The sequence below is a fragment of the Arachis ipaensis genome, chromosome B2 (assembly GCF_059453495.1).
Source record: "Arachis ipaensis isolate K30076 ecotype BB chromosome B2, ASM5945349v1, whole genome shotgun sequence".
Lineage (NCBI taxonomy): Eukaryota > Viridiplantae > Streptophyta > Magnoliopsida > Fabales > Fabaceae > Arachis > Arachis ipaensis.
In genome coordinates, this window is record NC_142437.1 from 77450305 (window position 1) to 77522393 (window position 72089).

The 72089-nt window shown below is 39.6% G+C and overlaps 5 non-coding genes across 5 annotated transcripts; 1 reads left to right on the forward strand and 4 right to left on the reverse strand.

The window, feature by feature from the left end:
• Positions 1-3578: 3578 nt before the first annotated feature.
• On the reverse strand, positions 3579-3686 carry LOC148574478 (small nucleolar RNA R71). The gene has a single exon (XR_015906536.1). It is a non-coding gene; the product is annotated as a small nucleolar RNA R71 (small nucleolar RNA).
• A 10623-nt stretch (positions 3687-14309) lies between these two features.
• Positions 14310-14413, reverse strand: LOC148574479 (small nucleolar RNA R71). Its single transcript, XR_015906140.1, has one exon. It is a non-coding gene; the product is annotated as a small nucleolar RNA R71 (small nucleolar RNA).
• An 18734-nt stretch (positions 14414-33147) lies between these two features.
• Positions 33148-33255, reverse strand: LOC148574480 (small nucleolar RNA R71). The gene has a single exon (XR_015905919.1). It is a non-coding gene; the product is annotated as a small nucleolar RNA R71 (small nucleolar RNA).
• A 16984-nt stretch (positions 33256-50239) lies between these two features.
• Positions 50240-50347, forward strand: LOC148574481 (small nucleolar RNA R71). The gene has a single exon (XR_015906300.1). It is a non-coding gene; the product is annotated as a small nucleolar RNA R71 (small nucleolar RNA).
• A 9678-nt stretch (positions 50348-60025) lies between these two features.
• Positions 60026-60129, reverse strand: LOC148574482 (small nucleolar RNA R71). Its single transcript, XR_015906559.1, has one exon. It is a non-coding gene; the product is annotated as a small nucleolar RNA R71 (small nucleolar RNA).
• Positions 60130-72089: the final 11960 nt, after the last annotated feature.

Consider the following 72089-nt stretch of genomic DNA (forward strand, 5'->3'; position numbering starts at 1 on the left):
CAGATGCTGTTGGATTCTGACCTCCCTGCACTCGAAGTGAATTTTATGGAGCTACAGAACTCAAAATGGCGCGCTCTCAATTGCGTTGGAAAGTAGACATCCAGGGCTTTCCAGAAATATATAATAGTCCATACTTTGCCCAAGTTTAGATGACGCAAACTGGCGTTCAACGCCAGCTCTCTGCGCTATTCTGGAGTCAAACGCCAGAAACAGGTTGCAAAGCAGAGTTAAACGCCAGAAACACGTTACAAACTGGCATTTAACTCCAGAAAGAGTCTTTACACATGAAATCTTAATGCTCAGCCCAAGCACACACCAAGTAAGCCCGGGAGTGGATTTCTGCATCATTTACTTATTTCTGTAAACCCTATTAACTAGTGTAGTATAAATAGGACTTTTTACTATTGTATTTACATCTTTAGTTTTAATCTTTGGATTGTCTTTTGATCCTTTGATCATGTTTTGGGGGCTGGCCATTCGGCCATGCGTAGACTTTGTTCTTAAGTATTTTCAACGGTAGAGTTTCTACACACCATAGATTAAGGTGTGGAGCTCTGCTGTTCCTTGAGTATTAATGCAAAGTACTACTGTTTTTCTATTCAATTCAAGCTTATTCCTATTCTAAGATATTCATTCGCACCCAAGAACATGATGAATGTGATGATTATGTGACGCTCACCACCATTCTCACCTATGAATGCGTGCCTAACAACCACTTCCGTTCTACATGAAGACGAGACAGAATGAGTATCTCTTAGATATCTAATACAGGAGACCAAGTCCGAGATATTAGAGTCTTCATGGTATAAGTTAGAACCCATGGATGGCCATTCCTGAGATCCGCAAAGTCTAAACCTTGTCTGTGGTATTCCAAGTAGGATCTGGGAAGCGATGGTTGTGACGAGCTTCAAACTCGCGAGTGTTGGGCGTAGTGACAGATGCAAAAGGATAGTAAATCCTATTCCAGTATGATCGAGAACCAGCAGATGATTAGCCATGCAGTGACAGCGCATTGGACCATTTTCACAGAGAGGACAGGATGTAGCCATTGACAACGGTGATGCCCAACATACAGCTTGCCATGAAAAGGAGTGGGAATGATTGGATGAAGACAGCAGGAAAGCAGAGGTTCAGGAGGAACGAAAGCATCTCTATACGCTTATCTGAAATTCTCACCAATGAATTACATAAGTATCTCTATCCTAGTTTATATTTTAATTATGTTTTAATTATCAATTCTCTATAACCATTTGAATCCGCCTGACTGAGATTTACAAAGTGACCATAGCTTGCTTCAAGCCGACAGTCCCCGTGGGATCGACCCTTACTCACGTAAGGTTTATTACTTAGACGACCCAATGCACTTGCTGGTTAGTTGTGCAAAGTTGTGACAAAGTGTGATTCACGTTTGAGAGCACCAAGTCTTTGGCGCCATTGTTGATGATCACAATTTCGTGCACCAAGTTTTTGGCGCCGTTGCCGGGGATTGTTCGAGTTTGAACAACTAACGGTTCATCTTGTTGCTCAGATTAGGTAATTTTATTTTATTTTTAAGCTTTTTATTTCTTATTTTCGAAAATAATACAAAAAAAAACTTTCTTCTTTTTTGTTTTTCCCAAAATAATTTTCAAAAATACCAAAATTTTTTTTATAAAATCATAAAAACCAAAATTTTGTGTTTCTTGTTTAAGTCTTGTGTCAATTTTTAGGTTTGGTGTCAATTGCATCTTTTTAATTTCATAAAAATTTTTGAAAATCCATGCATTGCATTCTTCATGATTTTCAAGTTGTTCTTGGTAAGTCTTCTTGTTTGATCTTTAAAATTTCTTGTTTTGTGTCTTTTCTTGTTTTTCATATGCATTTTCAATTTGTTAGTGTCTAAAGTTTGAAAATTTCTAAGTTTGGTGTCTAGCATGTTCTTCTTTTCTTCAAAATTTTCAAAAATAAGTTCTTGGTGTTCATCTTGATATTCAAAGTGTTCTTGGTGTTCATCTTGACACTCATAGTGTTCTTGCATGCATCTTTTATTTTAATCCAATGTTTTCATGTTTTGCATCAATTTTATGTTTTTCTCTTTCTTCATTAAAATTCAAAAATAAAAAAAATATCTTTCCCCTTTTCACTCATAAAATTCGAAAATTTGAGTTGACTTTTTCAAAATTTTTTAAAATCTATTTGTTTTCTGAGTCAAATCAAATTTTCAATTTAAAAAATTCTATCTTTTTCAAATCTTTTTCAAAAGTCAAATCTTTTTCATTTCTCTTTCATAATTTTTGAAAATTTCAAATTGATTTTCAAAAATCTTTTTCTGATTTTTATTTCATATTTTCAAAATTAATGCTAACAATTAATGTGATTGATTCAAAAATTTTAAGTTTGTTACTTGCCTAGTAAGAAAGGTTCAATCTTCAATTTAAAAATCCTATCTTTTTGTTTCTTGTTAGTCAAGTAATCGACTTTAATTTTCAAAATCAAATCTTTTTAATTTTTTTTCAAATCTTTTTCAAAATAAGTTTCGATCACATCTTTTTCAAAATTAATTTCAAAATCTTTTCTAACTTGTTTTCTAACTTCTTATCTTTTCAAAATTGATTTTCAAATCTTTTTCAATTAATCTTATCTTTTTGTTTGATTCATATCTTTTTCAAAACTACCTAACTAACTCTCCTTTTCTAATTTTCGAAAATCCCTTCCCTCTTTTTCAAAATTTCTTTTTTTATTAACTAATTATTTTAAATTTTAATTTAATTTAATTTTTCTTCTTTTTTATTTTCGAATTTTAATTTTAAATTTAAATTAAAAACAAAAATATTTTTCTTTTCTTTACAAATGATTTTCGAAAATTCTTCTCCCTCATCTCTTTCTAATTATTTATTTATTTACTAACACTTCTCTTCATCTAAGAATTCGAACCTACTCCTCTCCCCTATGTTTGAATTCTTATCTTTTCCTTCTTCTATTCTTATCTTCTTCTACTCACATAAAGGAATCTCTATACTGTGACATAGAGGATTCCATATTTTCTTTTCTGTTTTCTTCTTTTTCATATGAGCAGGAACAAGGATAAGAACATTCTTGTTGAGGCTGATCCTGAACCTGAAAGGACTCTGAAGAGGAAGCTAAGGGAAGCCAAAGCACAACTCTCTAGAGAAAATCTGACAGAAATTTTTGAAAAAGAAGGACACATGGCCGTAAATAATAACAATGCAAGGAAGATGCTTGATGACTTTACTGCACCAAATTCCAACTTATATGGAAGAAGCATCTCAATCCCTGCCATTGGAGCAAACAATTTTGAGCTAAAGCCTCAATTAGTTTCTCTGATGCAACAGAACTGCAAGTTTCATGGACTTCCATCAGAAGATCCTTTTCAGTTCTTAACTGAATTCTTGCAGATCTGTGATACTGTTAAGACCAATGGGGTTGATCACGAGGTCTACAAGCTTATGCTTTTCCCGTTTTCTATAAGAGACAGAGCTAGAATATGGTTGGACTCTCAACCTAAGGATAGCCTAAACTCTTGGGATAAGCTGGTCACGGCTTTCTTAGCCAAGTTCTTTCCTCCTCAAAAGCTTAGCAAGCTTAGAGTGGATGTTCAAACCTTCAAACAGAAGGAAGGTGAATCCCTCTATGAAGCTTGGGAGAGATACAAGGAACTGACAAAAAAGTGTCCTTCTGACATGCTTTCAGAATGGACCATCCTGGATATATTCTATGATGGTCTGTCTGAATTATCAAAGATGTCATTGGACCATTCTGCAGGAGGATCCATTCACCTAAAGAAAACGCCTGCAGAAGCTCAGGAACTCATTGACATGGTTGCAAATAACCAGTTCATGTACACTTCTGAAAGGAATCCTATGAGTAATGGGACACCTCAAAGGAAGAAAGTTCTTGAAATTGATACTCTGACTGCCATATTGGCTCAAATATTGACTCAGCAAGTCAATATAATTTCTCAGAGTCTGAATAGAATGCAAGCTGCATCCAACATTACTCAAGAGGCATCTTCTGTAGAAGAAGCTTATGATCCTGAGAACCCTGCAATAGCAAAGGTGAATTACATGGGTGAACCCTATGGAAACACCTATAATCCCTCATGGAGAAATCATCCAAATTTCTCATGGAAAGATCAACAAAAGCCTCAACAAGGCTTTAATAATGGTGGAAGAAACAGGTTTAGCAATAGCAAGCCTTTTCCATCATCCACTCAGCAACAGACAGAGAATTTTGAGCAGAATCTATCTAGCTTAGCAAATATAGTCTCTGATCTATCTAAGGCCACTTTAAGTTTCATGAATGAAACAAGGTCCTCCATTAGAAATTTGGAGGCACAAGTGGGCCAGCTGAGTAAAAGAGTCACTAAAACTCCTCCTAGTACTCTCCCAAGCAATATAGAAGAAAATCCAAAGAGAGAGTGCAAGGCCATTGATTTGACCATCATGGCCGAACCTACAAGGGAGGAGGAGGACGTGAATCCCAGTGAGGAAGACCTCCTGGGACGTTCAGTGACCAATAAGGAGTTTTTCTTTGAGGAACCAAAGGAATCTGAGGCTCATCTAGAGACCATAGAGATTCCATTGAACCTCCTTCTGCCCTTCATGAGCTCTGATGAGTGTTCATCCTCTGAAGAGGATGAAGACCTTACTGAAGAGCAAGTTGCTAAGTACCTTGGTGCAATCATGAAGCTGAATGCCAAATTATTTGGTAATGAGACTTGTGAAGATGAACCTCCCTTGCTCACCAATGAACTGAATGCATTGGATAGGCAGAAATTACCTCAAAAGAAACAGGATCCTAGTAAATTCCTAATTCCCTATAACATAGGTACCATGACCTTTGAGAAGGCTCTGTGCGACCTGGGGTCAGGAATAAACTTAATGCCACTCTCTGTAATGGAGAAACTTGGGATCTTTGAGGTGCAAGCTGCCAGAATCTCATTAGAGATTACAGACAACTCAAGAAAACAGGCTTATGGACTAGTAGAGGACGTGTTAGTAAAGGTTGAAGGCCTTTACATCCCTGCTGATTTCATAATCCTAGACACTGGGAAGGATGAGGATGAATCCATCATCCTTGGAAGACCCTTCTTAGCCACAGCAAGAGCTGTGATTGATGTGGACAGAGAAGAATTGATCCTTCAACTGAATGAGGACATCCTTGTGTTTAAAACTCAAGGATCTCCTTCTGTTACCATGAAGAGGAAGCATGAAAAGCTTCTCTCACTGCAGAGTCAACCAAAGCCCCCACAGTCAAACTCTAAGTTTGGTGTTGGGAGGTCCCAATAATGCTCTGAACATCTGTGAGGCTCCATGAGTGCTCACTGTCAAGCTATTGACATTAAAGAAGTGCTTGTTGGGAGGCAACCCAATGTTATTTAATTATATCTATTTTATTTTTTTTATTTCTATTTTGTGTTTTATTAGGTTGATGATCATGTGGAGTCACAAAAACTACAAAAAAAATTCAAAAATAAAATGAAAAACAGCATAAAAAATAGCACACCCTGGAGGAGGAGCATTCTGGCATTTAAACGCCAGAAACAAGCATCTTTCTAGTGTTTAACGCCAGAAACAAGCACCAAGCTGGTGTTTAACGCCAGAAACAAGCATTTACCTGGCGTTAAACGCCAGAAACAGGCTACTTTTGGGTGTTTAACGCCAAAAACAGGCAGCAGTCTGGCGTTAAACGCCAGGATTGCACAGCAAGGGTGTTTTGCACACCTAAATAGAGCAGGGATGTTAAGTCCTTGACCCCTCTGGATCTGTAGACCCCACAGGATCCCCACCTACCACACCTCTTCTTCTCTCCTCTTCACACCTTTTCATAATACTCTTCCCCAAAATAACCTCCACCAATCACCTCCATTACTCCTCCAAAACCTTCATACAACCCACCTACACCCACCCACTCAAATTCAAACCATCACTCCTTCCTTTTCACACATCATAACCACCTAAAACCCCCTTGGCCGAACCACTTACACCTCTCCATCTCATCTATTTTCTTCTTCTTCTACTTCCTCTTCTCTTCTTTTGCTCGAGGACGAGCAAACCTTCTAAGTTTGGTGTGGTAAAAGCGTTGCTTTTTGGTTTTCCATAACCATTTATGACACCTAAGGCCAGAGAAACCTCTAGAAAGAGGAAAGGGAAGGCAAAAGCTTCCATCTCTGAGTCATGGGAGATGGAGAGATCCATCTCAAAAGTCCATCACTAAGAAAAGGATGGAGCAAACAAGAGATCATGGACCTCAACAAGAGTATGAGGAAATTCCTCACCATGAAATTCCTGAGATGCCTCAGGGGATGCACTTCCCTCCACAAAAGTATTGGGAGCAAATCAACACCTCCCTAGGAGAATTAAGCTCCAACATGGGACAACTAAGGATGGAGCACCAAGAGCACTCCATCATTCTCCATGAGATTAGAGAAGATCAAAGAGCTATAAGGGAGGAGCAACAAAGGCAAGGAAGAGACATAGAGTAGCTCAAGAGCACCACTGGTTCTTCAAGAAGAGGAAGACGCCACCCTCACTAAGGTGGACCCGTTCCTTAATCTCCTTGTTCTTATTTTCCTGTTTTTCGTTTACTATGCTTTATGTTTATTTATGTTTGTGTCTTATTACATGATCACTAGTGTCTAAGTGTCTATGCCTTAAAGTTATGAATGTCCTATGAATCCATCACATTTCTTAAATGAAAAATGTTCCAAAAATAAAAGAACAAGAAGTACATGATTTCAAATTCATCCTTGAAATTAGTTTAATTATTTTGATGTGGTGACAATACTTTTTGTTTTCTGAATGAATGCTTGAACAGTGCATATGTCTTTTGATATTGTTGTTTATGAATGTTAAATATGTTGGCTCTTGAAAGAATGATGAAAAGGAGACATGTTATTTGATAATCTGAAAAATCATAAAAATGATTCTTGAAGCAAGAAAAAGCAGTGAATACAAAAGCTTGCGAAAAAAAAGAGAAAAAGAAAAAGAAAAAGCAAGCAGAAAAAGCCAAAAGCTCTTTAAACCAAAAGTCAAGAGCAAAAAGCCAATAGCCCTTAAAACCAAAAGGCATGGGTAATAAAAGGATCCAAGGCTTTGAGCATCAGTGGATAGGAGGGCCTAAAGGAATAAAATCCTGGTCTAAGCGGCTAAACCGAGCTGTCCCTAACCATGTGCTTGTGGCGTGAAGGTGTCAAGTGAAAACTTGAGATTGAGCGGTTAAAGTCGAGGTCCAAAGCAAAAAGAAGAGTGTGCATAAGAACCCTGGACACCTCTAATTGGGGACTTTAGCAAAGCTGAGTCACAATCAGAAAAGGTTCACCCAGTTATGTGTCTGTGACATTTATGTATCCGGTGGTAATACTGGAAAACAAAGTGCTTAGGACCACGGCCAAGACTCATAAGGTAGCTGTGTTCAAGAATCAACATACTGAACTAGGAGAATCAATAACATTATCTGAACTCTGAGTTCCTATAGATGCCAATCTTTCTGAACTTCAATGGATAAAGTGAGATGCCAAAACTATTCAAGAGGCAAAAAGCTACTAATCCCGCTCATCTGATTGGAGCTAAGTTTCAATGATATTTTGGAATTTATAGTATATTCTCTTCTTTTTATCCTATTTTATTTTCAGTTTCTTGGGGACAAGCAACAATTTAAGTTTGGTGTTGTGATGAGCGGATAATTTATACGCTTTTTGGCATTGTTTTGACATAGTTTTTAGTATAATTTAGTTAGTTTTTAGTATATTTTTATTAGTTTTTAAATAAAAATCACATTTCTAGACTTTACTATGAGTTTGTGTTTTTCTGTGATTTCAGGAAATTTCTGGCTGAAATTGAGGGACTTGAGCAAAAATCAGATTCAGAGGCTGAAGAAGGACTGCAGATGCTGTTGGACTCTGACCTTCCTGCACTCGAAGTGGATTTTCTGGAGCTACAAAAATTCAAATGGCGCGCTCTCAAATGCGTTGAAAAGTAGACATCCAGGGCTTTCCAGAAATATATAATAGTCCATACTTTGCCTCATTTTAGATGATGCAAACTGGCGTTCAACGCTAGCTCTCTGCCCTATTCTGGAGTCAAACGCCAGAAACAGGTTGCAAAGTAGAGTTAAACGCCAGAAACACGTTACAAACTGGCGTTTAACTCCAAAAAGAGTCTCTACAAATTAAAGCTTAATGCTCAGCCCAAGCACACACCAAGTGGGCCCGAAAGTGGATTTTTGCATCATTTACTTATTTTTGTAGACCCTAGTAACTAGTTTAGTATAAATAGGACTTTTTACTATTATATTTACATCTTTAGTTTTAATCTTTGGATTGTCTTTTGATCCTTTGATCACGTTTTGGGGGCTGGCCATTTGGCCATGTGTAGACTTTGTTCTTATGTATTTTCAATGGTAGAGTTTCTACACACCATAGATTAAGGTGTGGAGCTCTGCTGTTCCTTGAGTATTAATGCAAAGTACTACTGTTTTTCTATTCAATTCAAGCTTATTCCTATTCTAAGATATTCATTCGCACCCAAGAACATGATGAATGTGATGATTATGTGACGCTCATCACCATTCTCACCTATGAACGCGTGCCTGACAACCACTTCCGTTCTACATGAAGACGAGACAGAATGAGTATCTCTTAGATATCTAATACAGGGGACCGAGTCTGAGATATTAGAGTTTTCATGGTATAAGTTAGAACCCATGGATGGCCATTCCTGAGATCCGGAAAGTCTAAACTTTGTCTGTGGTATTTCGAGTAGGAACTGGGAAGGGATGGCTGTGACGAGCTTCAAACTCGCGAGTGCTGGGCGTAGTGACAGACGCAAAAGGATAGTAAATCCTATTCCAGTATGATCGAGAACCGACAGATGATTAGCCATGCAGTGACAGCGCATTGGACCATTTTCACAGAGAGGACGGGATGTAGCCATTGACAACGGTGATGCCCAACATACAGCTTGCCATGAAAAGGAGTAGGAATGATTGGATGAAGATAGCAGGAAAGCAGAGGTTCAAGAGGAACGAAAGTATCTCTATACGCTTATCTGAAATTCTCACCAATGAATTACATAAATATCTCTATCCTAGTTTATATTTTAATTATGTTTTAATTATCAATTCTCTATAACCATTTGAATCCGCCTGACTGAGATTTACAAAGTGACCATAGCTTGCTTCAAGCCGACAGTCTCCGTGGGATCGTCCCTTACTCACGTAAGGTTTATTACTTGGACGACCCAGTGCACTTGCTGGTTAGTTGTGCGAAGTTGTGACAAAGTGTGATTAACGTTTGAAAGCACCAAGTCTTTGGCGCCATTGTTGATGATCACAATTTCGTGCACCAGCAGTCCACCATATCCGAGTAACTCATGTCCTCTCATCAAGTTAACTCATGGTTTCTCACTATAGCCGATGATGAAGCACTAAGCAATCCATTCTCCTTCGCGATCCTACTCAAAACACTACAGACAAGGTCAGATCTTCTGGATCAGAGAATGTTGCTTTTCTGACTCTATCCTTAGCGCCACAGAGACCTCAGTAACCCACGGTCAACGGGATCTTATGTCACATATCCAAAGTTGCCCAGGTACTCTCTTGGAATCTGCAATGCAATCACTAGCTTTAGCTCAATGCTATTCGAGTTGGGACTCGCACGGAACCCAAGTAGAACAAGGATGAATGTCATGTTTCATCTTCAATTCATAAGATGAAGAACGAGAATGCATAAGAGAATAGAATCTAGCATATTGAAATAGAAACAGTAATATTATTAATCCATGAGAATCAGGAGAGCTCCTAACCCTAACTTATGAGGTTTAGTTGCTCATAGCTTACAGAAAAATAGTGAAAGGTTCAAAAAAAGGGTGGAAGAAGATTCAAAAGTCCCTAAACATGAGTGATCTTCTTCTATATATACTAATCTAATAACTAGAGATTACAAAAATAAGATAAGCTAGACTCTTGGTGCGAAAATCCACTTCTTGGGCCCACTTGGTGAGTGTTTGGGCTGACCTTGGAATGACTCCACATGCTGGGACTCCTCTTGGGATGTTGGACGCCAGGCTTGCTCTCTTTTGGGCAGCCAAACGCCGTTTCGCTCCTTCTGGGGCGTTGAAACGCCAGACAGGGGGTCAGGTGGGCGTTTAACGCCCATTTTGGGCCATCATCTCTAAAGATAAGTATAAACCATTATATATTGCTGGAAATCCTGGGATGTTAGCTTTCCAATACCGTTAAAAGCGCGTTAATTAAACCTTTGTAGCTCCAGAAATGCTCATTTGAATGCACAGAGGTTAGAATCTGACAGCATCTGCAGTCCTTTCTCTGTCTCTGAATCAGACTTCTCCAAAACTTGCCAGAATCACCCAAAAACCACCTAAAAACATAGGAAAAACACAAAAACTCAAAGTAGCATCCAAAAAGTGATTTTTGCACTAAAAGCTACTAAAACTTAATAAAATTCAACAAAACATAACTAAAAACTCTATGAAAATAATGCCAAAAAGCGTATAAAATATCTGCTCATCAGAATACCAAACTTAAACTGTTGCTTGTCCCCAAGCAACCAAAAATAGAGTAGGATAAGGAAGAAGAGATGGAGACAATAGATCTCAGAGTTTTCAATGAAGCTCAGTTCCAATTTATGAGCGGGGCTAGTAGCCATTTACTTCTAAATAGTTTTGGCATCTCACTTTCCTTTGAAGCTCAGAAGTATTGACATCTTTAGGAACTCAGAATCCGAATGATATCATTGATTTTCTTAGTTCAGATTTTCTTGATTCTTGAACACAGCTTCTTTTCGGGGCTAGTAGCTATTTACTTCTGAATAGTTTTGGCATCTCACTTTCCTTTGAAGCTCAGAAGTATTGACATCTTTAGAAACTCAGAATCCGGATGATATCATTGAGTTTCTTAGTTCATCTTTTCGTGATTCTTGAACACATCTTCTTTTTTAGCTTGGCTGTGACCTTAAGCGATTTGTTTTCCAATATTACCACTAGATACATAAACGCCACAGGCACTTGATGCCAAGGCATCTTAGGCTAGTTTCACTAGCATTTTTCTGTTAGTTTTAGTTGTTTTATGCATTTTCTTGAGCTTAAAGTAACCAAAAATGGTTAAATGAAGAACAAAGCAATGAGCCATCCAAACAGTATGATTTTTATGCAAATTCCATGAGTTTTAGTTATATTACTTGAATGCTATGAATGGAAGATTTCTCATGAAATTTTGCAAGACTTTGATGCAATTGTTTGGATGATTTCAGGGAAGAAGAGGCTAAGCAAGGAAGCAACAAAATCAATAAAGGAAGCTTGAATATCACATGTGGAGTTTAAGTTCCAGTTTAAGCCTAAACTGGAGCTTAAACGCCAGAATCATGAAGGCTAAGAAATGCTGGAATTGAAGTTTAACCTCCAGTTTAACCTTAAACTGGAGGTTAAACGCCAGAATGAAAGACTCACCAAAGAAGCATTTCCACGTTTAACCTCCAGTTTAACCTCAAACTGGAGGTTAAACGCCAGAATTGAGAATGCCACTCAGGAAGGAGTCCACGTTTAACCTCCAGTTTAACCTTAAACTGGAGGTTAAACGCCAGAATGGGAAAAGCACCAGGGAGCCATTTCCACGTTTAAGCTCCAGTTTGACCTCAAACTGGAGCTTAAACGTGTTCGACCAAGTTTTCCCCTCCAGGGTTGCTCTCTCCATTTCCACGTTTAAGCTCCAGTTTGACCTCAAACTGGAGCTTAAACGTGTTCGACTCCTCCAGGGCTACCCTTCTAAGCTTCCACGTTTAACCTCCAGTTTAACCTTAAACTGGAGGTTAAACGTGTTCGACCTCCAGGATGCCTCCTTCCATTTCCACGTTTAACCTCCAGTTTAACCTTAAACTGGAGGTTAAACGTGTTCGACCTCCAGGGCTGCCCTTCCTATCTCCACGTTTAAGCTTCAGTTTAACCTTAAACTGAAGCTTAAACGTGTTCGACTACATGACTCTCCAGGGCTGCCTTCTTCCATTTCCACGTTTAAGCTTCAGTTTAACCTTAAACTGAAGCTTAAACGTGCTTCTACAAAAGGCCTCACTGGAAATGTCTGGCGTTTAAGCTGCAGTTTAAGCTTAAACTGCAACTTAAACGCCACTCTTGGAAAAGGTTTCTGGGCCAAAAATATTTCGGTTTAAGTTAGTCTTTGAGCACAAACATTAACTTAAACTTACTCTGGTGTGAAACCCAATTGAATATCATGGTTTATGGGATTGGGCCTGAAGGATTGATGAGTTTGAAATTTCAATTTATTGAGTCATGTGTCATTATTTGATTATCACTAAGTTGGCTCAATGAATGTTACAGAATTTGGATCAGCAACCTCATCAAGATTATGGATCATAAACCCAAGGCAAAAGGAAAGCAGGGAGAGGCCTCAAAGCCCAAGAAGCACAACAGAAGCTCAATATAGAAAGTGTATAAATAGGATAGAATTTAAGTGAGAAGGGGTCTTTACCTTTTGATTTTAGCTAGTTTTCATATCTTTGTAATTGAATTCAGAGCTATGACTCACTAAACCCCTTTCATTGGGTTAGGGAGCTCTATTGTAATTCAATGAATCAATAATAGTTTATCTTCTTCTTCAATCTTTTCTCTTGAATTTTGTTAGAAAGCTTCTCGTTCTAATTCCATTGGGTAGTTGTCTTGGGAAAGAAACTACCCATAATTGGAATCCTTCGGAACCTTGGGAAAGGAATGGAGGATTCATGCTAGAGAAGCTTTCTCACAGTGAATTGGATTGGGGTTTGGATGGATATTGTGACATGTAATCCTACCAAATTGTGGTTCATGAAACTGTGTGGTATAATCAGTGATCGAGCATCATCTCTTCTTATGAACATTTAAACCAAGGGATTGGGAATTTGTTTATTTTTTAAAGAGAATTGGTGAGCCAAGGGTTTGGGATCCAATCATATAAGATTGCCAAGCAAAATTTAATGAACGCATTGGTTGAGGAAGAGATATACATGTTTTGATTCGGAGATCTCAATATCTCCTAACACCCAATGAATTCCTCATTTCTGATTTCCACTTTCTTTTACATTTTGCAACTCAATTCATGCAATCACCCCCACTCCCTTTTAATTTTCAGCAATTTAGCTTCTTCTCTTTAATTCATGCAATTTAAGATTCCGCCATTTAAATTCCTTGTCATTTCAATTTCTTGTCATTTACGTTTCCCGCCAATTTTACATTCCGCAATTCTCATCTAAATCTTGATTCCGCTCAACTAGAACACACTTTCAATCCGAATTGCTCACTCAACCAATCCTTGTGGGATTTGACCTCACTCTATTGTGAGTTTTTACTTGACGATAACCGGTGCACTTGCCGGAAGGAATTTTGCCGATCGTGCAATTTCCTAAATCGTAGCATAACAAGTTTATGCGCATCAAGTTTATGGCGCCGTTGCCGGGGATTGGTTTTCGATTAACAATTCTCCAATTGGAAGTTAACTAGATTGAGCATTTTTTTTTGTTTTGATTAATTCAGTATAAGTTACTTGTTGAATTCTAATTCCTGCACTCTGTTACATGCTTTCTTTCTTTATGCCTTTAAATTCAAGCAACTAACTCACTGACTCACTAACTGTTTGAATTAATTCCTCAATTGCTCTAACCATACTCTTCCATTAACCAAGAGTATTTCACTTGTTTGTTGCCTGTGCTGTGTTCTTGTATGACAGGTAGGAGAGGAGAGACATTAACTCCTCCATATACCGAACCAGAGAGGACCCTTCATAGACTGAGAAGGGAAGCAAGAGGGAAGAGAGTACTGGTAGAAGAGGAATCTGAAGGAGAATCTGAGGACAATTTTGAGGAAGCTCTAGACCTCAACATGGAGAGAGAAGTTCACAACCATGAGAGAGCTAATGGAAACAATGCTATTCCTGAGAGGAGGGTTCTTAGTTCATACATAAACCCAACCTCTGGGAATTGTGGTAGCAGCATTCAGAAACCACCCATTCAGGCCAACAATTTTGAGCTCAAACCACAGCTAATATCACTTGTGGAGAATCATTGTTCATTTGGTGGGAGTGCTAATGAAGATCCCAACCAACATCTCACAAAATTCCTGAGAATTTGTGACACTGTGAAGTCCAATGGAGTCCAGGAAGATGCCTATAAACTGCTTTTGTTCCCATTTTCACTTAGGGACAAAGCAGCTAAGTGGCTGGAATCATTCCCAAGGGGAAGTCTAACAACATGGGATGAGGTGGAAAGCAAGTTTCTGGCACGTTTCTACCCCCCACAAAAGGTCAATAGGCTTCGATCTGAGGTTCAGACTTTTAGACAACAAGATGGTGAAACTCTCTACGAGGCATGGGAGAGATTCAAGGATTTGACAAGGAAATGCCCACCAGACATGTTCCATGACTGGGTGCAATTGCATATTTTCTATGATGGACTCTCTTATGAATCAAGGAAGGCTGTAGACCATTCATCAGGAGGTTCATTGAACAGGAAAAAGACTGTGGAAGAAGCCATTGAAGTGATTGAGACAGTGGCTGAGAATGAGTACTACTATGCATCAGAGAGGCACAACACTAAGGGAGTCATGGAGCTGAACCATGTTGATACAATTCTAGCCCAAAACAAAGTGTTTGCCAAGCAACTAGCAGAGCTTACCAGGCAATTAGAAACAAAGCAAGTGGCTGCAATACACACACAAGATCAAGAGGAAGTAAGCAATGAAGGAGGTGATTGGGATGAGGCCAACTATGTGGGAAACCAACAAAGACAATCATATGATCCACACTCCAACACTTACAACCCAGGATGGAAAAATCACCCAAACTTTGGGTGGGGGAACCAACAAACCCAACCACAAAACCACAAACCTTACAACCACAACCCACATAACAATCCCACATACCAAAACTCCAACCAAAGATCATACCAAGCCACACAAAACACTTACTCCCAACCACCATATCATGGCCAAAATAATCAACCTACCCAACCTAATCCGAACCAACAATTTCAAGATCAATTAAACCGGATAGAAGGAATGATGGCAACCATGAGTCAAGACATAACCGAATTGAAAAGCTTCAGGGATGATGTGAGAGCTACCTTAAGGAACCATGGTGAAAAACTCAAGAGGATGGAGTCTCAAGTAGGAGAGCTATCTCAGCAGGCCCCCAAATCAACTGCAGTGTTCCCTAGTGACACAGAAAAGAATCCAAAAGGGGAACAAAAGAGAGTGAGATGGGAAGAATGCAAGGCCATCACCATATTGAAGGAAGAAGAAGGAATAAGACCCTCAAAACAGGAGCCAGAAATCTTGAAGGAAGGTGTGGAGGAAGCTAAGCAGGAAAGTGAAACTGAGCAAGCCAAGGAACTGCAAAAAGGCACGCTGGAAATATACCAACCAAAAGCACCATTTCCTCAGAGGTTAGGAAGAAGTGAAAAGGGGAGAACCTATTCAAGGTTTTTAGAGACATTTAAGTCTCTCCATGTCAATATTCCCTTTCTTGAGATTCTCCATCAAATGCCTACACACATCAAGTATTTAAAGGAATTGTTGAGCAAGAAAAGAGTTTTGAAGGGAGGACAAACGGTAACAATGAACAAAGAATGCAGTGCTCTCATCAAGAAGGACACAGTCTCTAAGAAAACAGACCCAGGAAGTTTTCATATTCCTTGCATCATAGGAGAAACAAAAATTGATAGAGGATTCTGTGATCTAGGAGCTAGCATAAATGTGATGCCTCTAACTCTTATGAAGAGGCTACAACTGAATGAGGTGAGATCCACTGATGTAATCATACAACTGGCTGACAAAACTCAGAAGCAAGCTGAAGGGGTAGTTGAGAATGTGCTGGTGAAAGTGGGAAATTATTTTTTCCCCACAGACTTTGTCATTTTGGACATGGAGGAAAGCTACCTACACCCCATCATTCTGGGGAGGCCATTTCTAGCCACTGCTAGAGCACTCATAGATGTAGAACAAGGAGAGCTAATTTTGAGAATACATGATGAACAACTCATTTTCAATGTTTTCAAACCTGCATCTGAGCCTGAACCAGAACATGAAAAGCCTAAGGATGAGAGTAGCCATCTGTGTTTGGAGGAAAGCAATCCGGCAGCTGAAACTCTGAAACAGTCCTTGGAAAGCAAACAAGAATTGCAAGAGTTAAAGCCACAAGAATCAATAGAAACAGATCAGAAGGATCCTCCCGACATAAGGGTCAATGAAGAAAGCTTCAAGAGAAAGGGAAGAATTGTAAAGAAATTGCCAAGAGGGTGGAGAAACAAGAAAATTCCCACTGAAGGTTTCTCTCCGGGAGACAAAGTGATATCAAGTCATTATCTGCCAATCCCACCTGGCCTCAAAACAATTCCTTCCCAGCACCCTCAAGTGTTCACAATCAGGAAAGTTCTTTCTATGGAACATTTAGAGGTCATGAAGGAATCAAGTGGGGACGTTTGCATAGTGAGAGGAGAAGACGTCAAGCACTACAATCCACCCTAACAAGGGACAACCGTCAAGCTAATGACGTTAAAGAAGCGCTTGTTGGGAGGCAACCCAACCTGAGGTGATACCCTTTTGCTGTTTCTTTTATTTGTTTCAATAAAAAGGGTGAAAGAGTTTCTATGCATTGCAAAGAATTAAGTTTGGTGTTTCACACCAAACAATGAATTCGTGGATCAATAATTCAAAGGGGAATGTGTGACTCTAAGTTTGGTGTTCCACCATAAAGATCAACTGAACACAACAACCTTTGAATTATATGAAAGGAACAACCATTCTAAGCAGTCACAGAAATGCTTAAAACCCTTAGCAGCAACTTCATTCCAAAGAGAACTCAAGGATTCAAAGCACAGAGAAGTAAGTGGGAGACTAAGTTTGGTGTTCACACACCAACTTAAGACTCAGATACTTACCCACACATAGTTGAGCTAACCACTCAAGTGCTTGAGAAGCAAGCAACTTCATCACTCTTTGCAGGAAAGGAAACAAGGATCTTAAAGCATGAAGCAACATTTAGGAGAAGAAGGAGAAATCAAATTGTTTCCTAGCAACAAAGAGAAAAAGGAATTTCACAAGGTGGTATTGTTCCTTGATAATTCTTTAAAAAGGGCAAACAAAAGCATGCTTGTTCTGGTTTAAACTGTGAATGTTGAATCTTTCTGGAATGTGAAGTATTTAGTATATCTGTCTGTTTATTGCTTTGAATAAAGTGAATGCCTAGATATTTGGATATAACTTCACCATCTTAAACAAATGCTTGCCATGCTTGTTCTGTTTCCAAAAATAAAAGAAAAGTTTGAACAAAAGTGACTTGGCTCAATTAGTAACAAATCAAGTAGAATTAAGTGGTGGTATGCATGCTTGATTGTTAAGTCACATCACTGGAAATAGAGTGTAGAATTATCATTTTTATGTAGAAATTGAAAACTGTCTATGGATCTTGATGAATAAATGTCTTTGGCCATGAAAAAGAAAGAAAAAGAAGAAGAAAAAGCCAATGAAAAAGGCAACCAAAAAGCAGAAAAATTGAGAAAATAAGCTAGGCACCAATGGTTTGAACTTCTGAGACAAATGCCTGTGGTGTTTATGTATTAAGGATATGCTTGGATGAATAGGTTCTGAGGAGTGTTTCAACACTTGGTAACTTGGGTTAACTAACCCGGGATTATCAACCAAAAGTCCATTATCAAGAGCAACCTAAATACAAAACATTTAGTCACACAAAGAGGTGCTGGGCACCAATGTCTCAAGAAGAAATGTGAACTAAAATGCCTAAAGTGGAGATGTGTAGTGCACTGATAAGAAAAAGAAAACGCCAAAGGCTTGTGCAACACATGACACTAAGCAAACAAGGAGCAAAGGAGCTCTAAGAAAAAGAAAAGAAAAACAAAGAAGAGAAAAGTGCCAAAGACATAAGAATAACAAGAGGCCATAGCAGTGTTTGATGGATGCAATGAAAAAGTGATAATCTTACCTGATAAGTATGAAAAAGTGATGCTGCAACTTTCTGCATAAAACCCTTCTGATGAACTTCAAATGCTTGCTAATATAGCCAATGTAATTGCTTTTTGTCTCATACTTTCTTCTCAAATAACTCAGGACTTGCTTAGGGACAAGCAAGTATTAAGTTTGGTGTTGTGATGCCAAGGCATCTTAGGCTAGTTTCACTAGCATTTTTCTGTTAGTTTTAGTTGTTTTATGCATTTTCTTGAGCTTAAAGTAACCAAAAATGGTTAAATGAAGAACAAAGCAATGAGCCATCCAAACAGTATGATTTTTATGCAAATTCCATGAGTTTTAGTTATATTACTTGAATGCTATGAATGGAAGATTTCTCATGAAATTTTGCAAGACTTTGATGCAATTGTTTGGATGATTTCAGGGAAGAAGAGGCTAAGCAAGGAAGCAACAAAATCAATAAAGGAAGCTTGAATATCACATGTGGAGTTTAAGTTCCAGTTTAAGCCTAAACTGGAGCTTAAACGCCAGAATCATGAAGGCTAAGAAATGCTGGAATTGAAGTTTAACCTCCAGTTTAACCTTAAACTGGAGGTTAAACGCCAGAATGAAAGACTCACCAAAGAAGCATTTCCACGTTTAACCTCCAGTTTAACCTCAAACTGGAGGTTAAACGCCAGAATTGAGAATGCCACTCAGGAAGGAGTCCACGTTTAACCTCCAGTTTAACCTTAAACTGGAGGTTAAACGCCAGAATGGGAAAAGCACCAGGGAGCCATTTCCACGTTTAAGCTCCAGTTTGACCTCAAACTGGAGCTTAAACGTGTTCGACCAAGTTTTCCCCTCCAGGGTTGCTCTCTCCATTTCTACGTTTAAGCTCCAGTTTGACCTCAAACTGGAGCTTAAACGTGTTCGACTCCTCCAGGGCTACCCTTCTAAGCTTCCACGTTTAACCTCCAGTTTAACCTTAAACTGGAGGTTAAACGTGTTCGACCTCCAGGATGCCTCCTTCCATTTCCACGTTTAACCTCCAGTTTAACCTTAAACTGGAGGTTAAACGTGTTCGACCTCCAGGGCTGCCCTTCCTATCTCCACGTTTAAGCTTCAGTTTAACCTTAAACTGAAGCTTAAACGTGTTCGACTACATGACTCTCCAGGGCTGCCTTCTTCCATTTCCACGTTTAAGCTTCAGTTTAACCTTAAACTGAAGCTTAAACGTGCTTCTACAAAAGGCCTCACTGGAAATGTCTGGCGTTTAAGCTGCAGTTTAAGCTTAAACTGCAACTTAAACGCCACTCTTGGAAAAGGTTTCTGGGCCAAAAATATTTCGGTTTAAGTTAGTCTTTGAGCACAAACATTAACTTAAACTTACTCTGGTGTGAAACCCAATTGAATATCATGGTTTATGGGATTGGGCCTGAAGGATTGATGAGTTTGAAATTTCAATTTATTGAGTCATGTGTCATTATTTGATTATCACTAAGTTGGCTCAATGAATGTTACAGAATTTGGATCAGCAACCTCATCAAGATTATGGATCATAAACCCAAGGCAAAAGGAAAGCAGGGAGAGGCCTCAAAGCCCAAGAAGCACAACAGAAGCTCAATATAGAAAGTGTATAAATAGGATAGAATTTAAGTGAGAAGGGGTCTTTACCTTTTGATTTTAGCTAGTTTTCATATCTTTGTAATTGAATTCAGAGCTATGACTCACTAAACCCCTTTCATTGGGTTAGGGAGCTCTATTGTAATTCAATGAATCAATAATAGTTTATCTTCTTCTTCAATCTTTTCTCTTGAATTTTGTTAGAAAGCTTCTCGTTCTAATTCCATTGGGTAGTTGTCTTGGGAAAGAAACTACCCATAATTGGAATCCTTCGGAACCTTGGGAAAGGAATGGAGGATTCATGCTAGAGAAGCTTTCTCACAGTGAATTGGATTGGGGTTTGGATGGATATTGTGACATGTAATCCTACCAAATTGTGGTTCATGAAACTGTGTGGTATAATCAGTGATCGAGCATCATCTCTTCTTATGAACATTTAAACCAAGGGATTGGGAATTTGTTTGTTTTTTAGAGAGAATTGGTGAGCCAAGGGATTGGGATCCAATCATATAAGATTGCCAAGCAAAATTTAATGAACGCATTGGTTGAGGAAGAGATATACATGTTTTGATTCGGAGATCTCAATATCTCCTAACACCCAATGAATTCCTCATTTCTGATTTCCACTTTCTTTTACATTTTGCAACTCAATTCATGCAATCACCCCCACTCCCTTTTAATTTTCAGCAATTTAGCTTCTGCTCTTTAATTCATGCAATTTAAGATTCCGCCATTTAAATTCCTTGTCATTTCAATTTCTTGTCATTTACGTTTCCCGCCAATTTTACATTCCGCAATTCTCATCTAAATCTTGATTCCGCTCAACTAGAACACACTTTCAATCCGAATTGCTCACTCAACCAATCCTTGTGGGATTCGACCTCACTCTATTGTGAGTTTTTACTTGACGATAACCGGTGCACTTGCCGGAAGGAATTTTGCCGATCGTGCAATTTCCTAAATCGTAGCATAACAAGTTTATGCGCATCAGCACTTAACTGGGTGAACCCAATTGGATTGTGATTCAGCTTTTCTAGAATCTCCAGACAGTGGTACCCAGAGTTCTTAGGCACACTCTTTTGCTTTTGGAATCACGACTTTAACTGCTCAGTCTCAAGCTTTTCACTTGACACATTCACACCACAAGCATTTAGTTAGGGGAAGCAGCTCATTTGAACTTTTTAGGCCAAGAATTGGTTTCTTTAGACCCTCATAACCATTGATGCTCAAAACCTTGGATCCTTGCTCTTGCCTTTTAGTTTTAAGAGCTATTGACTTTTTCTTTTTCTTTTTTTTTCCTTTTTTTTTCTCTCTTTTTTTTGATTTTTCTTTCTCTTTTTCTTTCGTCATTCTTTTTGCTGTTTTTTCTTGCTTCAAGAATTAATTTTTTTGGATTTTTTAGATTACCAATAATACTTCTCTTTTTTCGTCATTCTTTCAAGAGTCAACCTTCTTAACATTACTATCAAGTATGCACAGTTAATTCATGCATTCAGAAAGTAAAAAGCAAGGCCACCACATCAAACAATTGGACTATTCTTATTATATAACTTAAGTTTATGTATCTCACTTTTCTTTTTCAAATAATTTTTTCTTTTAAGTATGGTGAGAGATACATTGGATATTTCATAGCTTAAGACAAGATAAAAAGATGATCATGCACTTAGAAACAGGAAACAGACAATAGGATAAAACACATTGGAAGAACAGAAAAAATAACATAAGCAAGGGGGTAATGGAGCGTGACCACCTTAGTGACGACGGCTACCGCTTCCTCTAGTGGGTCCAATGGAGCGTTTAAGCTCCTCTGTGTCTTGCCCTTGTCTTAGTTGCTCTTCCCTTAAGGATCTTTGATCTTCTCTTATTTCATGAAGGATGGTGGACTGTTTTTGGTGTTCCAACCTCAGTTGATCCATGTTGGAACTCAATTCCCCCAGAGAGGTGTTCAGTTGATCTGAGTAGTCTCTAGGAGGAAAATACATCCCTTGAGGCATCTCAGAGATTTTTGGAGGTGGCTGCACAGGCTCTTATGCAGGCTCTCTTACATGCTCCATCCTTCTTTTAATGATGGGCTTGTCCTCCTTAATGGGGACATCTCCTTCTATGACTATCGCAGCTGAATTGCATAAGTGACAAATAAGATGGGGAAATGCCAGCCTTGCTTGGGTAGAGGGCTTTTCTGCCACCTTGTACAGCTCTTGAAGTATCACCTCATGTACCTTTACCTCATTCCCAAGCATGATGCAATGAATCATTATGGCTCTGTCAATGGTCATTTCAGACCGATTTCTAGTAGAGATGATAGAGCGTTGGATGAATTCTAACCATCCTCTAGCTACAGGCTTGAGGTCAAGCCTTCTTAGTTGGGCAGGCTTGCCTTGGGCATCCCTCTTCCACTGAGCTCATTCCACACAGATGTCTGAAAGGACTTGGTCCAGCCTCTGATCAAAATTGACTCTTCTAGTGTAAGGGTATGGGTCTCCTTGCATAAATGGTAATTGGAGCGGTAACCTTACACTTTTCGGGGTGAAATCCAAGAGCTGCCCTCGGACCATGGTGCGCCAATTTTTGGGATGTGGGTTCACACTAGTGTCATGCTTTTTGGTGACCCAAGCATTGGCATAAAACTCTTGCACCATTAAGATTCCAACTTCCGGGATAGAATTAGTTAAAACTTCCCAACCTCTTTTCTGGATTTCTTGTTAGATTTCCGGGTACTCATTCTTTTTTAGCCTAAAAGGGACCTCGGGGATCAATTTTTCTTTGCCACTACTTCATAGAAGTGATCTTGATGAGTCTTGGTGATGAATCTCTCCATTTTCCATGGTTCGGAAGTGGAGGCAATGGCTTTTCCTTTCCTCTTTCTAGAGGATTCTCCCATTTTGGGTGTCATGGGTGTGAATAGAAAGCAAAAAGCAAGGCTTTTCCAACACCAAATTTAAAAGCTTTGCTCGTCCTCGAGCAAATAAGAACAAAAGGGAAGAAGAGAGTAGAAAGAGAAGAGAATAATAGAGATAAAGAGAGAGCGGGTTTCAGCCAAGTGGGGACTAGTGTGTATGAGGTGTGTGTTGGAGGGGTTAGAGTGTGTAGAGTGTATAAGGGAGGAGGAAGATATTATTTAGGTGTGAGGAGAAGAGAGGAATGAAAGGGTATTTATAGGGGTGGCAGGGTTAGAATTTTCAGTTATGAGGGGGTGAATGGGTGAGAAAGGTTTGAATTTGAAGTGGGTGTGGTTGGTGGGAATTGATGGATGGAAGTGATGAAGGATTTTGGGAAGAGAAAAAGGTGATGGAATGTGATTGGTTGAGGGTGTATAGGGAAGAGTGTGTGTGGGGAAGAGAGAAAGTAGGAGAGAGAAGAAGGTGGGGTAGGTATGGAATTTGTGGGACCCACTGGTCCTAAGAGACTAGGGAATTCAAAGTCCCTACCCCCTTGTGGGCGTTGAACGCCCAGGGTACCCCCTGTGTGGCGTTCAACGCCAGCTTCTGCTCCCCATGGGTCATTTGAACGCCCAGGGACTCCCTTCCTGGCATTCAACGCCAGGTATCTGCTCCCTATAGGGTGTTTGAACGCCCAAGATGCCCCCTGGGTGGCGTTCAACGCTAGCTAGGGGTTTTCCCAGGGTGTTCTGTTCGTCCTTTTTTCCTGCTTCTGTTTCTGTTCTAAGTACTGTACATAATCACAACCATTAGAAAGAAAAGGAAATAACTATAAACCAACAAGACTCAAATGAAAACAAACTAAAAGAAAGAAAACAGAAAATACTCTACTCATGGTTGGGTTGCCTCCCAACAAGCGCTTCTTTATCGTCATTAGCTTGACGGATAGCGCCTTTACGGAGAATGGTAGGGGCTCAAAATTTCACCCCTTACAGTAAAATTCCTTCCTGTGCTCTCATGGATGTGTGGTGCGCGTGTACGCAAACACCACACTGTTCATACAGCAGCAGTACCAGCAAGTGCACTGGGTCGTCCAAGTAATACCTGAGCGAGTCAGGGTCGATCCCACGAGGATTGTGGCTTGAAGCAAGCAATGGTTGTCTTGCAGGTCTTAGTCAGGTGGAATCAGAGAGTTTATGTAAACTTTGAATGATTATATGTCATAAATGCTTGGATGTTAAGTTGAAATAAGGATAGGAATAGAGTTGAGAGTAGAAGTTGCTTTGTCTTTCTGAATGAACTCTGGTATTACTGTCTTCCTTGCTTGTGAATGATCTTTTTCTATGGCAGGATGTAAGTGATTGACACTGGTTTGAGCAGCTGCCAATACTCCTCTAGATCTGAACCCCAGGTTTAGTGTGGATCCATCTATACTTGAGGGTGAAGCGCGTACAGTCCATTCTCTTGGCGATCATACTCTAAATGCCACAGACAAGGTCAAATCTTCCGGATCAGAGAATGCTGCTTCTTTGGATTCTAGCTTATACCATGGAGACCCTAATCTCCCCAAAAATTGGCTGAACTGGTGTCTCGAGAAGTCCCCAACAAAGTCGTAGATTAACCATCTGAGAGATGTATAAACATAGCTGTTGGCTCGTGCTTTCCGGCCAAGTATTCACACGAACCCAAGTAGATGCGGGTGTTTGTCAGGCACGTTCATCTTAATGTGATGAACAGAGCTAATTGGTAAGATCATCCTATTCACCACGTTGAAGATCGGATATACATCTTAGAGATAGATCAAACACAGATCGAAAAAGAAACAAAAATACTTTTATTAATTCATAGGACTCAACAGGGCTCCTCCCCTCAACTTAGGAGGTGTAGAAACTCATACTGAAGTAAAAAAACAAAGTAAAACTCGGAAATAGTGTAAAAAGTTTGATGTTGTCTAAAGATCTCTAAATTACATAAATAAAATCCCTTAAATACTAAATAGATGACTAGTAAGGGTAAAACAGTCTATTTAGTGCTAAAATCCACTTCTGGGGCCCACTTAGTGATTGTTTGGGCTGAGCTTTGATGAGATCCACGTGCTTAGGCTCCTTTGGGTATTGAACTCCAGTCTTTACACCTTTTTGGGTGTTGGACTCCAGCTTGGAATCCCTTTCTGGCGCTAGACACCAGAACTAGTTAGATGGCTGGCGTTGAACGCCAGTTTTGGGCCTTCTAATCTGAAGCAAAGCATGGACTATTATATATTTCTGGAAATCTCTGGAAGTAAGCTTTCCATAGCCATTGTGAACGCTCCATTTGGACTCCTATAGCTCTAGAAAAGCTCTTCCAAATGTAGGTAGGTCAGATTTGGACAGCATCTGTAGTGCTTTCTCTGTCTCTGAATCAGACTTCTGCTCCAACTCCTCAATTTCAGCCAGAAAATACCTGAAATTGCCCAAAAACACAAAAACTCATAGTAGAATCCAAAAATATGAATTTAACACTAAAACCTATAAAAAATCAATAAAAAATAAACAAAAACTACTAAAAACTATATGAAAATGATGTCAAAAAGCATATAAAATATCCGCTCATCACAACACTAAACTTAAACCATTGCTTGTCCCCAAGCAACTAAAAACACAGTAGGATGGAAAAGAAAATTAAGATACAATAAATTTCTTGGTTTCAAATGAAGCTTAGTTAAAATCAGATGAGCGGGACATAGTAGCATTTTGCTTCTGAATAGTTTTGGCATCTCACTATCCATTGAAACTCATAGATGTTGGCATCCTTAGGAACTTAGAATCTAGATGATTGACGAGCGGCAGAAGTTAGACCAATTAAGAGATTATAATATAATAGAATAGCGTTGCGAGTATAGCTCTTAACCAGCAAAAATCTGCCTCATCAATTTAGAAAGGTTGTCACAAAAAGTTTAGAATAAAAATACTGGGAGTATGAGTCCCAGGTCGTCTCCCAACGAGTTGCTAGAAAGGGTGCTAAGTTATTAATCAGGAGTTTTCCGAGAATTTTGAGAGTTGAATAACAAAAAATAAACAATTGTAATTTAGTGCAATGAAAATTAAAAGAGATTTATAATATTCTAAATAAAAAGCCTTGACTGGGGGAATGATTAAACGGAAGTTCTATTCTTGTTGGGATCTCTTAAGTGTAGTATCAAAAAGGTTGTTGTTTTTCACTTAGTTAACCCTTACTAAATGAAGGAAAGTAAAGTGATTGAGCTAACTCTTATTCGTAAATCCTAGTCCTCTCCCTTGGGAAGGTCTAGCGTTAGTAAATACAGAACTAGCCAACAACTTCCAATTTAACCATCACTTAAGCCTTCCAACTCAAGTGTCTCATTTTAATCAACCCCCATGTCGTGTAGGGAATCTACTCCATTGACATGAATATAACACTCAGAAAAATATAAGAAGACATAATATATCAAATAAAATAAGGATTGGAATTTAAATCAAAAGTAAAAGTAATCCTTTGCATTAACAATCCATGAAAATAATCCAATTACCACTCTAAACAAGAATTAAGAATATGGAATAAATAAAAGAGTAAGTAAGGAAATAAACTAGAATAGTATCTTCAACGGAGGTAATGACTATTCAGTATCCAAAAATAAAAGCAATAAACTAAGAATGTAAAGAGAAACTAGAGGAAGAGTAATTTTCTCTCTAGTTTCAGATCTAAAACCTAAAAACTATTCTAATGAGAATATGTGAATGTGTATCTCCGTATGTGTCGAGTCTCTGCATGTTCCCTGGCTTTATTCTGTGTTTCTGGGCCGAAAAATGGGTCAAAACGCGGCCTGAAATCGCCCCCAGTGTTTTTTGTTAATTTTGCAGATCGCGCAGGTCACGCATACGCGTCAGTCACACGTGCGCGTCATTTGGTGAATTTCCTTGTCATGCGTACGCGTCGTCCATGCATGCGTGTCATCTTGCAGAACTCCATTCCACGCGTACGCGTCAGGCACGTGTACACGTCAGGCACGCGTACGCGTCAGGCACGTGCCCACGTCGCTGCAATTTCCTCCATTCCGCGCGCTTGTGTGAGTCATGCACGTGCATTAGTGCTCGCTGATCATCTCCTTCGTTTCTTATGTTCCTTTCATTTTTGCAAGCTCCCTCTCCATTTTCTAAGCCATTCCTGCCCTATAAAGCCTGAAACACTTAACACACGGATCACGGCATCGAATGGTATAAAGGAGAATTAAAATATACTAATTAAAGATCTCTAGGAAGCAAGTTTTCAATCATAAAACAATACTAGGAAGGGATTATAAAATCATGCAAATCATATGAATAAGTGGGTGAAGACTTGATAAAAACCACTTAATTAAACACAAGATAAACCATAAAATAGTGGTTTATCAACCTCCCCACACTTAAACATTAGCATGTCCTCATGCTTAGCTTAAGGAGATAAAGTAAATGAGTAGGGAAAAGTAAGACTCATGTAATGCAATGCAACCTATGCATATGAATGCAACTATATGCTTAAATGATTTTTCCTACTTAGTTAAAAGTAAATAAGTTCTTCAAGATAAATTTAAATCAAATATCACTAATTAAAATTTATACAGTAAAAACAAGCAAACTTGTAAGAAGACAGCTCATGAAAGAAGGAAACATAGAATTAAGCATTGAACCCTCACTGGTGGTGTATATGCACTCTAGTCACTCTAGTGTATAGGGTAATCACTCTACTCTTCTCTAATCATGCTTTCTAAACCTTGTTCTTCACCTAACCAATCAACAAGTATTTAATGTACCAATGCAAACATCATGAGGTCTTTTCAAGGTTGTAATGGGGCTAAGGTAAAGGTGAGGGTGTATATATGGCTAAGTGAGCTATAAATTGAATCCTTGATTAACCTAAGCTCTTACCTATACATATACTCCTTATATTTTTAGATTCATGCCTAGCTACCCAAAGTTTTCCCACTTTTGTATTACATACTCATGCATTAACTTTTTTCTTAACTTTGTATTACACATGCATTGATTTTTCATTAAACTTAACATTGGGGTAATTTTGTCCCCTTATTCATTTATTTAATCACTTAATTACTTGAATATTTTTGGATTTTTTTTGAAGCATAAAAATAAACATAACATTGCCAATGCACATGGATTTTTAATTTTTCTAGTTTCACATGAGTAGGTACCCAAATTCCCAATATTTTATCACGACACATTCCCTTATTAACCCATGTTCCCACAACTTTTCCACACTTAATTGACACACAAGTTCTATCTTAAGCTAACCAAAGATTCAATTTGGGGTATTACTTGTTTTTCCGCTTAAGGCTAGTAATATGGTAAAATATAGAACAAAAGGGATTTAAAAAGGCTCAAAGTGGCTAACAAAGGTAAATGGAAGGGTAGGCTATTTGGGATAAGTGAGTTAATAATCAATTAATGGCCTTAATCATATGCATACATATGACACATTAAACATTGGACATATAGGATGGAACAAAATAAAGATTACAATCATAGAGAAGCAAACACACAAGAATAAAATTTTTATGGTTAAATAATGTAACCATGTAATTAAGCTCAAATCTCACTGGGTTGTGTGTTCTTAACTTTTAAACTACGTTCCAAATACAACTTCCAAACAAGTTTTAAAGAAAAGTTTTGATTTAAATTAGTGAAATTTTCACAAATAGAGTCTTAAAAAGAAACTTATTATTTTTCAACCAAATAGAACATGCATACAATTACCTATTACTATGCTATCTATCCTATCCTAATAAAAGAAAAATAACTTATTTATTGGGGTTAAGAAAGAGAATTTACCTCCGGAAGTTAGGTACTGACCGACCTCCCCACACTTAAAGCTTGGCATCGTCCTTGGTGCCATCAGTCAGAAACAAAGGGGGGCTGGTAGCAGCATCTCCACAATCGGGACCGTCATGGCTCCCTGTGCTGGTAAATGAAGTGGAGTACGAGGTGTCTGGGTTTTCTTCAGGTGGGTGGTTACTAACAAGTAGCTCCTTGAGGTATGTAAATTGGCACTTGTTATGGTGCTCTCTTCGCTTTCTTTCCCGGTCAAGCCGGTTCAATTTCTCAATTATCTGATGGAGCAGTTGGTTTGTTGAAGGTGCTTGTGATGTGGTAGGAGAAGGGATATCTTCCGTTGGTTCTGTGCTCTGGTTGATAGTGGCTGCTGGAGGTCTGATATACCTCCCGTTAGGGACGTACTGATCATCCCGTGGAAGCACGGCCTTGGTGTCCCCAGCTCTATAGGAGACTCCGGCTGCTGAGACTAGATTTAAAACCAAGGCAGAAAAAGGTAGGTTACCCGCAATCTGTACGTGTCCCATAGCATGCCGATTGTGTCTTGGTAAATTAAGGTGCTGGTCTGTAAGGATACACCAGAGTAAAACAACCATATCTGCAGTGAAGAAGGACTCGTGAGTGCTCGAAAAGACGTAATGGGACATAATTTGTGCCCATACTCGAGCCTCCAAGGTGAGTGCTGAAGCCAATATGCTCTTAGGTCGAGATCGATGGTATCCATATATCCATTTGCTGCTAGGTTGTGCTATAACTCTGAGAACTGCGTCCCAGTCAAATTGGTATGTCTGGCGCCTGAAAGAGGCTTTTTGGAATGCGTCCAATCCTTCTGGAGCAGGGGAAAGATCTAAAGCTCGTTGAATGGCCTCTTCAGTTATAGGGACTTGCTTCTGACGCACATAGACAGACTGTATGGTTGGCATGTGAAAATTGGAGTATAATTCAACTACCCATGAAAGGTTAACCTGCCGTGGCTGTCTCCGTAGGAATCCCCATTGTCTTTGTTCAATTTGGGGCTCAACAAATTCAGCAATGTTGGTCGGGAGGATGATGAGCGGATAATTTATACGCTTTTTGGCATTGTTTTTAGTATGTTTTAAGTAGAATCTAGTTACTTTTAGGGATGTTTTCATTAGTTTTTATGTTAAATTCACATTTCTGGACTTTACTATGAGTTTGTGTGTTTTTCTGTGATTTCAGGTATTTTCTGACTGAAATTGAGGGACTTGAGCAAAAATCATATTCAGAGGTTGAAGAAGGATTGCTGATGCTGTTGGATTCTGACCTCCCTGCACTCAAAATAGATTTTTTGGAGCTACAGAACTCAAAATGGTGCGCTTCCAATTGCGTTGGAAAGTAGATATCCAGGGCTTTCCAGAAATATATAATAGTCCATACTTTGCCCAAGTTTAGACGACGCAAACTGGCGTTCAACGCCAGCTCTCTGCCCAATTCTGGCGTCCAGCGCCAGAAACAAGTTGCAAAGTGGAGTTCAACGCCCAAACTGGCACAAAAGCTGGCGTTCAACTCCAAGAATGACCTCTCCATGTGTAGACTTCAAGCTCAGCCCAAGCACACACCAAGTGGGCCCCGGAAGTAGATTTATGCATCAATTACTTACTTCTGTAAACCCTAGTAGCTAGTTTATTATAAATAGCACCTTTTACTATTGTATTAGACATCTTTGGATTATCTTTTGATCTATTGATCACGTTTGGGGGCTGGCCATTCGGCCATGCCTGGACCTTCATTACTTATGTATTTTCAACGGTAGAGTTTCTGCACTCCATAGATTAAGGTGTGGAGCTCTGCTGTTCCTCAAAGATTAATGCAAAGTACTACTGTTTTCTATTCAATTCATCTTATTTCGCTTCTAAGATATTCATTCGCACTTCAACCTGAATGTGATGAACGTGACAATCATCATCATTCCCTATGAACACGTGCCTGACAACCACTTTCGTTCTACATTAGATTGAATGAGTATCTCTTAGATCTCTTAATCAGAATCTTCGTGGTATAAGCTAGATTGATGGCGGCATTCATGAGAGTCCGGAAAGTCTAAACCTTGTCCGTGGTATTCCGAGTAGGACTCTGGGATTGAATAACTGTGACGAACTCCAAACTCGCGAGTGCTGGGCGTAGTGACAGACGCAAAAGGATACTAAATTCTATTCCAGTATGATCAAGAACCTCCAAGATGATTAGCCATGCAGTGACAGTGCATCGGACCATTTTCACAGAGAGGAATAGGATGCAACGAACGACAAGGGTGATGCCTCCAGACGATTAGCCGTGCTGTGACAGAGCATTTGGACCATTTTCCCGAGAGGATTGAAAGTAGCCATTGGCACCGGTGACATCCTTACACAAAGCCAGCCATAGAAAGGAGTAAGACTGATTGGATGAAGACAGCAGGAAAGCAGAGGTTCAGAGGAATGAATGCATCTCCATATGCTTATCTGAAATTCTCACCAATGATTTACATAAGTATTTCTATCCTTATTTTAGTATTAATTTCAAAAACTCCATAACTATTTTATATCCGCCTGACTGAGATTTACAAGGTGACCATAGCTTGCTTCATACCAACAATCTCCGTGGGATCGACCCTTACCCACGTAAGGTTTATTACTTGGACGACCCAGTGCACTTGCTGGTTAGTTATGCGAAGTTGTGAAGATATGTTTAGACCATGGTTCTGTGCATCCGTTTTTGGTGCCATCGCCAGGAAATCAATTTCGAACAATAATTCCAACCTGAGTAACAATTTCGCATACCAAGTTTTTGGCGCCATTGCCGGGGATTGTTCGAGTTTTCGGCAAGCTTTTGGTCCGGTAACATCAGTGCCAAGTTTGATCCGGCAACAACACCAAGCTTTTGGCACCGTTGCCGGGGATTGTTCGAGTTTGAACAACTGACGGTTCATCCTGTTGCTCAGATCAGGTAATTTTCTTCTTATTTTGTTTTCAAAAAGTTTTCAAAAATATCTCAAAAATTTCTCCTTTGTTTTCGAAAAAAAATTTTTAAAATAAAAAATATTTTCAAAAATATATTTTCAGAATTTTTAAGAATGAATTCTAGTGTTTCATGAAGCATGTTGAAGCCTGGCTGGCTGTAGGGCATGTTAGGCGTGTCATGTCTGAGTTACATACTAAAGCTTGGCTGGCTATTAAGCCATGCCTGACCCTTTGATTGGAGCTTTAGTCTAAAGAGCATAAGATTCCTGGACTTCATATTAAAAATTTTGGAATCCTTATTTTTCTTTTTCAAATGATTTTCGAAAAATATAAAATAAAAATACAAAAAATTCATAAAATCATAAAAATAAAAAAAAATATTTTGTGTTTCTTGTTTGAGTCTTGTGTCATGTTATAAGTTTGGTGTCAATTGCATACTCATCTTGCATTTTTCGAAAAATTCATGCATTCATAGTGTTCTTCATGATCTTCAAGTTGTTCTTGGTAAGTCTTCTTGTTTCATCTTGATGTTTTCATGTTTTGTGTCTTTTCTTGTTTTTCATATGCATTCTTGCATTCATAGAGTCTAAACATGAAAGATTTCTAAGTTTGGTGTCTTGCATGTTTTCTTTGCATATAAAAATTTTCAAAAATAAGTCTTGAGGTTCATCATGACATTCAAAGTGTTCTTGGTGTTCATCTTGACATTCATAGCATACTTGTTAAGAAAGATTCAAACTTTAAGTTCTAGAATCATATCTTGTGATTTCTTGTGAATCAAGTCATTAATTGAGATTTTAAAAATCAAATCTTTTTCAAAAAACTAATTCTATCATATCTTTTCAAAAATATCTTCTTATCTTACCTTTTTCAAAAAAGTGATTGCAAAATATCTTTTCTAACTTCCTAACTTCTTATCTTTTCAAAATTTGTTTCAACTAACTAACTAACTTTTTGTTTGTTTCTTACCTTTTTCAAAACTACCTAACTAACTCTCTCTCTCTAATTTTCGAAAAAATCTTCCCTCTTTTTCAAAATTTCTTTTTAATTAGACTAATTATTTTATTTTTTATTTGAATTTTCGAAAAACTACTAACCTTTTTCAAAAACTATTTTCGAAAATCACTAACTCTTTTTCAAAAATTATTTTCGAAAATTCTCTCCTCCTCTCATCCCCTTCTATTTATTTATTCATCTACTAACACTTCTCTTCATCTCACATCTCTTCTCCTATCATCACCTTTGTGTTTGGATTCTTCATTCTTCTTCACCCCTATTCCTTTTCTTCTTCTACTAACAATAAGGAACCTCTTTACTATGACATAGAGGATTCCTCTTCTTTTCTTTTTCTCTTCTCTTTCTTATGAGCAGGGACAAAGAAAAAGGCATTCTTGTTGAAGCTGATCCAGAACCTGAAAGGACTCTGAAGAGAAAACTAAGAGAAGCTAAATTACAATAATCCAGAGACAACCTTATTGAAAATTTCGAACAAGTAAAGGAGATGGCAGCCGAACCCAACAACAATAATGCAAGGAGAATTCTTGGTGACTTTACTGCACCTAATTCCAATTTACATGGAAGAAGCATCTCCATTCCTACCATTGGAGCAAATAATTTTGAGCTGAAACCTCAGCTAGTTTCTCTGATGCAGCAGAACTGCAAGTTTCATGGACTTCTATCTGAAGATCCTTTTCAGTTCTTAACTGAATTCTTGCAGATCTGTGATACTGTTAAGACTAATAGAGTAGATCCTGAAGTCTACAGGCTCATACTTTTCCCTTTTGCTGTAAATGACAGAGCTAGAATATGGTTGGACTCTCAACCCAAAGACAGCCTGAACTCTTGGGATAAGCTGGTCATGGCTTTCTTAGCCAAGTTCTTTCCTCCTCAAAAGCTGAGCAAGCTTAGAGCTGATGTTCAAACCTTCAGACAGAAAGAAGGTGAATCCCTCTATGAAGCTTGGGAAAGATACAAGCAGCTGACCAAAAAGTGTCCTTCTGACATGCTTTCAGAATGGACCATCCTGGATATATTCTATGATTGTTTATCTGAGCTATCAAAGATGTCATTGGATACTTCTGCAGGTGGATCCATTCACCTAAAGAAAACGCCTGCAGAAGCTCAAGAACTCATTGACATGGTTGCTAATAACCAGTTTATGTACACTTCTGAGAGGAATCCTGTGAGTAATGGGACGCCTATGAAGAAGGGAGTTCTTGAAATTGATACTCTGAATGCCATATTGGCTCAGAATAAAATATTGACTCAGCAAGTCAATATGATTTCTCAGAGTCTGAATGGAATGCAAGCTGCATCCAATAGTACTCAAGAGGCATCTTCTGAGGAAGAAGCTTATGATCCTGAGAACCTTGCAATAGCAGAGTTAAAATACATGGGTGAACCATTTGGAAACACCTACAATCCATCATGGAGAAATCACCCAAATCTCTCATGGAAGGATCAAAAGCCTCAACAAGGCTTTAATAATGGTGGAAGAAACAGGTTTAGCAATAGCAAGCCTTTTCCATCATCCACTCAGCAACAGACAGAGAATTCTGAGCAGAATCCATCTAGCTTAGCAAATTTAGTCTCTGATCTATCTAAGGCCACTGTGAGTTTCATGAATAAAACATGGTCTTCCATTAGAAATTTGGAAGCACAAGTGGGCCAGCTGAGTAAAAGGATCACTGAAATCCCTCCTAGTACTCTCCCAAGCAATACAGAAGAGAATCCAAAAGGAGAGTGCAAGGCCATTGAATTAATTACCATGGCTGAACCCACAAGAGAGGAGAAGGACGTGAATCCCAAGGAGGAAGACCTCCTGGAACGTCCAGTGATCAATAAGGAGCTTCCCTCTGAGGAACCTAAGGAATCTGAGACTCATCTAGAGACCATAGAGATTCCATTGAACCTCCTTATGCCATTCATGAGCTCTGATGAGTATTTCTCTTCTGAAGAGAATGAGGATGTTACTGAAGAGCAAGCTGCCAAGTTCCTTGGTGCAATCATGAAGCTAAATGCCAAATTATTTGGTATTGAAACTTGGGAAGATGAACTTCCCTTGTTCACCAATGAACTAAGTGATCTGGATCAACTGACATTGCCTCAGAAGAGACAGGATCCTGGAAAGTTCATAATACCTTGTACCATAGGCACCATGATCTTTAAGGCTCTGTGTGACCTTGGTTCAGAAATAAACCTCATGCCCCTCTCTGTAATAGAGAAACTGGGAATCTATGGGGTGCAAGCTGCTAAAATCTCATTAGAGATGGCAGACAATTCAAGAAAATAGGCTTATGGACAAGTAGAGGACGTGTTAGTAAAGGTTGAAGGCCTTTACATCCCTGCTGATTTCATAGTCCTGGATACTGGAAAGGAAGAGGATGAATCCATCATCCTAGGAAGACCTTTCCTAGCCACAGCAAGAGCTGTGATTGATGTGGACAGAGGAGAATTGATCCTTCAATTAAATAAGGACAACCTTGTGTTTACAACTCAAGGATCTCTCTCTGCATCCATGGAGAGGAAGCAGAAAAAGCTTCTCTCAAAGCAGAGTCAACCAAAGCCCCCACAGTCAAACTCTAAGTTTGGTGTTGGGAGGCCACAACCAAACTCTAAGTTTGGTGTCAAACCCCCATATCCAAACTCTAAGTTTGGTGTTGGGAGGTCTCAACAAAGCTCTGCACATCTGTGAGGCTCCATGAGAGCCCACTGTCAAGCTATTGACATTAAAGAAGCGCTTGTTGGGAGGCAACCCAATGTTTATTTATCTAATTTTATTTTTGTTTTTCATGTTTTCTTAGGTTCATGATCATGTGGAGTCACAAAATAAACGAAAAATTTAGAAACAGAATCAAAAACAGCGGAAGAAAAATCACACCCTGGAGGAAGCACCTGCCTGGCGTTTAATGTTGCATAAACTTGTTATGCTACGATTTAGGAAATTGCACGATCGGCAAAATTCCTTCCGGCAAGTGCACCGGTTATCGTCAAGTAAAAACTCACAATAGAGTGAGGTCGAATCCCACAAGGATTGGTTGAGTGAGCAATTCGGATTAGAAGTATGTTCTAGTTGAGCGGAATCAAGATTTAGATGAGAATTGCGGAATGTAAAATTGCATGAATTAAAGAGCGAGAAGCTAAATTGCTGAAATTAAAAGGGATGGGGGTGATTGCATGAATTTAATTGCAGAATGTAAAGAGAAAGTGGTAGATCAGAAATGGGGAATTCATTGGGTGTTAGGAGATATTGAGATCTCCGAATCAAAACATTTTTATTCCTTCCTCAATCAATGCATTCATTGAATTTTGCTTGGCAATCTTATATGATTCGATCCCAATCCCTTGGCTCACCAATTCTCTCTAAAAATGAACAAATTCCCAATCCCTTGGTTTAAATGTTCATAAGAAGAGATGATGCTCGATCACTGATTATACCACACAGTTTCATGAACCACAATTTGGTAGGATTACATGTCACAATATCCATCCAAACCCCAATCCAATTCACTGTGAGAAAGCTTCTCTAGCATGAATCCTCCATTCCTTTCCCAAGGTTCCGAAGGATTCCAATTATGGGTAGTTTCTTTCCCAAGACAACTACCCAATGGAATTAGATCGAGAAGCTTTCTAACAAAATTCAAGAGAAAAGATTGAAGAAGAAGATAAAACTATTATTGATTCATTGAATTACAATAGAGCTCCCTAACCCAATGAAAGGGGTTTAGTGAGTCATAGCTCTGAATTCAATTACAAAACTAAAAGAAAATGATTTCCAGTTCTCTCCCCCTCAGGGGCTGGATTCCCCTTCAATCCCCCGTTCCTCTCAAATGCAGAAACTAAGGCCTTTAAATAGGCTCCCTAAATTACAAAATGAAAATGAAATTCAAAGCAAATTACAATCAAATGAAAATAAACTATTCTAGATGATTCTTGTGGCCTTGATTTGGTGTTGTTGATGGGCCTTGCTTGCTTGAAGGGTAGAGTGACATAATTGATCCAAAAAGGATAATGATCCATTAAACTACACTCAAACGTTGCATCCCCCTTTTCTTGAGTCGTCACTTTGTTCTCTTGTCAACCTTGCCAATTTGATTCCAAATATAGACTATTATACCTCGTTGGAAAGCTATGGATGTCAGCTTTCTAACGCAACTGGAAGCACCTCAATTGGATTTCTACAACTCGAGTTATACTCCATGGAAGGTGAAGAGGTCAGCTGGCCTGATTGCATGTTGGTACTATGCTCTTCTATGCACATTACGGGGCTGTTTTCTCCCTCAATTTTTAGTATCCACCATGCATGCCATATATGCTTGGAAAGCTCTAGATGTCTTTTTTCCAATGCATTTTGAATCACCTAATTTGGAGTTTTGTAGCTCAAGTTATTTATGTTTGAAGAAGGCATGGTCAAGCTGTTCCATATAACACGTTTAAGCTCCAGTTTAAGCTAAAACTGGAGCTTAAACGCTGGCACTCCCTGGAGGCACAAGCTCGAGCACGTTTAAGCTTCAGTTTAAGGTTAAACTGAAGCTTAAACGTGGAAATGAGAAAGCAACCCTGGAGGAGAAAAATAGTCGAACACGTTTAAGCTCCAGTTTAAGGTTAAACTAGAGCTTAAACGTGGAATGCTCCTGGTGCCTTTCTTACTTCTGGCGTTTAACCTCCAGTTTAAGGTTAAACTGGAGGTTAAACGTGGAAATGCTCCCCTGGTGAGATTCTCACTTCTGGCGTTTAACCTCCAGTTTAAGGTTAAACTAGAGGTTAAACTTCAATTCCAGCATTATATGGCTTGGTAGTTTAAGTTCCAGTTTAAGCTTAAACTGGAACTTAAACTCCACATGTGATATTCAAGCTTCCTTTATTGATTTTGTTGCTTCCTTGCCTAGCCTCTTCTTCCCTGAAATCATCCAAACAATTGCATCAAAGTCTTGCAAAATTTCATGAGAAATCTTCCATTCATAGCATTCAAGTAATATAACTAAAACTCATGGAATTTGCATCAAAATCTTCATGTTGAATGATTTAAGACAAGCATGACTATTTGGCCCAAATGATTACTTAAGGCTCAAGAAAATGCATAAAACAACTAAAAATAAAAGAAAAAGGCTAGTGAAACTAGCCTAAGATGCCTTGGCATCAGCGTTCAACGCCAGAACAGAGCATGGTTCTGGCGCTGAATGCCCAAAATGGGCAGTATCTGGGCGCTGAACGCCCAAAATGGGCATCATCTGGGCGCTGAACGCCCAGAACAAGCATGGTTCTGGCGTTCAACGCCAGAAATGGGCAACAAATGGGCGTTGAACGCCCAAAATGGGCACCAACCTGGCGCTGAACGTCCAGAGTTGTGTGCAAGGGCATTTTACATGCCTAATTTGGTGCAAGGTTGTAAATCCTTGAACACCTCAGGATCTGTGGACCCCACAGGATCATCTCAGGATCTGTGGACCCCACAGGATCCCCACCTACCTCCACTCACTCTCTTCTCTCTTCTCAATCATCCTCTATTCCCAATAAACACTCTTCCCCAAAACCCTTCACCTATCACCTCCATCTCTCTTCCCTATTAACCCTTCACCACTCACATCCACCCACTCTTCCCCATAAACCTACCCAATAAACTCCACCTACCTTCAAAATTCAAATCAATTTCCCACCCAAACCCACCCATATGGCCGAACCTTAACCCCCCTCCCTTCCCTATATAAAGCCTTCCATTCTTCCTCATTTTCACACAACACAACCCTCTCTTCTCTTCTGGCCGAAACACACCTCCCCCCTCTTCTCCATCTTTTCTTCTTCTTCTTCATCTAATTCTTTATTTTCTTGCCCGAGGGCAAGCAATATTCTAAGTTTGGTGTGGTAAAAGCATAAGCTTTTTGTTTTTCCATTACCAATGATGGCACCTAAGACCGGAGAATCCTCTAGAAAAGGGAAAGGGAAGACAAAAACTTCCACCTCCGAGTCATGGGAGATGGAAAGATTCATCTCCAAAGCTCATCAAGACCACTTCTATGAGGTTGTGGCCAAGAAGAAGGTGATCCTCGAGGTCCCTTTCAAACTCAAAAGAAATGAGTATCCAGAGATCCGACATGAAATTCAAAGAAGAGGTTGGGAAGTTCTAACAAATCCCATCCAACAAGTCGGCATCCTAATGGTTCAAGAGTTCTATGCCAATGCATGGATCACCAAGAACCATGATCAAAGTAAGAACCCGGATCCAAAGAACTATGTTATAATGGTTCGGGGGAAATACTTGGATTTTAGTCCGGAAAATGTGAGGTTGGCATTTAACTTGCTTATGATGCCAGGAGATGAACGCCCCTACACTAGAAGGGTCAACTTTAATCAAAGGTTGGACCAAGTCCTCATGGACATATGTGTGGAAGGAGCTCAATGGAAGATTGACTCCAAAGGTAAGCCGGTTCAACTAAGAAGATTGGACCTCAAGCCTGTGGCTAGAGGATGGTTGGAGTTCATCCAATGCTCCATCATCCCCACTAGCAACCGATCTGAAGTTACTGTGGATCGGGCCATCATGATCCATAGCATCATGATTGGAGAAGAAGTAGAGGTTCATGAAGTCATCTCCCCTGAACTCTACAAAATAGCCGAAAAGCCTTCTCCTGGGGCAAGGCTAGCTTTTCCTCATCTTATCTGCCATCTATGTTACTCAGCTGGAGCTTCCATAGAAGGAGACATTCACATTGAGGAAGAGAAGCCCATCACTAAGAAAAATATGGAGCAAGCAAGAGAGCCCATTCATGCAGCTCAAGAGGCGCAGGAAGCTCATCACCATAAGATCCCGGAGATGCCTCATATGCATTTTCCTCCACAAAACTATTGGGAGCAAATTAACACCTCCGTAGGAGAATTAAGTTCCAACATGGGACAACTAAGGGTGGAACATCAAGAGCACTCCATCATCCTTCATGAAATAAGAGAAGATCAAAAAGCAATGAGGGAGGAGCAACAAAGACAAGGAAGAGACATAGAAGAGCTCAAGGACATCATTGGTTCCTCAAGAAGGAAACGCCACCATCACTAAGGTGGACTCATTCCTTGTTCTTACCTTCTCTGTTTTTCGTTTTCTCTATGTTAAGTACTTATCTATGTTTGTGTCTTCATTACATGATCATTAGTAGTTAGTAACTTTGTCTTAAAGTTATGAATGTCCTATGAATCCATCACCTCTCTTAAATGAAAAATGTTTTAATTCAAAAGAACAAGAAGTACATGAGTTTTGAATTTATCCTTGAACTTAGTTTAATTATATTGATGTGGTGACAATGCTTCTTGTTTTCTGAATGTATGCTTGAACAGTGCATATGTCTTTTAAAGTTGTTGTTTAAGAATGTTAAATATGTTGGCTCTTGAAAGAATGATGACTAGGAGACATGTTATTTGATAATCTGAAAAATCATAAAAATGATTCTTGAAGCAAGAAAAAGCAGCAAAGAACAAAGCTTGCAGAAAAAAAAATAGGCGAAAAAAAAATAGAAAGAAAAAAAAGCAAGCAGAAAAAGCCAAAAGCTCTTAAAACCAAGAGGCAAGAGAAAAAAGCCAATAACCCTTAAAACCAAAAGGCAAGGGCAAATAAAAAGGATCCCAAGGCTTTGAGCATCAGTGGATAGGAGGGCCTAAAGGAATAAAATCCTGGTCTAAGCGGCTAAACCGAGCTGTCCCTAACCATGTGCTTGTGGCGTGTAGGTGTCAAGTGAAAACTTGAGACTGAGCGGTTAAAGTCAAGGTCCAAAGCAAAAAAAGAGTGTGCTTAAGAACCCTGGACACCTCTAATTGGGGACTTTAGCAAAGCTGAGTCACAATCTGAAAAGGTTCACCCAATTATGTGTCTATGGCATTTATGTATCCGGTGGTAATATTGGAAAACAAAGTGCTTAGGGCCACGGCCAAGACTCATAAAATAGCTGTGTTCAAGAATCATCATACTGAACTAGGAGAGTCAATAAAACTATCTAAACTCTGAGTTCCTATAGAAGCCAATCATTCTGAACTTCAATGGATAAAGTGAGATGCCAAAACTATTCAAGAGGCAAAAAGCTACAAGTCCCGCTCATCTGATTGGAGCTATGTTTCATTGATAGTTTGGAATTTATAGTATATTCTCTTCTTTTTATCCTATTTGATTTTCAGTTTCTTGGGGACAAGCAACAATTTAAGTTTGGTGTTGTGATGAGCGGATAATTTATACGCTTTTTGGCATTGTTTTTAGTATGTTTTTAGTAGAATCTAGTTACTTTTAGAGATGTTTTCTTTAGTTTTTATGTTAAATTCATATTTCTGGAATTTACTATGAGTTTTTGTGTTTTTCTGTGATTTCAGGTATTTTCTTGCTGAAATTGAGGGACTCGAGCAAAAATCAGATTCAGAGGTTGAAGAAGGACTGCTGATGCTGTTGGATTCTGACCTCCCTGCACTCAAAATGGATATTCTGGAGCTACAGAACTCAAAATGGCGCGCTTCTAATTGCGTTGGAAAGTAGACATCCAGGGCTTTCCAGAAATATATAATAGTCCATACTTTGCCTAAGTTTAGATGACGCAAACTGGCGTTCAATGCCAGCTCTCTGCCCAATTCTGGCGTCCAGCGCCAGAAACAAGTTGCAAAGTGGAGTTCAACGCCCAAACTGGCACAAAAGCTGGAATTCAACTCCAAGAATGACCTCTCCACGTGTAGACTTCAAGCTCAGCCCAAGCACACACCAAGTGGGCCCCGGAAGTGGATTTATGCATCAATTACTTACTTCTGTAAACCCTAGTAGCTAGTTTATTATAAATAAGACCTTTTACTATTGTATTAGACATCTTTGGATTATCTTTTGATCTATTGATCACGTTTGGGGGCTGGCCATTCGGCCATGCCTGGACCTTCATTACTTATGTATTTTCAACGGTAGAGTTTCTGCACTCCATAGATTAAGGTGTGGAGCTCTGCTGTTCCTCAAAGATTAATGCAAAGTACTACTGTTTTCTATTCAATTCATCTTATTTCGCTTCTAAGATATTCATTCGCACTTCAACCTGAATGTGATGAACGTGACAATCATCATCATTCCCTATGAACGCGTGCCTGATAACTACTTCCGTTCTACATTAGATTGAATGAGTATCTCTTAGATCTCTTAATCAGAATCTTCGTGGTATAAGCTAGATTGATGGCGGCATTCATGAGAGTCCGGAAAGTCTAAACCTTGTCCGTGGTATTCCGAGTAGGACTCTGGGATTGAATAACTGTGACGAACTCCAAACTCGCGAGTGCTGGGCGTAGTGACAGACGCAAAAGGATAGTAAATTCTATTCCAGTATGATCGAGAACCTCCAAGATGATTAGCCATGCAGTGACAGCGCATCAGACCATTTTCACAGAGAGGAATAGGATGCAACCAACGACAAGGGCGATGCCTCCAGACGATTAGCCGTGCTGTGACAGAGCATTTGGACCATTTTCCTGAGAGGATTGAAAGTAGCCATTGGCACCGGTGACATCTTTACACAAAGCCAGCCATAGAAAGGAGTAAGACTGATTGGATGAAGACAGCAGGAAAGCAGAGGTTCAGAGGAATGAATGCATCTCCATACGCTTATCTGAAATTCTCACCAATGATTTACATAAGTATTTCTATCCTTATTTTAGTATTAATTTCGAAAACTCCATAACTATTTTATATCCGCCTGACTGAGCTTTACAAGGTGACCATAGCTTGCTTCATACCAACAATCTCCGTGGGATCGACCCTTACTCACGTAAGGTTTATTACTTGGACGACCCAGTGCACTTGCTGGTTAGTTATGCGAAGTTGTGAAGATATGTTTAGACCATGGTTCTGTGCATCCGTTTTTGGTGCCATCGCCAGGAAATCAATTTCAAACAATAATTCACAACCTGAGTAACAATTTCGCATACCAGAGGATGAGAAGGTATTCATTATTATAGTTTCTTTCAGCCAGGATGGGGAACATCTGCTCACAGTAGCGGTTAGTGAACCGCGCAGTGTCCTTTGCTGGAAAGGTTTTCTCTTTTTCATCGACCTTGATGATCCTCTTGATTCTTTATGTTGAGGGTTTTACTGTTATTAAAGATGGCTCAGCAGCTAGTGCTCTTTTTGTTCCTTTCCATGCTGGTTGTTTGGGAGTAGCTTTCTCTTTACCTTTCTTTGTGGCCATCCTAAAAAGGGAAAAAGTAAGTAGCTTTAAAACTAAGGGTTAGAGCAAGGAAGAGGATGGTACAAGTGATAATCAATGTACGGTAAAGAAGGATGTCGTTAACACATGGTCGCGAATCCATGTGAAAAGTTCATCAATGGAAATATAGCAAGTGCGTTTTGTGGCAATAAGATGCAAGATGTTTATTGGCATGCTGGCAAAGGCATGAGTAGCATAGATCAAGCATTAATTACCAAATTTGATTATCAAGTCTGTTAAACTAACAACCTGTTTGTATTGATAATTATATTCAATAAATAAAATATAAAAAGGGGTTTTGTGAAAAAATAGGCATTAGAGTAGGAGAATAGAATAATTTAAAAATGCGTAATGCCATACGGGCTTTTTGACAAACACTTAGCATGCATGGTAAATATGTTATTAAAAGTATTGAATTTGAACATGCAAACAACCCTTAAGAAGTAACATTAATTGTCAAACAACTCCTTAATGATCTACAAGCAATTATATAGGAGAAAACAATCACGCAATTAAATTTCTAACACCAATTAAAAGAATAAAAAGGAAAAGAAAGAAAAAGGAAACATATATAATGAAAGTAAAAAGAAAAAGAAAACATAAAAAATAATAATGGAAAAGTAAAGAGGGAAGAAGGAAAGAAAAGAACTTTGATGATGATGATAAAGAAGGAGGGTGAAAGTAAAAAGTGAAAAAAGAATAAAGAAGAAAGAAGGAAGAAGAAAGAAATAAGAAGGGAGAAGAAAAAATTAGGATTGGGGAAGAAAAGATAAGATATTAGGCGCTGATCTGGATAAGCTGTGCGGCGCAGGCGACGCGGATGCGTGGAGCACGTTTTGCCTGGGTGGCGCGATTTTGAAGTGACGCGAACGCGTGGGTCACGCGTTCGCATGGAATGAAATGTGCTATTGGCGCGAGTGTAGCCTCGCGCACGTGCAACTCTCTGTTTCGTTCGCATAATGCCAAAAATTAGGGTGATGCGTGCGTGTGGGTGACAGACACAAATAAATTCGCGTTGTAAGTATAGCTTCTAGACCGACAAGAATTATTTTCTTACAAAAGTTTTAGTTGTCACAAGTAACAAAACCCAATAAAATTTTATAACCGAAGTATTTAAACCTCAGGTCGTCTTCTCAAGGAACAGGGAGGTATGACTTATTATTAGCTATGGAAAAGGTAGAATTTTGGGTTTTTAAAAGGTTTGAACAAGTAATTTAATTGACAAGAAAAATAAATTAATAATTAATAAAACTCTTGGCAAGGTATGAGAACTAGAATTCCTATCCTAGTTATCCTTATCAATGGTAATGAGAATTGGGTTTTAATCCCACTTAGTTAAGTCAAGTGGACTGATTAATTTCATCCTCAAGTCCTAGTCTTTCCTTTGGAAAGGCTAGAGTTATTGGAACTTAAATTAATCAGCAACTCCTAATTTCAACCACTGCTTTATTTGATAACTCAAGCGTCACCAATTACTTAACCAGAGCCAAAAGGGAAAAATATCTAAATTAAATTAAAAACATTCATATAAATAAAGCAAAGCAAAGTCAAATCTGAAATACCTCAAATTATATCAAATAAAACATTCAAATCTAAATACAAAGAATTCATAAGCCAAATTGGTAACATGAGTCAGATACGAATAAAAGCATTAGAATAAATAAAAATATAAAAGGAATATTAAACCTGAGAAGAAGTTGAAATTCTAAATCCTAATATAAATCCTAATCCTAATCCTAAGAGAGAGGAGAGAACCTCTCTCTCTAAAAACTACATCTAAATTATGAAAAGTGAAATATCCATCGTCTCTCTTCATTCCTCCACTTTTCAGCCTTTAATCTGTGTTTTCTGGGCTTGAAACTGGGCCGGAAATAGCCCAAAAATCGCTGATTGCGAAATCTGCCACGCTGATTTTTGTCACTGCGATGCATCTGCGTAGAGCACGCATTTGTGTCACCTATCTGTACGGCCACTATGACAAATTATATATCAAATCGAAGCTCTGGATGTTAGTTTTCCAACGCAACTGAAACCGCATCATTTGGATTTCTGTAGCTCAAGTTATGGTCATTTTAGTGCGAGAGGGTCAGGCTGACAGTTTTGCAGTTCCTTCAACTTCTTGTATTCCTTCCACTTTTGCATGCTTTCTTTCCATCCTCTAAGCCATTCCTGCTCTATAATCTTTGAAAACACTTAACACACATATCAAGGTATCGAATGGTAATAAGAGAAGATTAAACATATCAAAATTAAGACCAAAGAAGCATGTTTTCAATCATAGCACAAAATAAGGAAGGAAAATGTAAACTCATGCAAATCATATGAATAAGTGTATGAAAGATTGATAAAATCCACTCAATTGAGCACAAGATAAACCATAAAATAGTGGTTTATCAGTGACGCGCACGCGTGAATGGCCTCTTTTTGAAGAATGACGCGGACGCGTAGGGCATGCGTTCGCGTGATAGGGCTTGTGCTTCCAGCATCATTCCAGCCCCATTCCATCATAACTTTCTGCCATATACCTCTTTATGTCAATTTTTGCAGGGTCACGCATGCGCATGGGCAACGCGCACGCGTGGGTGGTTGATTTTTTCAAATGATGTGGACGCGTAGGGCACGCGTTTGCGTGGGCATGCTTGTGCCTAAGGCACTCCTCCAGCCATGCTCCCGTGTGACTCTCTGCCTCTTTTCTTCATTGTTTCAAATGCACCTGTGACGAAGACGTGTCAGTGACGCTTACGCGTCGCATGCATTTTTTTTATGCAGAATACAAATGCAGATGTAGGCTATATGCAGAGAATATGAGAAGAGTCATTAACAAAAAGTAAAATAAAACTAAGACTGAAACGGAACAATCATACCATGGTGGGTTGTCTCCCACCTAGCACTTTGCTTTTACGTCCTTAAGTTGGACGTTCTTCAAGCTCATTCTGCTTCTGTTGGTGGGTCTTCCAAGAGGAAAACCTCTAGCTCTTTGTGATCCTTTATTTTCTCACCATGATAAAGCTTTAGGCGATGTCCATTGACCTTCATGAATTTAGAGCTTGAAGAATGACGCAGGTGAAAAACTCCGTATGGCTCTGCCTTTTCTACTCTATAGGGACCTTCCCATCTTGATCTTAGTTTTCCTGGCAAGAGTCTCAGTCTGGAGTTATAAAGAAGAACTAACTCCCCTGGTCTGAATTCTCTCCTTTTTATGTGCTTGTCATGGACAGCCTTCATCTTCTCTTTGTGTCGCCTGGAGTTGTCATATGCTTCTAGGCGAAGGTTCTCTAGTTCTGCTAGTTGCAGCTTCCTTTCAGCACCAGCTTCTTCAAAATTCATGTTGCACTCTCTCACAGCCCAGAAAGTCTTGTGTTCCACCTCTACTGGAAGGTGGCAAGCCTTTCCGTACACTAAGCGGAAGGGGCTCATCCCAATGGGTGTTTTGTATGCTGTTCTATATGCCCAGAGTGCATCTTGTAGCCTGGCACTCCAGTCTTTCCTATGAGGCTTTACTATCTTCTCCAAAATGTGTTTAATCTCCCTGTTAGACACTTCTGCTTGTCCATTGGTTTGGGGATGATAAGCTGTTGCTACTTTATGAACAATTACATGCTTCTTCAGTAATCCTGTTAGTCTCTTGTTACAAAAGTGAGTGCCTTGATCACTCACAATTGCTCGTGGTGATCCAAAACGGCAAATAATATGGTTTCTAACAAAGGAAACAACGGTGTTAGCATCATCAGTACAAGTAGGAATGGCTTCCACCCATTTAGAAACATAATCTACAGCTAACAGTATATAAAGGTAACCATTAGAGTTTGGAAATGGACCCATGAAGTCAATGCCCCAAACATCAAAAATTTCACAGAAAAGCATAATTTTTTGAGGCATCTCATACCTCTTGGATATATTACCAAATCTTTGGCATAAGGAACAGGATTTACAAAATTCAGCAGCATCTTTAAAAAGAGTAGGCCACCAGAATCCATAGTCTAAAATTTTTCTAGCTGTTCTTTGAGGGCCAAAATGTCCTCCACTCTCAGAAGAGTGGCAGGCCTCTAAAATGGACTGGAATTCTGATTGGGGTACACATCTTCTAATTACCTGGTCAGCACCATACCTCCATAAGTATGGGTCATCCCATATATAATATTTAGACTCGCTTTTCAGCTTGTCCCTTTAATTCTTAGTAAAATTGGGAGGAAAAGTATGGCTAACTAGATAATTAGCTACAGGTGCATACCAAGGAGCTACTTCGGATACTGCTTGCAAACTATCAAATGGGAAAGTATCATTGATAGGAATGGAGTCGTCCTTAATGTGTTCAAGGCGACTCAAGTGGTCTGCCACTAAATTCTGATTACCACTTCTATCCTTAATTTCTAAATCAAATTCTTGCAGCAACAGTATCCAACGTATCAATCTTGGTTTGGACTCTTTTTTAGCTAATAAATATTTTAGAACTACATGGTCTGAGTACACTACTACCTTAGTACCAAGTAAATAGGCTCAGAATTTATCCAGAGCAAAAACAATAGCTAGAAGCTCTTTTTCAGTAGTAGTGTAATTAGACTGAGCAGCATCTAAGGTCTTAGATGCATAAGCAATTACGAAGGGATCCTTACATTCGCGCTGAGCCAGCGCCGCTCCTACTGCATGGTTGGAGGCATCACACATAATCTCAAATGGCTGGCTCCAGTCTGGTCCTCTCACAATTGGAGCTTGAGTCAGGGCGATCTTCAGCTTATCAAATGCTTGCATGCAATCTTCACTGAACTCGAACTCAATATCTTCCTGCAACAGTCTGGATAAAGGTAATGCTACCTTACTGAAGTCCTTAATGATTCTCCTGTAAAAACCTGCATGGCCAAGGAACGAACGGACTTCCCTCACGAAGGAGGGCTAAGGTAAACTAGAAATGACATCCACCTTTGCTGGATCTACAGAAATACCCGTATTAAAAACAACATGTCCTAGAACAATCCCTTATTTTTACCATAAAGTGACATTTTTCAAAATTCAATACAAGGTTTGAACTAACACACCTGTCTAATACTCTAGCTAAACTTTCCAAGCAAAGGTTAAATGAATCATCATAAACGCTAAAATCATCAATAAATACTTCCATACAGTTCTCAATAAGATCTAAAAAGATACTCATCATGCATCTTTGGAAAGTAGCCGGTGCATTACATAAGCCAAAAGATATCCCTTATATGCATACGTTCCAAAGGGACATGTAAAAGTAGTCTTCTCCTGATCTTCAGGAGCTATATGAATTTGAAAATAGCCTGTATAACCATAAAAAAAAACAATAATGGGATTTACCTGAAAGGCAATCAAGCATCTGATCAATGAATGGCAAGGGGTAGAGATCCTTGCGAGTAGCTTAGTTGAGACGCCTATAGTCAATGCAAACTCTCCATGAATTCTGCACTCTAGTTATCAGGAGCTCTCCATGCTCATTCTTTACTATTGTGACTCCAGACTTCTTGGGCACCACTTGTACTGGACTGACCCATTCACTGTTTGAGATGGGATAAATGATATCTGCTTCAAGTAGCCTGGTCACTTCTTTCTTGACAACTTCTAAGATGGTAGGATTCAATCTTCTTTGGGGTTGACGGACGGGTTTTGATTCCTCTTCTAAATATGTTCTGTGCTCATAAACTTGAGGGCTAATGCCTACTATATCCACCAAGATCCATCCAATTGCTTTCTTGTGCTTTCTCAGTACACCGAGCAGTTGCTCCTTCTATTGTGAGGTGAGTTCCCTTGCAATGATAACTTGGAATTTCTGATTATCCTCAAGGTAAGCATACTTGAAGTGTAGAGGAAGGGGTTTCAATTCCATATTCTGCTCATGGCTAGGCTCTAGATCATCCGGGGCTAGTGATAATGGTAAAGTGTCTTCATTATGTTCAGAGGGGTGTCCCCACACTTGGACATTGCTCCATGTGTTTCTCTTCTACTTCTTCTTGGTGAACTTCAGCTATAGTTTCATCAATAATGTCGCACTGGAAGATAGAATGATCTTCCGGAGGGTGCTTCATAGCCTCATTTAAACTGAAACTCACTGTTCTGCCATCTATTTCAAAGGAGTAAGTTCCTGAGAATGCATCCAGCTTGAACTTCGAAGTTTTCAGGAATGGTCTTCCATGTAGGATTGATGATGGTCTTCCTGAGTCATTAGGGGGCATTTCCAGGATGTAGAAGTCAATGGAAAATGTGAGCCCCTTAATGCTCACTAATACATCTTCAGCAATTCCAACTACTGTAATAATGCTTTTATCTGCTAACACAAAATGAGCTGCCGACCTTTTTAAGGGGGGAGCCTTAAAGTATCATATATAGACAATGGCATTATACTAACATACTCTCCTAAGTTGCACATGCAATAAAAAAATATTACACCTCCAATGGTACAATTTACCATACATGGACCTGGATCACTACATTTTTCAGGTATACCTCCCATTAAAGCAGATATAGAACTACCTAAAGGAATAGTTTCTAATTCATTAATTTTATCTTTATGTATGCATAAATCTTTTAGAAACTTTGCATATTTAGGTACTTTCTGAATAACATCAAAAAGGGGAACAATTACCTCAACCTTTTTGAAAATTTCTACCATTTTGGGATCAAGTTCCATATGCTTTTTGGACTTCCTTGCAAGGTGTGGAAATGGGATAGGAATGGCGCCACTTGCAGCCTCTGCATTCTTTGGTGCTTCATTCCTTGGCTAAGCTGATTCTTCTTCAACCTTGTCTTGTACTTCATCTTCCTATTCAGCATCTTCTATTTCAGTATCTTCCACTTCCACTGAGTCTTTAATTTGGATGTGTTCTATTAGGCTTGGCTCCTCCTGGTTCCTCTCTTGCAGTATGGTTCCGGACCTCAAAGTGATGGCATTGATGCCACCCTTGGGATTAGGTAAGGTTGGTTAGTGGAAGTAGGTAATGAATCTATCCGGGCGGCGAGAGCTTATAAAGTGGCATTCAGACCATTTAGAGTAGAGTTCAGTGTAGTCTGCATGTCTTGTTGTCCTTGTGCAAGAGAACGAAGCATCTCGTCATTTGATGAGGAAGTAGGGTAAGTGATCTGTGGGACTTGTTATTGGTTATGCTGGGGTCCTTGTGACTGTCTTAGGTGAGGAGCTCTGTAAGGTTGGTTCTGATTCTGCTGTCTGTTGTTGTTATTCAACCTCTGGTTTCCATTGTTATCTCTACCTCCTCTGTTATAGTTGTCCCTCCAGCCATGGTTGGAATTATCTCTCCAACCTTGGTTGGAGTTGTCCTGCCATCCTTGGTTATAGTTTTCTCCTTGGTTGTAGTTGCCGCCTTGTTGATTGTATCCTTGATTCGGGCGGTCATAAAAGTTATGAGTAGCTGCCACAGTGTTGTCTTCTTGTTGGAGCTGCGGGCATTCATCAGTATAATGACTATATTCAGCACATATTCTGCATACTCTTTGTGGAACTAATTGTTGGCTTTGTTGTGGTGAGAAAGGCTGAGCTTGTTGTTGTTGGTTCAACTACATTTGCTTCAGTAAGTTGGTCATTTCACATATACTCTGTGTAAGAGCAGAAGTCTCAGTATTAGAGGAAACTTCTGCAACAACTTTTGAATGGCTGCTCCTGTGCCTGTGATTCCTGGTAGACTCAGCTAAGTCGCTGATCAGTTGCCATACTTCATCTGCGGTCTTGTACTTTTTCAGAGAACCATTACTAGCACCATCTAGTGTAGTTTTATCCCGAGGCTTCATGCCTTTAGTGAAGTAGCTGATTAACACTAGTCTGTCAATCATGTGATGGGGGCATGCGTCTAGAAGGTTCTTAAAATGCTCCCAGTACTCATAAAGAGTTTCTGTTTCTCCTTGAATAATGCAAGAGATCTCTTTCCTCAGTCTGTCTGTAACTTCAACTGGAAAGTATTTTTCTAAGAATTCTCTCCTGAGCGTATCCCAGTTGCTAACAGTTGCTTCAGGTTGGGAGTAGTACCACTCCATCGCCTTTCCCTCAAGAGAAAATGGGAAGGCGGTTAACAGAATAGAAGTTTCATTCGCACCATGATGCCTAACAGTAGAACAGGCTGTCTGAAAATCCCTGAGGTGCTTGATAGGCTCCTGAGCAGGTAAGCCATGAAACTTAGGCATCAAGTTGATTAATGCAGTCTTCAGCTCAAAATCTGCAGCGAGAGTTGGATGATGCACTTGATACGGCTGCAGTGTAAAATCTGGGGCTCCAGCTTCCTGGAGAGTAATCCTCCTAGGTGCTGCCATATTATCTGCGCGTGAATCAACTAAATCAGTAGTAAAGGAGCTTGTTTCTCTCTCAGATGGCGGTTCAGATTCGCCCTCAGATGAGACTGGTGAATCGATAATAATCACTTTACCACCCTCAGAGGCTAACCTGCGCCGAGCTCGCCTAATACGTGAAAGAGTTCTTTCAATTTCAGGATCAAATGCAGCTAAGCTCGGATTAGGCAGTTAATGCGTCATTCAATGAAAGAAACATATAGCTCATGGTAATAAAATAAAAATAAAATATGCAATTAAAAATAAAAATATGTACACTAATTAATAATTTAGCACACAATTGCAACTCCCCGGCAATGGCGTCAAAAACTGACGAGCGGCAGAAGTTAGACCAATTAAGAGATTATAATATAATAGAATAGTGTTGTGAGTGTAGCTTTTAACCAGCAAAAATCCGCCTCATCAATTTAGAAAGGTTGTCACAAAAAGTTTAGAATAAAAATACTGGGAGTATGAGTCCCAGGTCGTCTCCCAACGAGTTGCTAGAAAGGGTGCTATGTTATTAATCAGGAGTTTTCCGAGAATTTTGAGAGTTGAATAACAGAAAATAATCAATTGTAATTTAGTGTAATGAAAATTAAAAGAGACTTATAATATTCTAAATAAAAAGCCTTGACTGGGAGAATGATTAATCAGAAGTTCTATCCTTGTTGGGATCTCTTAAGTGTAGTATCAAAAAGGTTGTTATTTTCACTTAGTTAACCCTTACTAAATAAAGGAAATTCAAGTGATTGAGCTAACTCTTAATTGCAAATTCTAGTCCTCTCCCTTGGGAAGGTCTAGCGTTAGTAAATACAGAACTAGCCAACAACTTCCAATTTAACCATCACTTAAGCCTTCCAACTCAAGTGTCTCATTTTAATCAACCCCCATGTCGAGTAGGGAATCTACTCCATTGACATGAATATAACACTCAGAAAAATATAAGAAGAAGACATAATATATCAAATAAAATAAGGATTGGAATTTAAATCAAAAGTAAAAGTAATCCTTTGCATTAACAATCCATGAAAATAATCCAATTACCACTCTAAACAAGAATTAAGAATATGGAATAAATAAAAGAGTAAGTAAGGAAACAAACTAGAATAGTATCTTCAACGGAGGTAATGACTCTTCAGTATCCAAAAACAAAAGCAATAAACTAGGAATGTAAAGAGAAACTAGAGGAAGAGTAATTTTCTCTCTACATTCAGATCTAAAAACCTAAAAACTATCCTAATGAGAATATGTGAATGTGTGTCTCCGTATGTGTTGAGTCTTTACATGTTCCCTGGCTTTATTCTATGTTTCTGGGCCGAAAACTGGGTCAAAATGCGGCCCGAAATCGCCCCCAGCGTTTTCTGTTAATTTTGCAGATCGTGCAGGTGGCGTACGCGTCAGTCACGCGTGCGCGTCATTTGGCGAATTTCCTTGTCACGCGTACGCGTCGTCCATACATGCGCGTCATCTTGCAGAACTCCATTCCACGCGTACGCGTCAGGCACGTGCACGCGTCGCTGCAATTTACTCCATTCCGCGCGCTCGCGTGAGCCATGCGCGCGCGTCGGTGCTCGCTGGTCATCTCCTTCGTTTCTTGTGTTCCTTCCATTTTTGCAAGCTCCATCTCCATTTTCTAAGCCGTTCCTACCCTATAAAGCCTGAAACACTTAACACACGGATCACGGCATCGAATGGTATAAAGGAGAATTAAAATATACTAATTAAAGATCTCTAGGAAGCAAGTTTTCAATCATAAAACAATACTAGGAAGTGATTATAAAATCATGCAAATCATATGAATAAGTGGGTGAAAACTTGATAAAAACCACTCATTAAACACAAGATAAACTATAAAATAGTGGTTTATCAATGATATTATTGACTTTCTTAGTTAAACTTATTTTGATTCTTTGAACACAACTTTTTGAGTCTTGGCCGTGACCCTAAGTACTCTATTTTTCAGTATTACTACTGGATACATTCATGCCACAGACACTTTACCTGGGTGAACCTTTTCAGATTGTGACTCAGGTTTGCTAGAGTCCCCAGATAGAGGTGTCTAGAGTTCTTAACCACACTCTTTTTGCTTTGGACCATGACTTTAACCCTTCAGTCTCAAGCTTTTCACTTGACACCTTCACGCCACAAGCACATGGTTAGGGACAGCTTGGTTTAGCCGCTTAGGCCAGGATTTATTCCTTTGGGCCTTCTATCCATTAAGGCTCAAAGCCTTTGGTCCTTTTACCCTTGCCTTTTGGTTTAAAGGGTTACTGGCTTTTTCAATCTGCCCTCTGGTGCACGAAATTGTGATCTCAGGCAACGGCGCCAGAAACTCTGTACGCATGTCTTAATAAATCGTTTTTCATTCACAATTTCGATACAACTAACTAGCAAGTGCACTGGGTCGTCCAAGTAATAAACCTTACGTGAGTAAGGGTCGATCCCACGGAGATTGTTGGTATGAAGCAAGCTATGGTCACCTTGTAAATCTCAGTCAGGCGGATATAAAAAGGCTATGGAGTTTTCAAAAATAAATAATAAATAAACATAAAGTAAGGATAGAAACACTTATGTATATCATTGGTGAGAATTTCAGATAAGTGTATAGAGATGCTTTCGTTCCTCTGAACCTCTGCTTTCCTGCTGTCTTCATCCAATCAGTCTTACTCCTTTCCATGGCTGGCTTTATGTAAGGACATCACCGTTGTCAATGGCTACTTTTAATCCTCTCTGGAAAATGGTCCGATGCGCTGTCACTGCATGGCTAATCATCTGGAGGCATCACCCTTGTCAATGGCTGCATCCTATCCTCTTGTGAAAATGGTCCAAATGCTCTGTCACAGCACGGCTAATCATCTGAGGTTCTCGATCATACTGGAATATGATTCACCCTCCTTTTGCGTCTGTCACTACGCCCAGCACTCGCGAGTTTGAAGTTCGTCACAGTCATTCAATCCCAGAGTCCTACTCGGAATACCACAGACAAGGTTTAGACTTTCCGGACTCTCATGAATGCCGCCATCAATCTAGCTTATACCACGAAGATTCTGATTAAGAGATCCAAGAGATAATCATTCAATCGAAGGTAGAACGGAAGTGGTTGTCAGGCACGCGTTCATAGAGAATGATGATGATTGTCACGTTCATCACATTCATGTTGACGTGCGAATGAATATCTTAGAAGCGGAATAAGCTGAGTTGAATAGAAAAACAGTAGTACTTTGCATTAATTCATGAAGAACAGCAGAGCTCCACACCTTAATCTATGGAGTGTTGAAACTCTACCGTTGAAAATACATAAGTGAAAGGTCCAGGCATGGCCGAATGGCCAGCCCCCAAAACATGATCACGGGATCAAAAATACAATCCAGGATGTCTAATACAATAGTAAAAAGTCCTATTTATAATAAACTAGTTACTAGGGTTTACAGAAGTAAGTAATTGATGCATAAATCCACTTTCGGGTCCCACTTGGTGTGTGCTTGGGCTGAGCTTGAGTGTTACACGTGTAGAGGTCAATCTTGGAGTTGAACGCCAGTTTGTAACGTGTTTCTGGCGTTCAACTCTGGCTTGTGACGTGTTTTTGGCGTTTAACTCCAGACAGCAGCATAGAACTGGTGTTCAACGCCCTTTTACGTCATCTAAACTAGGCCAAAGTATGGACTATTATATATTTCTGGAAAGCCCTGGATGTCTACTTTCCAACACAATTGGAAGCGCGCCATTTTGAGTTCTGTAGCTCCAGAAAATCCACTTTGAGTGCAGGGAGGTCAGAATCCAACAGCATCAGCAGTCCTTCTTCAACCTCTGAATCTGATTTTTGCTCAAGTCCGTCAATTTCAGCCAGAAAATACTTGAAATCATAGAAAAACACACAAACTCATAGTAAAGTCCAGAAATGTGAATTTAACATAAAAACTAATGAAAACATCCCTAAAAGTAACCAGATTCTACTAAAAACATACTAAAAACAATGCCAAAAAGCGTATAAATTATCCGCTCATCACAACACCAAACTTAAATTGTTGCTTGTCCCCAAGCAACTGAAAATCAAATAGGATAAAAAGAAGAGAATATACTATAAATTCCAAAATATCAATGAAACATAGCTCCAATCAGATGAGCGGGACTTGTAGCTTTTTACCTCTTGAATAGTTTTGGCATCTCACTTTATCCATTGAGGTTCAGAATGATTGGCATCTATAGGAACTCAGAATTCAGATAGTGTTATTGATTCTCCTAGTTCAGTATGATGATTCTTGAACACATCTACTTTATGAGTCTTGGCCGTGGCCCTAAGCACTTTGTTTTCCAGTATTACCACCGGATACATAAATGCCACAGACACATAATTGGGTGAACCTTTTCAGATTGTGACTGAGCTTTGCTAAAGTCCCCAATTAGAGGTTTCCAGGGTTCTTAAGCACACTCTTCTTTTGCTTTGGACCTTGACTTTAACCGCTCAGTCTCAAGTTTTCACTTGACACCTTCACGTCACAAGCACATGGTTAGGGACAGCTTGGTTTAGCCGCTTAGGCCAGGATTTTATTCCTTTAGGCCCTCCTATCCACTGATGCTCAAAGCCTTGGGATCCTTTTTATTTACCCTTGCCTTTTGGTTTTAAGGGTTATTGGCTTTTTGCTCTTGCCTCTTGGTTTTAAGAGCTTTGGCTTTTTCTGCTTGCTTTTTCTCTCTATTTTTTTTGCTATTTTTTTTCTTTTTTTTTTTCTGCAAGCTTTGTTCTTTGATGCTTTTTCTTGCTTCAAGAATCATTTTTATGATTTTTCAGATTATCAAATAACATGTTTCCTTGTCATCATTCTTTCAAGAGCCAACATATTTAACATTCTCAAACAACAACTTCAAAAGACATATGCATTGTTCAATCATTCATTCAGAAAACAAGAAGCATTGTCACCACATCAATATAATTAAACTAAGTTCAAGGATAAATTCAAAACTCATGTACTTCTTATTCTTTTGAATTAAAACATTTTTTCATTTAAGAGAGGTGATGGATTCATAGGACATTCATAACTTTAAGACATAGTTACTAATTACTAATGATCATGTAATAAGACACAAACATGGATAAGCACTTAACATATAGAAAATGAAAAACAGAGAATGCAAGAACAAGGAATGAGTCCACCTTAGTGATGGTGGCGTTTCCTTCTTGAGGAACCAATGATGTCCTTGAGCTCTTCTATGTCTCTTCCTTGTCTTTGTTGTTCTTCCCTCATTTCTTTTTGATCTTCTCTAATTTCATGAAGGATGATGGAGTGCTCTTGATGTTCCACCCTTAGTTGTCCCATGTTGGAACTTAATTCTCCTAGGGAGGTGTTGATTTGCTCCCAATAGTTTTGTGGAGGAAAATGCATTTGAGGCATCTCTGGGATCTCATGGTGATGGGCTTCATGCATCTCTTGAGATCCATGAATGGGCTCTCTTGCTTGCTCCATCCTTTTCTTAGTGATGGGCTTCTCTTCCTCAATGGGAATGTCTCCTTCTATGAAAGTTCCAGCTGAGTAACAATGATGGCAAATAAGATGAGGAAAAGCTAGCCTTGCCCCAGGAGAGGGCTTTTTGGCTATTTTGTAGAATTCGAGGGAGATGACTTCATGAACTTCTACTTCCTCTCCAATCATGATGCTATGAATCATGATGGCCCGATCCACAGTAACTTCAGATCGGTTGCTAGTGGGGATGATGGAGCGTTGGATGAACTCCAACCATCCTCTAGCCACAGGCTTGAGGTCCAGTCTTTTTAATTGAACCGGCTTGCCTTTGGAGTCAATCTTCCATTGAGCTCCTTCCACACATATGTCCATGAGGACTTGGTCCAACCTTTGGTTAAAGTTGACCCTTCTAGTGTAGGGGCGTGCATCTCCTTGCATCATAGGCAAGTTAAACGCTAACCTCACATTTTCCGGACTAAAATCTAAGTATTTCCCCCGAACCATTGTAATATAATTCTTTGGGTTTGGGTTCTTACTTTGATCATGGTTCCTAGTGATCCATGCATTGGCATAGAACTCTTGAACCATTAGGATGCCGAATTGTTGGATGGGGTTTGTTAGAACTTCCCAACCTCTTCTTTGGATTTCATGTCTGATGCTAGGGCATCTTGGCCAGTTTCACTTACCTTTTCTTTACTGTTTTTAGGTTAGTTTCATGCATTTCTGTAGGAAATAAGCTACTTTTGGGTAGATATTCACTTATGCCTTGATTCAAGCATACATTGTGCATTTTACATAATTTCATGAGGATTTTGCATAAGTTTAGTGACAAATATTGTGCTGCCTTACTCATGACTTGGACTAGAGCTTTGATACACTTTATTGCTTGATTTCAGGACCAAAAGGAAGCAAGAAAAGGGGAGGTAACTTGCAAGGTTAACGAGAAAAGTGATTGCCAATAACACTCTCAAAAAGCCATCAATGCCCACGTTAGAGAGTCACGTTAACTAAGTTAACGTGAACTCTAAATGTGGAGAAGAGAAGTTGAGCCAACGTTAGTGACACTTAACATTGTCACTAACGTTGGCAATTACTCATAAGTGGCCACGTTAGAAGCCACGTTAACCTAGTTAACGTGGCCTCTAACGTTAAGGGGGGAAGAGAAGCCAACGTTAGTGACACTCAACATTGTCACTAACGTTGGCCTATGGTGCAAAGTACCACGTTAACTTGGTTAACGTGGGAACTAACGTAAGGGATGAAGAGTTGTCGACAACGTTAGTGACACTCAACATTGTCACTAACGTTGAAGCAACCACACAACCCCAAGAGTCACGTTAACTTCCACGTTAACTTAGTTAATGTGGAAGCTAACGATGAGGAATGAAGGATGAGCCAACGTTAGTGACACTCAACATTGTCACTAACGTTGGGATGGCTAAGGATGGCCACGTTAGAAGCCATGTTAACCTAGTTAACGTGGACTCTAACGTGAGACCTAGGGGCACATAGGAACGTTAGTGACAATGTTGAATGTCACTAACGTTCTCGAAAGATGGCAAAGGCCACGATAGAAGCCACGTTAACCTAGTTAACGTGGGCTTTAACGTGAAGCAAGAAGGGGCACACTGGAACGTTAGTGATAATGTTGAGTGTCACTAACGTTCTCGAAGGTTCACAAGGCAACGTTAAAAGCCACGTTAACCTAGTTAACGTGGGTTTTAACGTGAGGCAAAGGGGTGCATTGGAACGTTAGTGACATTGTTAAGTGTCACTAACGTTCTCGAACTTATATTCTCACTAAATATTAACACCCCTAATGTCCTGAACTAAAGTCTCCACCCACTTCGCACTTTCTCTCTGCAAGTAAAGCCAAGCCCAAATAAAGAAAGGAACTGCTTCAAACTCAAGATCCAAAGGCCCAAGACTTGAAGAATCACACTAGAAAGAGTAGTATATATAGGAGTAGCTTTGAATTGAGAAGAAGTTCTGGAGGCTGGGAAAAAGAGAACTACTCTCTGTATTTTACTTTCTTTGCAATTTCTAGTTTTATGATGTGTTCTCCATCTTTGTTTTCATTTTCAAGAGCTATAAACAACTAAACCCCTTTCATTGGGTTAGGGAGCTCTGTTGTAATTTGATGGATCAATACTAATTTTCATTATTCTTCTTCTATCTTTCCTCTTGATTTTACTTGAAAGCTTTCGATCTTTATCCAATTGAGTAGTTATCTTGGAAAAGAAGCTATTCAAACTTGGATCTCTTTTGAACCTTGAAAGAGGAATGAAGAGATCAAGCTAGAAATGCTTTCTCATGCTGGACCAAATTGGGTTTGGATGGGTATGTGACTATAACCCTCTCAATACTTGATTTGGGAAATGCATGTGGTATAATCAGTGACCATACTTCATCTCTTCTCATGAGCAATTGACCAAGGAATTGGCTATTGATCAAGATTTGAGAGATTGAATTGCAAGAAATTGTAATTCAATCACTTAAGATTGCCAAGGAGATCAATGAGTGCATTGATTGAGGAAGAGATGAAAATGAACTTGATCCGGAGAATTGCAACATCTCCTAAGCCCAATGAACTCCCCATCTCTGATCTCACCCATTCTCTTTAAATTCTGCTATTTACTTTTATGAGCAATTCCCCCATTCCCATTTACAATTCTGCATTTTATTTTCAGTCATTTACTTTCAGTCCTTTAATTTTAGCATTTACTTTTCTGTTATTTACATTCCTGCCATTTTATTTTCTGCAACTCTCAACCCAAATTCTGGATTCGCTCAACTAGAACATTCTTCTAATTAAAGTTGCTTGATCAATCAATCCTTGTGGGATTCGACCTCACTCTATTGTGAGTTTTTACTTGACGACAACTTCGGTACACTTGCCGAAGGGAGATTTGTTGAGAGACAAGTTTTCCGTGCATCAAGTTTATGGTGCCGTTGCCGGGGATTGATTGTGCATCAACAATGATTAAATTGGAAGATCACTAGATTGAGCATTTTTATTTTGTGAGTTTCATTTTTCTGTTTGAGTGATTTACTTTTTGTTTTAGTTAAACTTCTTCCCTTCCCCCTCTACTCGTTTGTTTTTTTTGTTATTTACAATTCTGTTTGCTAACCCACTAACTGTTTGATATATTGCATCACCCACAACTAACAGCAATTCTGACATAAATACTGTCTGCACCTATTTTCCTTGCTTGTACTTGTTGGTTGTATGACAGGGAGAAGAAGCGAGGCTTCAACTTCCTTTGATTCTGAACTTGAGAGAACCTTCCTTAGACTAAGGAGGGAGGCAAAAGAAAAACGTGTAGTTGGTGCTGAAGAAGAGGAGGAATACTTTGAGGAATACTTTGAACCAAACATGGAAGAAAACTTGGAAAATCATCATGAAGAAGAGACTCACAACCATGGCAGAGGAGGTGGAGCAAATCATGCTGGGGAGGATAGAAGAGTTTTGGACTCTTACATTAATCCAAACCCAGGCAATTGTGGAAGTAGCATCCAAAAGCCAACAATCCATGCCAACAACTTTGAACTTAAACCACAGCTCATCACCCTTGTCCAGAACAACTGTTCGTTTAGAGGAGGTGTTCAAGAAGACCCCAATCAACATTTGACCACCTTCCTGAGAATATGTGACACAGTGAAATCTAATGGTGTTCATCCTGACGCCTATAGACTGCTCTTATTTCCTTTCTCACTCAGGGACAAGGCAGCCAAGTGGCTGGAATCCTTCCCAAGGGAGAGCTTGACAACTTGGGAGGATGTGGTGAACAAATTCTTAGCAAGATTCTACCCTCCTCAACGAATCAATAGGCTGAGAACTGAGGTTCAAACTTTCAGGCAACAAGATGGTGAGACTCTATATGAAGCATGAGAGAGGTTCAAGGACTTAACAAGGAGGTGTCCACCTGACATGTTCAACGAATGGGTGCAGCTGCACATTTTCTTTGAAGGTCTCTCTTATGAGTCAAAGAAGGCCGTGGACCATTCATCTGGAGGATCTTTGAACAAGAAAAAGACCATTGAGGAAGCCATAGATGTTATTGAAACAGTAGTAGAAAATGACTACTTCTATGCTTCCGAAAGAGGGAACACAAGAGGAGTGATGGAGCTAAAAAATGTAGATGCTCTGTTGGCACAAAACAAGCTCATTACCCAGCAGCTGGCTGACCTCACCAAGAAAATGGAGAGGAACCAAGTAGCAGCAATCTCATCTTCATCAACAATCCATGAAGGAGTGAATGAAGAAGCAGAGGGGAGTCAGGAGCAAGCCAACTACATTGGGAATTCACCAAGGAAAAACTATGATCCATACTCCAAGACTTACAACCCTGGATGGAGAAACCACCCAAACTTTGGGTGGGGAAGTAAGCAAGATCAAAATCAAGACTAGAGGACATCTCAACACCCCCATAACAACACTTCTCCACACACTTATCAAAACCAAAACAGCACATCTGCTCCGAACCACTCATCAATTGATGACAAGCTTTCTAAGATCGAAACCTTCATTGAAGGAATATGCAGAGACATTCAAGACAGTAAAGCATTCAGAGAGGAAGTGCAGCCAAACATGCAGAATCAAAATGCTTCCATCACAAAACTGGAAACACAAATCAGCTATCTATTTAAGCAGCTTCCTAACCACAATTTTTGCTATGATGCCCATTCAAGCAAAAGGGAGGAGTGTCAAGCTATCACACTTAGGAGTGGGAAGGAACTGAAGGAACATCCCCAAAAACCACAAGAAGAGGGCTCAAATAAAAAGGGAGAAGAGCAAGATGGAACGCAACCCCCCACGCCAAGTCTGCAGAAAGAAAAAAAAGATACCCCAACTGAACATCTCAAGAGCTCCATACCCCCAGCTATTGAAGAAAAAGGAAGATGACAACCAGTTCTTGATATTTTTGGAAATCTTCAAGAAGCTACAAATCAACATACCATTTGCTGAAGCCATAGAACAAATGCCACTTTATGCCAAGTTTTTGAAGGAGCTAATGACTAAGAAGAGAAGCTGGAAGAACAATGAGACTGTGATACTAACTGAAGAGTGCAGTGCTATCATTCAGCATAAACTACCTCAGAAACTGAAGGATCCTGGGAGTTTTCAGATCCCTTGCATTATAGGAGAAATCACAGTAGAAAAGGCTCTTTGTGACTTAGGGGCCAGCATCAATTTGATGTCAGTAGCTATGATGAGAAAGATGAAAATTGAGGAGGCTAAACCAACAAAAATAGCTCTACAACTGGCAGACCGGTCGTTCAAATTCTCTCACGGGATAGTAGAGGATTTGCTAGTAAAGGTAGGAGATTTCATATTCCCAGCAGATTTTGTGGTGCTGGACATGCAGGAAGACGCCAAGACCTCCATCATCTTGGGAAGGCCATTCTTGGCCACTGCTGGAGCTGTCATTGATGTTCAGAAGGGTGACCTCACCCTGAGATTACACAATGAAAAGATGACATTCAATGTGTTCAAGGCCATGAGTTATCCACCGGAACAATTGGGGGAATGCATGAGGTTAGATGCACTTGAGGATGAAGTGGAGGAGAATTTTGAAGAAGATGAACCTGAAGAGAACGAGAGATTGGTGGAGGAAGAATCTGAATCAAGGGAAGAGGTAGCTACAGCAGAAATACATATACCAGAAGCACCAAAGGAAGGGAACGAAAAATCAGAAGCACCCAAACTTGAACTCAAAGCATTGCCACCCACTCTCAAATATGCATATCTAGGAGAAAATGAAAACTACCCAGTGATCATAAATTTGTCCCTCAGTCAAGATCAAGAGGACGAACTACTCAAGGTGCTGCGGGAGCATAAGGATGCCATTAGATGAACCCTTGCTGACTTGAAGGGAATCAGTTCAGCCATATGCATGCATAAAATACTGTTGGAAGATGATGCCAAGCCATCAATTCAATCCCAAAGAAGGCTGAATCCAATCATGAAGGAAGTGGTACAGAAAGAGGTTATGAAGCTTTGGCAAGGAGGGGTCATATACCCAATTTCGGATAGCCCTTGGGTTAGCCCCATACATGTTGTGCCAAAGAAGGGAGGGATCACTGTGGTTACCAATGAGAAGAACGAGCTCATACCTACAAGGACCGTCACAGGATGACGGATGTGCATAGACTACAGGAAACTTAATGAGGCTACACGAAAGGACCATTTTCCCCTTCCATTCATGGATCAGATGTTGGATAGACTTGCAGGGCACGCATATTATTGTTTTCTCGACGGTTATTCAGGATATAACCAAATAGTGATTGATCCAAGAGACCAAGAGAAAACCTCATTTACCTGTCCGTATGGAGTGTTTGCCTATAGGCGCATGCCATTTGGATTATGTAATGCCCCTGCAACTTTCCAACGCTGCATGCTTTCTATCTTTTCAGATATGATAGAAAAATTCATTGAAGTTTTTACGGATGATTTCTCGGTATTCGGAGATTCTTTTCCTAGTTGCCTACATCACCTCGCCTTGGTATTGAAAAGATGCCAAGAGACCAATTTGGTCTTGAACTGGGAAAAATGCCACTTCATGGTGACAGGAGGAATAGTCCTTGGTCACAAGGTCTCTCACCAAGGCATTGAGGTTGATAGAGCTAAAGTAGAACTTATTGAAAAACTACCCCCACCCAGTGATGTCAAGGAAATTAGAAGTTTTTTAGGGCATGCTGGTTTTTACAGAAGGTTCATCAAAGATTTTTCAAAGATAGCCAAGCCCTTAAGCAATCTCCTTGTATCTGATACACCATTCATCTTTGATGAAACATGCATGCTAGCATTTGCACATTTGAAAATGAGGTTATCCTCTGCTTCTATCATTTCCCCACCTAATTGGAACCTACCATTTGAATTGATGTGCAATGCATCTGATTTTGCAGTTGGGGCAGTGTTAGGAAAAAGGAAAGATAACCTAGTTCGTGTGATATACTATGCTAGCAAAGTCCTTAATGAAACTCACAGAAATTATACCACTACTGAAAAGGAGTTGCTAGCAATAGTTTTTGCATTTGACAAATTTAGATCATACCTCATTGGTGCTAAAGTGATTGTTTTTACAGATCACACAGCACTTAAATATTTGTTTGCCAAGCAAGAATCAAAGCCAAAACTAATAAGGTGGATCTTACTGTTGCAGGAATTCGATATTGAAATCAGAGACAAGAAAGGAGTGGAGAACAAGGTGGCAGATCACCTATCCAGAATCCCTCATGATCAAGGTGGAGAGAATGATACAAATGTGAACGAGCTCTTCCCTGATGAGCAATTGATGACAGTTCACAAAGCACCATGGTTCGCAGATATTGCAAATTTCAAGGCAACTGGGGCATTACCCCCAGGGATCAATAAACATCAAAAGAGGAAGCTCATGAATGATGCAAAATACTTTGTCTGGGACGAGCCATATCTCTTCAAGAAATGTTCAGATGGAATTCTTAGAAGATGTGTTTTGGAAGAGGAAGGGAGAGAAGTCCTGTGGAACTGCCACGGTTCATGCTATGGCGGGCACTTTGGAGGGGACAGAACTGCAGCAAAGGTGTTACAAAGCGGATTCTTTTGGCCCACCCTTTTCAAGGATGCCAAGGAACTAGTAAAAAGTTGCAATGAATGCCAAAGATCTGGAAACCTGCCCAAAAGAAACGCCATGCCACAAAATTTCATCTTGGAGCTGGAACTGTTTGATGTGTGGGGAATTGATTTCATGGGACCATTCCCAACCTCATATGCAAACAAGTACATCCTGGTAGCAGTGGATTATGTTTCCAAATGGGTAGAGGCTATTGCAACCCCAACTAATGATAACAAGGTAGTCATGAACTTCCTCAGGAAGAATATCTTTAGCCGGTTTGGAGTCCCAAGAGCTCTCATCAGTGATGGAGGGAGCCACTTTTGTAACAAACCACTAGAAGCTCTCCTCTTACGATATGGGGTAAAACACAAAGTAGCCACACCTTACCATCCTCAAAAAAGTGGGCAAACTGAGATATCCAACAGAGAGCTGAAGAGGATCCTGGAAAAGACTGTGGGCGCATCTAGAAAGGATTGGTCGAAGAAGTTGGATGATGCTATTTGGGCATACAGAACAGCATTCAAAACTCCACTTGGAATGTCTCCATATCAACTAGTCTATGGGAAGGCTTGTCACTTACCACTGGAGCTGGAACACAAAGCTCTTTGGGCTATCAAGATACTAAATTTTGACAGCATTGCTGCTGGTGCAAAAAGGATCTTGCAGCTGTAAGAGATGGAAGAATTCAGGTCACAAGCCTATGAAAACACTAAGATGTATAAAGAAAAAGCAAAGAGAAAACATGACATTCATCTGGCACCCAGGAGTTTCGAAAAAGGGCAGCAAGTACTCCTTTACAATTCTAAATTAAGGCTGTTCCCAGGAAAACTCAAGTCAAGGTAGTCCGGACCTTTCATGGTTACAAAAGTATCACCATATGGCCACATCGAAATCACGGATGAAGGTTCAGAGAGGACTTTTACAGTGAATGGACAAAGACTCAAGCATTACCTGGGCAACATGGGGGAAAACCCTAGAGTAAAGTACCATCTCAAGTAATTAAGGACTCGTCGAGCTAGCAACGATAAAAGAGCGCTCTGTTGGGAGGCAACCCAACCTCAGGTAGTTTCACTTTCATCTTTATTTCAATAAAAATCACAAGTTGTTTCCCCTGTATTGTAAGGAGCTAAGTTTGGTGTTCCACACCAGAACAATCCAAGAGTGGTAGTGTAGTTCTAAGTTTGGTGTTCCACTAAAAGACATTGGTTAGAATTACACTCCACTCCAAAAGAACATTGCTAGCTCCATCCAATCAAGAGAAACCACTTAGATGTAGTTAGACTATAGGTGATCATTGCTTTGTTGATAACAAGATATGAGGGTCTCTGCATATATGCAATGTTTTGTACTGGGCAAAGAACTAAGTTTGGTGTTCACACACCAAATTGAGTTCAATAGGCACAAGCATACATGTAAGCTAACTATGTCTCAAGTGCTTTGGGAACAAGCAACTTCCAGTAACCTTGCAAGAATCTTATAAGGAAATGGTGCACCTTCACCCAAAGAAGCGAGGCAGCAAAAAACTAGGATGATGACAAAGAGAGAGGGGGACCAGAGATCATCACCCGAAGGTTGTATTGTTACCTGATTCCATTGTACTCAGAATTGTTGAAAGTTGGAAGTTCGAATGCACTTTTGATTTGTAGTTACTCGTAGTTGAACCCTTTTTAAATTATGTCTTTTAAGTTCTGAATAGGTCTATGTACACTAGTCTTTATGTTACTGCACCATCACTTAACTTACTTGTATGCTGTCCCTTTAAATTAAATAAAAAGAGAATGATTGTTTTTAAAAGACCAGAAGTAGAGTTCATAATGTGGAAGTGCATTCATGAGTCTTTGGGGTAGTCATAAGTTAGCTAAGTTGGTTCAACCACAAGGCTGGGATGACAATTGTCTGGCCTGAATACTTTGCTTTGGATACACTCATGAGACTAAGTTAATAACAAGATCCTAATAAGAGAAAAGGGAAAGAACAATGGAAGTGAAAAAAAACAAAAGAAAAAGAGTAAGCAATAAGGCTAGGCATCAATGGTTTTAATCTTGAGGCAAGTGTCTGTGGTGCTCCTGTGTGAGGGATCTACTTGGATGAATAAGCTCTTAGGGGTGCCTTATCACTTGGTAACTAGGGTTAACTAACTCGGGATTATCAGCTGAAAGTCCACTATCAAGAGTAACCTTCACTACAGAACACTTAGTAACCCAAAGAGGTGCTGGACACCAAGGTCTCAAGAAAAGAAAATAAATAAACTAAATGCCTGTAGTGTGTATGTATGGGGGATAGGCTTGAGGGAGTAAGTCCTTAGGGGTGCTTCAACACCTAGCACCTTGAACCAACTGGTTCGGGAGTGTTGGCTGAAAACTTATCTTAATGAGTTGCCCCCTTACAGAGCACTTAGCCTAAATAATACAAACAACCCTTGAAATAACAATAAAAGGATCAATGAATAAAAGTCTCATGAGATATAAACAAAGTAAGTGTTTAGGGACATGATAAAGGTCTGAAAGCCAGTAATGGAATGAACCTAAGTTGCTATGCATGAAACCACCATAAAATCAGTAACATGACTTCCACAAGAATGACTCATTCCTCTTGATATTCCATTCATCATTCTCTTGTTCCAGTACTTGCTTAGGGACAAACAAGCTTTAAGTTTGGTGTTGTGATGCCAGGGCATCTTGGCCAGTTTCACTGACCTTTTCTTTACTGTTTTTAGGTTAGTTTCATGCATTTCTGTAGGAAATAAGCTAGTTTTGGGTAGATATTCACTTATGCCTTGATTCAAGCATACATTGTGCATTTTACATAATTTCATGAGGATTTTGCATAAGTTTAGTGACAAATATTGTGTTGCATTACTCATGACTTGGACAAGAGCTTTGATACACTTTATTGCTTGATTTCAGGACTAAAAGGAAGCAAGAAAAGGGGAGGTAACTTGCAAGGTTAATGAGAAAAGTGATTGCTAATAACACTCTCAAAAAGCCATCAATGCCCACGTTAGAGAGTCACGTTAACTAAGTTAACGTGAACTCTAAACGTGGAGAAGAAAAGTTGAGCCAACGTTAGTGACACTTAACATTGTCACTAACGTTGGCAATTACTCATAAGTGGCCACGTTAGAAGCCACGTTAACCTAGTTAACGTGGCCTCTAACGTTAAGGGGGGAAGAGAAGCCAACGTTAGTGACACTCAACATTGTCACTAATGTTGGCCTATGGTGCAAAGTACCACGTTAACTCCCACGTTAACTTGGTTAACGTGGGAACTAACGTAAGGGATGAAGAGTTGTCGACAACGTTAGTGACACTCAACATTGTCACTAACGTTGAAGCAACCACACAACCCCCAAGAGTCACGTTAACTTCCACGTTAACTTGGTTAACGTGGAATCTAACGATGAGGAATGAAGGATGAGCCAACGTTAGTGACACTCAACATTGTCACTAACGTTGGGATGGCTAAGGATGGCCACGTTAGAAGCCACGTTAACCTAGTTAACGTGGACTCTAACGTGAGACCTAGGGGCACATAGGAACGTTAGTGACAATGTTGAATGTCACTAACGTTCTCGAAGGATGGCAAAGGCCACGATAGAAGCCACGTTAACCTAGTTAACGTGAAGCAAGAAGGGGCACACTGGAACGTTAGTGATAATGTTGAGTGTCACTAACGTTCTCGAAGGTTCACAAGGCAACATTAAAAGCCACGTTAACTTAGTTAACGTGGGTTTTAACGTGAGGCAAAGGGGTGCATTGGAACGTTAGTGACAATGTTAAGTGTCACTAACGTTCTCGAACTTATATTCTCACTAAATATTAACACCCCTAACGTCCTGAACTAAAGTCTCCGCCCACTTTGCAATTTCTCTCTGCAAGTAAAGCCAAGCCCAAATAAAGAAAGGAACTGCTTCAAACTCAAGATCCAAAGGCCCAAGATTTGAAGAATCACACTAGAAGCTGAGAAGAGTAGTATATATAGGAGTAGCTTTGAATTGAGAAGAAGTTCTGGAGGCTGGGAAAAAGAGAACTACTCTCTGTATTTTACTTTCTTTGCAATTTCTAGTTTTATGATGTATTCTCCATCTTTGTTTTCATTTTCAAGAGCTATGAACAACTAAACCCCTTTCATTGGGTTAGGGAGCTCTGTTGTAATTTGATGGATCAATACTAATTTTCATTATTCTTCTTCTATCTTTCCTCTTGATTTTACTTGAAAGCTTTCGATCTTCATCCAATTGAGTAGTTATCTTGGAAGAGAAGCTATTCAAACTTGGATCTCTTTTGAACCTTGAAAGAGGAATGAAGAGATCAAGCTAGAAATGCTTTCTCATGCTGGAGCAAATTGGGTTTGGATGGGTATGTGACTATAACCCTCTCAATACTTGATTTGGGAAATGCATGTGGTATAATCAGAGACCATACTTCATCTCTTCTCATGAGCAATTGACCAAGAAATTGGCTATTGATCAAGATTTGAGAGATTGAATTGCAAGAAATTGTAATTCAATCACTTAAGATTGCCAAGGAGATCAATGAGTGCATTGATTGAGGAAGAGATGAAAATGAACTTGATCCGGAGAATTGCAACATCTCCTAAGCCCAATGAACTCCCCATCTCTGATCTCACCCATTCTCTTTAAATTCTGCTATTTACTTTTATGAGCAATTCCCCCATTCCCATTTACAATTCTGCATTTTATTTTCAGTCATTTACTTCCAGTCCGTTAATTTTAGCATTTACTTTTCTATTATTTACATTCCCGCCATTTTATTTTCTGCAACTCTCAACCCAAATTCTGGATTCGCTCAACTAGAACATTCTTCTAATTAAAGTTGCTTGATCAATCAATCCCTGTGGGATTCGACCTCACTCTATTGTGAGTTTTTACTTGACGACAACTTCGGTACACTTGCCGAAGGGAGATTTGTTGAGAGACAAATTTTTCGTGCATCAATGTCGGATCTGCGGATACTCATTCTTCTTGAGCTTGAAAGGGACCTCGGGGATCACCTTCTTCTTGGCTACAACATCATAGAAGTGGTCTTGATGAGTTTTGGAGATGAATCTTTCCATCTCCCATGACTCGGAGGTGGAAGCTTTTGTCTTTCCTTTCCCTTTTCTAGAGGATTCTCCGGTCTTGGGTGCCATCAATGGTAATGGAAAAACAAAAAGCTTATGCTTTTACCACACCAAACTTAAAATATTTCTCACCCTCGAGCAAGAGAAGAAAGAATAGATGAAGAAGAAGAAGAAATGGAGAAGAGGGAGAGAGAGATGTGTTTCGGTCAAGGAGGGGAAGAGAGGGTTATTTTGTGTGAAAAATGAAGAAGAATGGAGGGCTTTATATAGGGAAGGGAGGGGGGTAAGGTTCGGCCATAAGGGTGGGTTTTGGGTGGGAAAGTGATTTCGAATTTTGAAGGTAGGTGGAGTTTATGAGGTAGGTTTATGGGGAAGAGTGGATGGATGTGAGTGGTGAAGTGGTGATAGGGAAGAGAGATTGAGGTGATTGGTGAAGAGTTTTGGAGAAGAGTGTTTATGGGATTGTGTGAAAGAGGGGTGAGAAGAAGTGAGTGGAGGTAGGTGGGGATCCTGTGGGGTCCACAGATCCTGAGGTGATCCTGTGGGGTCCACAGATCCTGAGGTGTTCAAGGATTTACAACCTTGTACCAAATTAGGCATGCAAAATGCCCTTGCACACAACTCTGGGCGTTCAGCGCCAGATTGGTGCTTGTTCTGGGCGTTGAACGCCCATTTGTTGCCCATTTCTGGCGTTGAACGCCAGAACCATGCTTGTTCTGGGCGTTCAGCGCCAGCTATTCTCCAGGGTGCAATTCTGGCGTTCAAATGCCCAGATGCTGCCCATTTTGGGCGTTGAGCGCCAGAACCATGCTCTGTTCTGGCGTTGAATGCCAGCCAGATGCTTCTTACTGGCATTTAAATGCCAGTAAGGTCTTCCTCCAGGGTGTGATTTTTCTTCTGCTGTTTTTGATTCCGTTTTCAATTTTTATATTTATTTTGTGACTCCACATGATCATGAACCTAATAAAACATGAAAGAACAAGAAAAATAAAATTAGATAAATAAAAATTAGGTTGCCTCCCAACAAGCGCTTCTTTAATGTCAATAGCTTGACAGTGGGCTCTCATGGAGCCTCACAAATGTTTAGAGCATTGTTGAGACCTCCCAACACCAAACTTAGAGTTTGGATATGGGAGTTCAACACCAAACTTAGAGTTTGATTGTGGCCTCCTGATGAGCGGATATTTTATACGCTTTTTGGGGATAATTTCATATAGTTTTGAGTATGTTTTAGTTAGTTTTTAGTCTATTTCTAGTAGTTTTTAGGAAAAATTCATATTTCTGGACTTTACTATGAGTTGTGTGTTTTTCTGTAATTTCAGGTATTTTTCTGGCTGAAATTGAAGGAGCTGAGCAAAAATCTGATTCAGGCTGAAAAAGGACTGCTGATGCTGTTGGATTCTGACCTCCCTGCACTCAAAGTGGATTTTCTGGAGCTACAGAACTCGAAATGGCGTGCTTCTAATTGCGTTGGAAAGTAGACATCCAGGGATTTCCAGCAATATATAATAGTCCATACTTTGCACAAGAATAGACGACGTAAACTGGCGTTCAACGCCAATCCTCTGCCCAATTCTGGCGTCCAGCGCCAGAAAAGGATCAAAAACTGGAGTTGAACGCCCAAACTGGCACAAAAACTGGCGTTCAACTCCACAAATGGCCTCTGCACGTGGATTGCTTAAAGTCTCAGCCCCAGCACACACCAAGTGGGCCCCAGCACACCAAGTGGGCCCCAGAAGTGGATCTCTGCATCATCCATCATAGTCCACTCATATTTTTTAACCCTAGGCTACTAGTTTAGTATTTAAACAACTTTTAGAGACTTATTTTGTATCTCATGACATTTCAGATCTAAACTTTGTATTCTCTGACGGCATGAGTCTCTAAACCCCATTGTTGGGGGTGAGGAGCTCTGCTGTGTCTCAATGAATTAATGCAAGTATTTCTGTCTTTCTATTCAAACACGCTTGTTCCTATCTAAGATGTTCATTCGCGCTTAACTGTGATGATGGTGATGAGCTGTGACACTCATCACCTTCCTCAACCCATGAACGCGTGCCTGACAACCACCTCCGTTCTATATCCGATTGAATGAGTGTCTCTTAGATTCCTTAATCAGAATCTCCGTGGTATAAGCTAGAACTGATGGCGGCATTCATGAGAATCCAGAAAGTCTAAGCCTTGTCTGTGGCATTCCGAGTAGGATTCAAGGATTGAATGACTGTGATGAGCTTCAAACTCCTGAAGACTGGGCGTTAGTGACAGACGCAAAAGGATAGTAAATCCTATTCCAACCGGATCGAGAACCAACCGGTGATTAGCCTTGCTGTGACAGAGCGCGTGAGCGTAGTTTTCACTGGAAGGACGGAAGGTAGCCATTGACAACGGTGATCCACCAACACACAGCTTGCCATAGGGGGACGTGCGTGCGTGAACAAGAAGACAGAGGAAAGCAGAGATTCAGAAGACAAAGCATCTCCAAAACTCCAACATATTCTCCATTACTGCACAACAAGTAAATTTTAATTTATGCTCTACTGGTTATTCACAATTCAATTGATAAACATAATTGACTTCCTGACTAAGATTTACAAGATAACCATAGATTGCTTCAAACCAACAATCTCCGTGGGATTCGACCCTTACTCACGTAAGGTATTACTTGGACGACCCAGTGCACTTGCTGGTTAGTGGTACGAGTTGTGAAAAGTGTGATTCGCAATTTGTGCTACCAAGTTTTTGGCGCCGTTGCCGGGGATTGTTCGTGTTTGAACAACTGACGGATTATTTTGTTGCTTAGATTAGGAAAAATTTTCTCTTTTTTGGTTTAGAGTCTTTTATTATTTATCCCTTGTTAAAACACTTTAAATTTATAGCTCAGTTAATTAGAACGTGGTGTTTATGTTCATGGTAATTGGCTATCATATTTTTCAAAACTTTTTTCAAAAATAATTTTTTATTAAATCCTGTGCCAAACTTTAAGTTTGGTGTTTTCAAAAATAATCTTTCTTAAAATTTCTTTTTAAGGTCCCATAACTCATTTGGCTAGAACATTAATTTGATTGGGTTAGAATCTTTTATACTCTTTTCAAAACCTTCTTTTTTCAAAAATATTTTTTCTATTAAATCTTGTGCCAAACTTTAAGTTTGGTGTTTTCTTGTTGATTCCCCTTTGATTTTCGAAAATTTTGGTTTGGTTTTCTAAAAATTTTA